General features: G+C 42.3%; 1 protein-coding gene and 1 long non-coding RNA gene across 3 annotated transcripts; one reads left to right on the top strand and one right to left on the bottom strand.

Moving 5' to 3' along the window:
* Positions 1-23,156: 23,156 nt before the first annotated feature.
* IRS2 (insulin receptor substrate 2) lies at positions 23,157-55,330 on the bottom strand. 2 transcript variants are annotated; one of them, XM_082051237.1, is made up of 2 exons: positions 51,689-55,330; positions 23,157-25,683 (listed from the first exon to the last, which is right to left on the bottom strand). In XM_082051237.1, exons 1-2 carry the CDS (start codon positions 55,191-55,193, stop codon positions 25,679-25,681), a joined length of 3,510 nt encoding a protein of 1,169 aa, XP_081907363.1. In that variant the 5' UTR covers positions 55,194-55,330; the 3' UTR covers positions 23,157-25,678. The 2 variants fall into 2 exon arrangements, with proteins under 2 accessions (XP_081907363.1, XP_081907362.1); XM_082051236.1 differs by lacking the exon at positions 23,157-25,683 and adding an exon at positions 49,968-50,388.
* A 6,387-nt stretch (positions 55,331-61,717) lies between these two features.
* LOC309453150 lies at positions 61,718-66,712 on the top strand. Its single transcript, XR_014186690.1, has 2 exons — positions 61,718-61,866; positions 64,397-66,712. It is a non-coding gene; the product is annotated as an uncharacterized lncRNA (long non-coding RNA).
* The last annotated feature ends 5,377 nt before the right edge of the window (positions 66,713-72,089 follow it).

Genomic DNA, 72,089 nt, shown 5'->3' with positions numbered 1-72,089 from the left:
TACAGTAGTTAAAAGCAGCAGACCATACACATCTTTGGAAACAACCGAAGAAATTCTTCCATGAACTTCTACGATAGATGAAATAACCTTGCAGACATGATCTTTTTCTGAATTCCACTTAGATAACAGTGATCCTAAAGCATTAGGCTGTGTATCTTTGATCTTTTTTAGTCAATCTAATGTCACAACCATGGTTCTATTATTCATAAAAATGATAAACCTTACAATGACTCCTTGGAAGCTCTTAGTTTCTAAAAGAAAGAGCTAGACAGACCTGTTAAAACAGAGAGAAAAAGAATTCTAACCTCCACAGAAGCTTTCCTAAACTGTCTTGCTGAGGTTCAGGTACAGATCAAAAATTTAATCTTAACTCTTTAATAGTATATTGAATAGCACTAGATAGCATTAGAAATAGTCTGAGATAACAATACCAGTACCAGCAATGCATGAGAAGGAACTGTAAACAGTGTGTGCCTAGCTTAGCTTTAGTCATGGTAACAACAAATAACATGTCTGGAAAGCATCAGTAGCAAGAACATTCAGATTTTTAATGCTGAATGAGAGCTTTCAATGGGTGAAGTTCAGAAAGCAGCTCTGATCGTAAACAAATAATAGTTCTGTCATCTCTGGCACATAACCTGTATTCTTGATTAGATTCCCATCTGCAAAGGCCCTAAAAAATCCTTGAAACTCAGACACTAAACTGAGGCTAAATTACGTAGCATGTGTCCTAAATGCCATGCACCTGCAGCAATTTCTAGAATAAGTATTCTTCCTTTATTATTCACACAATTAAATATTTCATATATTCCATATTAATGTCATATGTGTTAATAACAACTAGCTTGCACTGCATTTCTTTTTATTTTATCATGCATTTGAGATTTTTAAAAAAATATTTTAATCTCTTACTATGAGAATATGGTTCATCTATGACCATCTAGGATTCAGCACAAGCACTCTCTTGTATCAGTAAAAGACTTTGAGACTCTGGCTAACACTGCTTATTGCAGTGATGGTCTGTACTTCAAATCAGTTTAATAACTTACAGAAGGAATAATAACTCTTCACTCCTCCAAAACATGTTCCCAGTGGTGACAGCACAGAAAAGTGATAAACAAGGCAAGATTTAAGGGTCACATATCCAAAGAAAAAAATGCCTTGATGTTTGAGTTACCCTAAAATTAACTTTAGCCCAAGACAGGCACTAAAAAATAGGTACAAAGTAGATGCAGAAATAGTTATTTAAAACAATTATTTACAGTGGTTCAAATAGTTAACAGACTAATTACCTGGTTCAATTTCAAATTGAAAGAAACAAAAGGGGAATAATGATTATGTATGTGTGTACTTTAAATCCACTCAAAGACATTTTTCTTCTTTTTTTGCTTCAAATACTGCTAAGATGCTCCAATACACACTGTTCTTAGGATGAATATAAGAAGAAAATATATTTGAATGCAAAGATCATGTGTATTCAGACTCCTGTTGAGGTCGGTTATTGGCCCTCTCCATCTAACTTTGAGTCTTATTAATGTCCCTTTCAGATAGCGAGGTGGAGTTATCTCCCTGTAAACAGAAACTTGCCAGGGACTATTTCTTTATTTAATACAAACAAGTCATTAACCAAGTGAGGAGAAAATGTTCCCTTCTGCCTGGTGTTCAAAGAATTCAGCTTTCAGTGTATATATTCTTTACAAACAAAAACCTGTATCTCATATAAACATCTAAGCTGACAGTTGTATTTTATACAAGCATATAAATTACAGCACGAGGTGGCTCATTACGTGTTGTTGATTGAGGGTGGGTGTAACATTAGACAAAGAACTATTAAAAGACACTAGGTTTGAAGGTTTCCTTAATCTGGATTTTGGAGAATATCATACCAGACTTCACGTTCTCCTTTGCCAAGCAATCACAGCTATGATGATGAGCACTGCTTTCATTCCAAACATGGAAAATATTCTTTATTTCTATATTTTCTAGGTACAGGTCAGTCAGGTGTAACAAATAAGGCCTACAAGCTCCCACAGTAAAATTGCTTCTTTGTTGAAGTTGGATCCCAGAAAAGGCTGAACTGTTCCCAGCTGGCACCAGTTCTCAATTTATATGATCAAAGCTGAAGAACACAGCTGTCACCTTGATGTCCTTAGCCTTTTGTTGTCACTGTAAGAATTTGTACTTAAATCAGTGATTAGAAGTTCTGCTTCACCTGTTGTTGAACATTACCCGGCTGTGTTCAGTGCAGCCTTTACTGAAAACAAAAACTAAATCCATGGAACTTAGACATTTGTTTCCTCTAATGACAAAACAGTGTGAAACAGTTTGTCACTCCCCTGTCCCTGGACACTTGGTTCACTTCTTTGCAAACTCACCTGCTCACAGCTCAGTGCCCATTCAGCTCTGCTGACTGAAAGGGCCACAGGGCTGCTCTGGGCTGTGCTCTGATCACAATCACCAGAAGGATCAAAAGAATTAAAAACAAACAAACAAACAACAAAAAAACCCAACCAAACAAAAAACACCTACTTTTGAAGAGTGTTTTCAATCATTTCAATGATACAGGTGATCCAGTTTGCAACACATCTCTACAAAAAGTTGTGTCAGGACAGCTAAGAAAGTACTAGAAGAAATATGGCAGAGAGTGGGAACAGCTACAGGAACAGGAAAAATCAGAACTTCTTAAACTGGTTTTGCTCATGGGAAAGATGTTACTGAGGTGAAGTTTTGGGGGTATGGTTTTGTTCAGCAGGATAAGCCAATGGCTGTTCTGCTGCAGGAAAATAGCCTGCACTCCCTCACCATGTCTGGACACCCACGTCTGTCACTTAGCTTGTACCAGCTGTGCTGTCTGTCCAGTCGTACAGAGGGACAATCAAGAAGTTTAGTGAATTCAGTTCACTAAAATGACACTAACACTCAGTGAAACAAAATAAGTAGGGTTGCTGTATTTACATGTTCGGTCTTGGTTGTTTTTTGTTTTGTTTTGTTTTTTCCAGCCGAGGGAGTTATCTTAAAGACGAAGAGAAGAGAATTATGTCTATAAGTGGAAAAAGAAATGAGAAGATGTGGGAAAGAGTCAGGGCAGGGGAAAAAAAAAGTAGAGAAGGTAAATGGTGAAATGAGGTCTGCCCCTTCAGGGGTAGCAGTTATTTGTTTGGCTCAGCTGTGTTGAGAAAATTTGCCATTACTCTTTAAAAAAACAGCAGCAGTAATAAGAAGATAACCATTGCAACCAGTAAAAATTATTCACATGCAGTCAGGCTTCTTGTTATAAAGACAGAAATGGAGCATCGTTACTAAGCAAAACTTCTCTATGTGGTATTGTTTTCAGAGATGTGCGTGTTCAGTTTGCTGGCACTTCAGCAGGTGGAGATGAGAGGCTGCACTCCAACCTGGCCAGCCTGGACTTCAGAGCAGGGATGCAACAAAACTATACCTGTGTCCATTGTCTGATACAACATTTAAATCCATCTAAGAGGCAACTTTATGACATTGAGCCATCCTTCAGAGACTTGTTTTTCTTCCAGAACTTCCCAGCCTACAACCTGCATTGCCTTCAACTCCTCCTAAGCTTCTTTTAAGCCAGCAGTATTTGTTAGACCTGGCTCTGAAACAAGAGCAAATAGCAGAATGTCATTGCCAGAAATCACTGCAATGCTGCTGTTCATACAGGTTTTGTCTCTTTTGCATTACCTATATGATTCAAAATAAGGATAGACCAGGCTCTTTCCTTTGCAATAGTAACAGCCTTGCATAAGAAAAAGGAATAAGAAGCCTGACTTCTCACTGATAAGGTCATAAGACATTAAAACTGGTAAGTTACTAAAGTTCCTGTCTGATACATACCTGCCATTATATGAAAATATAGTTCCTTCTGATTTTTGCCATTTTCATATAAGAGACTTTTTTTCATGGGCATGCTCCATTTTTGTACTGTGCTGTATTAGAGTTAACCCTTGATGGAGTAAACAATAGTCAAACACACAGTAATTCAGTATGGGGTTAAGAAACCCAAAACAGCTGACAAAATCCAGGCAGCCTGAGAAATGAAACTGAAGCTTTCTTTCCACGAAGAATCAAGGTAAACAGCAGCAAGACCAGCAAATTACTGTGTCCTTTAGTATGACTGTGCAAAATAGCTTTACCTATTGGCAAAATTGTGTACGGGCCTGGAGTTATCCGTCTATAGCTTAATTCATGATAAATCTAGAAGCCATTCCCTAAAGCACTGCCTCATCCTGCCTTTGGGCTTGATTCTGACAGCATCACCTAATTTTCTACTGACCTCTTTGAACTCGGGGTGCTCAGCACTTTTCTGAGTAGGGCTGTAAGCTGGATGACGTTCAATGGTTTTACTGCAAACAAGTCCGCCTTCTGCTGTTGTTGTTGTTATTATTATTATTATTATTATTATCAAAGATAAGCCTGCATCCTTTAAAAATACCATTTTCTTCCTGGAAAAAGTAAACAAACCCCCATAATTTCCCCTGTTAGGAAAAATTTCTTCACTCTCTTTCTTTGGTCAGCATGCACCTGACGGCTGCTGTGGCTAATATTGATAGCCTTTGTTTACTTTAACGAATAAGCCACTGTTGTTTGATTTAGTTTTTCATTTTTAATGTAAAATCCCTCTCCTGATCCTGCATTCCAGAGAAAAGGAAACGGAGTTCCTTTAAATATCATGCGGGGTGCCTCTGAAGCCAGAATTGCAGATGTAAATCCCCCTAGTAAATTTATGTAACTGAGATTTATGGGGGCCAGGGGGGAACCAAACATGTGAGCACCAAGTTTCCCTGGCAGCATTAATGTGACAGGTGTACCTCAGCCCAGCCAGTCACTTTTCATTTAACTGTCAGTACACTTGTTTAATGCTTCTAGCTGCATTGCACCACTATAGCTTTTTATTCTAAAGGTCAGTCACCCACACCAAAGTTCAAAAAGACATTTAACGAAAACGAAAAATCAAATAAAAGGTGGCTTTCATCAGACCTGACTTGAACTAGCTAGGAAAGATGAGGTTCGTTAATATACAGGTTAGAAATTTTAAAGAAAAAGAAATCTTGCCAGGGTCATATGAGTTGCAAAATGAATAAGATATAAACAGCTGTGTTCTTCCTTATGCTTGTATCTGCTTGAAGTACTCAGGCTATCAGAGTTACACAAGGAGCGATTTGTATATTTGTATATGGAAAAAAAAAAACCACTGAAGAATGGGACTTGACGTTTCATTCTTAAGGGAGAAATAAAGACCCTGGTCTTCTCTCAGGAAACTCAGTGCAGTTGCTTAGAGTGACCGGAAACTGCTTTTAAATTATTGATTATGAACCCCCTAGTCCCAGGTACCCCATCTGGAAGGCACTCTCCAAGGTGTCGTACTGGAGGTACCTAATGAAGCTGTGACAGCTGCTCCGGCATTTAATTTCAAGAGAGTGATGATAAATCCCACGCCCTGCTATCCAAGCCTGTCAGATCCTTCCCCCAAGCCACTGAGAGAGGCAAAAAATGAGCTGCAATGACTAAGTCCGACATCAGTAGAAGATGTCTCTATACAGCTCATATAAGCCAGTCTACAAAGAAAAAATAGCCCTTCCCTTTTTCTTTTCTTTCCTTTCTCATCTCTGGAAGGAGGTGGCAGAGGAAACCCGACTGCACTTCCCAAAACCTGGGGATCCTACTAGGTGAGAATAATTCTTCTCTGGCCAAATCACCTGTTTTTTATGCTGCCAGATGAACGAAGCAGCCACTATGTGCAAGAGGATTGGAAACAGGGTACCAAATGTGAAACTAAATAGGTTTTTGTTTTGATGTGGTTTTCTACAGGACCAAAATACAGCAACAGCTGCTCAAGATGTAAACACAGGCCTCTTTAGCATGGAAACCACTTACACAAGTTGTTTGAATTGGCTGATCCTCAGCAAGGGGAAGAAGATGTTTATAGAAATCTTACACTTCATCCCAGGTAACAATATAGCGACATCTTAATCCAAATGACACGGGGGCTGATTTTTCACTCTATGTGTGAACACTTCCTGATGAATTCCCTGAGTCACAAACAGGTTACTCATATATTTCTATGTGCATTTGTCTGATGCAAATATTTACAGTTCTTCATCAGGCACCTCCAGTCCTTGGGCCTCTGAACTGGTTTCACGATACCCAGCTGGCATGGGGGTCCTGGAAACACCACTGGGGGTGTGCAGCGATCCCTGACATGTATCTGACTATGCTAAGGTAAAATGAACAGATTTTCAGGTGGACTTTCCAATATTTTAAAGCTTATGCAATCATTTACAGCTCCAAGAAGCAAGGATTGCAAATTGTCCTTCCAAAGAAGAGAAGAACAGTCTGGACAAACCTGAATATTGAACTCAACCATGTTGAACGTGGGGAATTGGACATTGTCTCAGGAGTCACCATATCTGATCTTCAGGCTGGTTTATGTTCCAAAAACCGGGAAAAACAAACAAAGAACTCTACAGATTATTTTCTCCACTTCATTTTCATACCATTTTTCAGTTTAGATTTAGGGTTAATGGTCTTTTTTTTTTTTTTTCTTCCTGGGTAAAAAAATACTTCAGCTACAATTTGCTTAATTGTTCATGTTTTGTGAGAATGAAAAAAAGAATCCAGTTGGAAGTTTGGCTTTGAGGAGTTTATTGTTTCTCTTCTTGTGGAATGTTGAGTGATGTGAAATTTTGCTATCAGCTGAAAAGCCATTTCAAGTGAAAAGCAACTTTAGTGTAAAAACTGCATCAGTTCCCTTTTGAATGCAAATCTTCATAATGTTTATACAAAAATTCTGCGCATTTCAAGGTACATTCATACTTCTTCACCCCCTTCAATAAGGCCATGCAGAGGCTTAACTTCAAGTGTTTGTTTAAGTGTTTAGCTGCAGAGAAACCTCTAGGACCTTGATGGCACAAGGCATTGTTGTGGTGATTTCAGACCCCGAGGCAGGAAGCAAATTGCACATGTGGTATCTTGCAAAGGACAGAAAATTACACTTTTTTTTTTCTTTTTTTTTCCCCTTAAAATATAAAGGCTATGTTTCCTTGGATTCTAAATGAACAAATTAATAGTCATTGGCAAAGGCAAGGAGAGAACAGGAAAAATGATAGAGAAAGCGAATAACGGAAGAAGAGATGTCTTTCTTCTTACAGGCTTTACTGAAATGCTTTCAAACAATTGCCTTTGGACCAAGAAGAATTCCTGAGTGATTTTGCAAAACAAAGTAGAACTGCAAATGAAAGCAACACTCTGACAACCAAAGGAGATGTTTCCCAACTCAAATATAGTAAAACAAAAGGTCATGGGGATGGGGTGGGAGCAAGGAATGAGGGTAATGTGTGACTCTGTAAAAAGAAATAGAAATAAGTTTTTAGATGGATGGAAACAGCTATAAAGATGGAAAAACATTTTTATTTCCTGATGTTTCAGTGATACATCTATATTCTCTGTGTTTCACAACCCTAACATTGATTGCCATGGTTTGTAGGAGAGTTTGTGTTTTTCATTCTACTGCCACTATTTTGCATATCAATGCAAGTGTTTTCCTCCAACCTAAGATATCCATATGCTGGTCAAATGAACAAAGCCAGGGGACAAAGCCAGTCTCCCATTGCTGTACAGTCCACCTACAGCTGTTTACAGAAACCCAAGGTGGTTTGCAATGCTTTCAAACACATCCCATCCATGCATCTGAGATGCCGGCACTTCAGCTGAACTGCACTGGGCTGAACTCCCACCCATCACCCAGCCTGGTTTTGTTGGGGGCTGTCAGCCACCTACGCTACACACTGTTGTGAACAGGGACTCATTTCTTTGTTACTTTCAGAAGTCATTACCGAGCCGTTAAAACCTACAGTCCATCCCTACACGTAGGGCATCTGGATTGTTTTTTTATTTGAGATTTCTGAGTGAGCGATTGTGCAGCGTTTGGAAGATGGACCCAATTTCAAAGCAGCATATTTCACAATAGTGACATGTTACAATTATGCAAAAATTTACAAATGGTTTAATGGGTTTAACGGCGGATCAATGCCAAAATGTCATTGAAACGCGTACTACACTGCAGTTATGGATTCAGTCTTGCTGAATTGTGGAATGCAAAACGCCTTGTGTTGCAGGGTCACCATCTCACGAATGACTGAGGCTGGGGGCGGTTTGTGCCCTGGGAGAGGCATTTGAAACTCTGTGCCCTGCCCTTTCAAGTGGAAAGAGTTTAATTCATGCGTAGTTCATGGTTGCAAAGATACAGTGATTTCCAACTGGGTCCATCTTTTTGAAATACCCTGTATTTCCACTGAGGCCTGGCCATCCTGGACTTTGCCTCATACATGGTTACCTCGCTCGCAGGAATTGTGCAAACAGCTCTAGTCTAACAGTGTGGGGCAAAAGCTGTGCTTACCCACACCAGTAAAGCCAGTGAGGGTCTAAATTGTAACCATCCAAGTATCTGACAAAAAGTCTCTCACTGCAGACCCTCACATTAGCCTCATCTTTCTTTTGGAGTGGAAGACCGTGGGAATCATAGAACCATAGAATCATTTTGGTTGTAAGAGATCCTCAAGATCATCGAGTCCTATTATTAATCTAGCACTCTGCACTAAACCATGTCCCTAAGAACCTCATCTATACAGCTTTTAAACACCTCTAGGGATGGTGACTCCACCACTTCCCTGGGCAGCCTGTTCCAATGCCTGACAACCCCTTCCATGAAGAAATTTTTTCTAATGTCCAATCTGAACCTCCCTGGTGCAACTTGAGGCCATTTCATCTTGTCCTATCACTTGCTACTTGGGAGAAGAGAGACCAACACCCCCCATGCTACAACCTCCTTTCAGGTGGTTGCAGAGAGTGATAAGGTCTCCCCTCAGTCTCCTTTTCTCCAGGCTAAGGAACCACTTGGAGAAGGGCAGCAGCCATAGCACCTTTCAGAAAGGCTGTCACCACTGCTGCTATGTGGTTGTCTCCTGTCCACGACACACACTAAGCACACCACACTGTAGGAAATTCCCAAGACCCCCGCAGTGACCACTGCAGGACATTGTCAATTCATGAGGACAATTAAGGTCCCCAAAAATATGTCACAATGTATGTGTTGGTCCCTGATATCTCTGTTTGGAGTGCAAGAAAAGCAAATGCAGCCTGACTCAGACTGGAAAAGACTTGCTGTAGTCAAGCATTATTATACAAACTTTCACAAAAGCAATAAAAAAAAAAAGAAATATATTTACTGCCTGTATTCCAGGAACCTGACTGAATAAGCAATGGATGTTGCTTACCGTAGGCCAGATAAAATTCTCTGCCAGAATAAGATTTTATTCATGGTTTAACTGTGTTAATTCAAGAGATCCAGACCTGGCACTCAGCAGCTTTAGTTCCACAAACAATTTGGTCTGGCACTGAGGCCAAGAGAAGCAGACCCATTCTCCCATCACCTTCATTTTTTTTCTGACTCAACATTGCCTTCTCCCTTGTTCTGGCATCAGAAGGTGTGTGTTGATGCAGTGGACCGGAGCAGGGAATGACCCCACATTTGAGCTAGACAACCCCCTTTTCCTGGCATAGCTTTCTCCTGGACGCGTTTCCCTACACAGTGCACTGGGCAGCTGCATGAAACCTGGTGGTGGCACCAAGGGTGGAGAGGGAAACATGCACAGGGGCAAGGAGGAAGGCTAATTCCAGTCACAGCGACATCTGCTAGCTTAACTCGGCTGTGAATGACTGTAGCATCAGTCATTCTTGCTGTAGCCTACAGCTTCACTGACCTGTTTCAGAAGTGCATCCTCCACAGTGCTGTGCTGTAAATGGGTAAGAGGATGTTACGTATGCAGGATATTTAATAAAATGACGGCAGAGGGCTTACACAAAGAAAATATATAGAACATGCAGAGAGTATGCAGCATACGTATATTACACAGGTCTATAAAGGATTTTAACTGTGTTAATGCTGAATATCCAAATCTGGAACTCAAAACGCTGCATTTTACAAACACTAGCATAAGAATTTGTGATCCAGAATGAGAAATGGATCTAGGTTAGGACTGATCATTTAGTTCTTCCATAATATATGATAGATGCAGCAGAACTGCTGTTGAAAAAGACCTAGTGAAAAATAATTCATCTGCTTTTAACAAACAGTTTAAATAAAGAATATTTGTCTTTCTCGGTTCTGGATAGTCTTTATTAAGAGGATTAAAAAAAAAAAAAAAAAAAGGGGCAATATTTTTCTGGGACCAAAAAGCAGCAGTTCAGCTGCTGGCAAAAGTCCCTGTAGAGTACATGGAAGAAGAGTGAGAAATTAGGCTGTGCTATTTTAAAAGGCTGCTTTCATTGACTGGAACTTTATTCACTGGACTGCAGCATATTAACACCAAGAGACTAGTTGACACTTTTTTTTCAGTTCTTAGAATTTTTATATTTCCTAGTACTAGTCAGACTGAATATTAAGTATTCCCTCTGTGACACTGATTGTTCTTCTGTGCTTCTTCCTCTGCCCAGGATGGACTGGTCTGTTGACAACCAACTACCTGGGCATACACTTGGGTTTACACATTTCCATTTGAATCTTTCATGATACAGAGACTACAAAATGCCATGTTGCATGTGGCCTGAGGTGAGAACAAGAGTATTAACACCTCTGTTTTCCAGACAATGGGACTTTCTTGGCAGACTTCACTCTGGAGTAGAGACTGCAGGAAAGTAGCATCATGATCCCTGAACCTCCAGTGCTTGCTCTTCTTCTTCCTCCTCTTTTCTCCCCACACTTTTTTCTTTCTCTCCCTCAGTCCATGGTTTACTGAACTCCCCTCTTCCAACCCAGCTTTCTGCTTTTCTGCTTCTTCTGGAAACATGGCTCACTTTACCCCCACTAGTCCCTCTGTCCCTATAGCCCTGGTCCCCATCAAAATTCATCCTAGCACCCCACAAACACCCTCCTGGAGAGTGGATCAGTGACACCGGGGGACAAGCAAGGGCATCCACTTCCAATCGAACTCCATCATGCTGACAAGGTAGGGGACTGTGCAGAATACATCTTACGGATCCAAAGGGGGAAGTCTGAAGGGGATGATGGTGGGGAGAGAGGCACTGGGGGTGGCCCACATGGCACACCACAGAGAAGCAGACTGGTGTTGCTACACAAGCATCAGCACCTAGTAATTTTGGTACTACTTGATACCATGTATGTTTAGAGCTGCAGCATGCTGCCTAACACTTCTGAAAATAGAAGGGAAGGAGAATTCTTACTATTGTTTGGGATTTTTACTGTTTTCTAGCTGGTTTTTTTTGTTTTCCCTTGTAGTGAGCAAGTAGAGTGGTTACTGTACAACATAAGGCTAGCTATTAACTGACAAGTAGGCACACTAAATCTGCTTCTTGTCCCCTCAGGCGCTGGTCCCTAACTCTTGGCTCAGAGTGAACATGTTGAGCACCAGATTCCTCAGCATCACTTGCAGCCATCAGGGAAAGCAGAGTACAGCATCAGACGTCGCTTGCAGTGCATTACTTTTTCAGTACATTACTCCAGGATGGTGGAAGTTGGGGTTGTCTGCTAGGGATTAAACACTGGACAAAAGACATTAGAAAGGAAAAATAACAGAAGATGAAAGAGGAGTTGAATGATCACAAAAATAATCTTGCCCAGTACCTGAAAGCTCGTCTTTTCACTGCAGCAAGCCCCCCAAAGAAGACTGGGCAACTCTTTCAGTGCCTTTCACAAATTCTTTCCTCAGGATCATAAGAAGAGAGACATCATCTCTGCACTAGTTACATGGCTCATGGTGCCACACTGCATTTCCTGGGGTAGGCAGGAAAGCCACATCTTTGTTTATAGCAAAACAAACAAACAAAACCCCCACCAAATAAAAAAAGTCTGGAAACAAAAGAAAGTAATTCAGGTCACACAGAGCTATTCACCTGGTTTAGCATGATTGTTTTCTTCAGTTTATAAAGAATTATTTTAAAAATTCTGGAGTCCTGACTAACTCCACGTCTATTTATATTCTATGTTAGAACAGAAAAGAAAATCATAGAATCATAGAAAGGTTTGGGTTGGAAGGAAACTTAACTATCATCCAGTTCCACCTCCTCTGCCACGGACAGGGACATCTTCCACTAGATCAGGCTCCTCAGAGCCCTGTCCAGCCTGGCCTTGAATGCCTCCACAGATGGGACATCCACAACTTATCTAGGAAATGTGCTCCACTATTTTACTACCCTCATGGTGAAAAACTTCTTCCTTAGATCTAATCTAAATCTAGCTCTTTCAGTTTAAAGCAGTTACCCCTTGTGCTGTCACTACATGTCCTTGGAAAAAGGGCATGCATTATCCATGAAATACTAGTCAGGCTGCACTGTACTGCTGATCCATAGCCACTGATATGGGAAATTCCCACTGACCAGCCCTGATGGTGTTTCTCTCCTATATTCAAGTATAATAATGATGATGGAAAAAGGCTACTTGATCCTCTGGTGTAAAGGGCAGCAGCAGTAATGCTTGTTCAGGAGAGACGAAGGGCTGTCCTAAAGAAGACAGATGCACAAGTTGGCCTTGCAGATAAAGTAATCCTGGTCAGACAGACTTTAAGTGAAACATACATTTATAGACAGTGTTGAGAGCATGCATGTGTCTGACACTCTCCAGATTTGGATTATAAAGATTACACACATATGAGTTAATCCTCTTCACTGCACAGCCCAATTGTGGCTAAGAGAGAGATGATCTATCTTAAAGGATCTTATCTTTGAATCTCTACTCTGCATTCAGGAATGCTTCCCAGGCAGGGCTAACAATCTTGTATAGATCTCCCACATGGAAGAGGAGGAAAAATATCTTGCAGCTATCTCAGCTGGGACAATGGTTCTCTTCTCAAGTGTAATGGGCTCCCTCAGGTTCACCCTAGCACACGGACAACATGCTCTCCTTCCTACCGAGTAACTTTTTAATACCCCGCAAGCTCCATGTGTCTCTTGGTTGTGCTACAAGCTGAGTACCTGTGGCGGCACAGCTTGCCTTGCAAGTTGCCAAAGCTACCCCAAAAACTCTTCCCTCCTTTTCTCTGCTTTGCGTATCCTTTTCTTGGTACGCAAATGTCAGCAGTTGTAACCTACTGTAGGGAGGCATCTGGCAGTGATGGCTGCCACAAAGAAGGAGGCTCTTGCTGAAGATGCTCTGCCAGCAGTGTTATCCAGACTCCCCTTCTCAATTCACATTTTCTTGGCACCTACATCCCTGTCTGACTGACTTTTAAGCAGGCAAAGAGTCAACCCAACAGATGGGCTGGGTGGCAGGCAACCAAGACGCTATGAATGTACATTGTCTGGGTGTGGAGAGTCAAATTGCCAGTCAGGAATATCCAAGTAGCTGCCCGTCACACAGCTACATGACAACAGTGCAGAGATATGCCATGAACAGCCAACTTTGAACTTCTGTCTTCCGCAACAGCAGCATCCATAGACAGAAAAAGTACAGTAACGTGGCATTGCAGCTAACCACGCTTGGGAGGAATCCAGGAAGGAATCGCGATGGAGAGGTGAGACCAGCAGAAAAATGTCTTTCCTCTAGTGAAGGGGCTGTCACCATTCCCTGTCACGATACCTTCCGGCATCACAGAAGATTTTTACACCGTGTGAGGCAAACAGTTGAGAAAGTTTATCTTCTGTCTTTCAGGTGCCCTTTAAAATTAGTGCAAAAATCTAACATGTTAAATGTTTCTGCTAAATGGCTCAGTAAGTGTTGGATGGTATGTGGTGGCCCCTGCATGCATGGTGTGACCAGACTAGCCTAGCAAGTCTAGTTACCAAGGAAACAGGTTTTAAACTTGAAACATAGGTAGTCAGGATGACAAAGAGATATTACTTTTTTCTTTTTTTTTTTGGAATTTGTCTCTCTTCTGAGGAGGGAATTTAAAAGCTGGCTTTCAAAACCCTCCTTGCTGTGGTCATGGGGCCAGTGGAAAATGTTGCATTGCCAACCTTGGCTCACTGGTCTAGCAGAAGGGCAAATGGTATATAACGGCACATCATCATGCAGCATCGCCTAATGCTTTACCTTAAAAGAAAGCAAATGGAGATATTAATTAGACAAGGACTTCCTTTCTTGGAGGGAGATGATCAAGCACATTTTTTCTGTCCTGAAATGAGATTTTTTTTAACATAAATCTTTTAAGCCCTAGTGCTATGGCTTTATAGGAAGAGGAAATTGATCTCAGCCATCCTCCGACAGAGTAGCACTGAATGTAAAGTGTCTTTCTTCCAGAATGTATTCATTAGTTCTTTCTCTCAATCTGACCTTGAACATGTTTGATTAAATTATTAAAATAATTTCATCCCAAAATGACACTTTGTAGGAAAAAATTTAATTAAGTTCTAAGATTGAGGAATGGAAAAGCATGTGGTATGCTTCTTGCTTCATGTGGACTCCTGTGCCTAAATAACCATGTGAGGGCCACCATAAGCCCCTGTAATATGTTGAGCACCTGTCCTACCTGGCTCCCCTCCACCTGAGGGGCTCTCCCAGCCCAGGCAGTGACAGGTTATTGCTGTAAAAATCAACAACTCTGTGTTCACTGTGAGCAGAGTCACTCATTAGCATCTTCTCATTTCGCAGCCCCTCCAGAATACACAAACTGGCCACAGAGGGTTTGAAAAATCATTTGATGCACATAAACAAAAAGGAAAGGATCTCTGCTAACTTCATTGTCATCTCATCATTTAAAAATACAAAAAAATATTGCACCCCTTGTAGGATAGTGCAGTGAAAGTTGTGAAATTATTACTTTCTCACCACTTTGTTTTATCAGCCTGTTTGCACCATCAGAACCCTGAGTCTGATTTCTCTGCTAAAATAGCACTACTGTTTTGGGCAGCAGTGTAATGTTAATGTAGATTGTGATCTCCAGCATTGTTTCTTTTAAATTTCTCAGGTTATCTTGTCCTGACAGTTTAGAAATACAGGGCTTCATTTGCTGACATTCACCTTGCGTCCAGCCCATCTATTGATGCTAGCAGTGGCGGGTATTTCACATAAATACTCTTTTAAAAAAGGCTAGAGTGAAAATTACAGTGGGATTAATATGATGTTCAGTCATAAGTAAGCAATTCTGTTGACTTCAGTGGGGCTGCATGGAATTAACTGCTAGCAAAATTAGACTCAGAAACTTAAAAAAAAGAAGAGAAGGAATCCTTAAACCACAAACAGTATGTGGTTCATTTTGTAAACAATTGCCTAACTCACCAATATATTGATGATATAAACAAACCTCCCCCATTCCACAGCCAAAAAAAAAAAAAAAAAAAAGACTAGGAAAGCAAAATTACCTATGCAGGGTAAGTGACACACAAATAAACAGGAAAAAACATATTAATGAATCTTCTTTTGAGAGGTAAACAAAATGCTGGCTTCTTGCCCAGGAGGCATGCATGGATGCACAGAAATCAAGCAGGAGATCGCAGAATGGGCAGCAAAGCAGCCAGTAAATCCTCTTTAGTGCTGTAAATGAGTCAGACACAACCCAAGCCATGGCTGTGCCACACAGGGCCAGCGGAGGGATGAGTGGAGGGGCAAGTGACCCACGTCGGCATGTGGCCCATCCAAGGGCGCTGCCAGGGGCCAGGTTCCTCCAGCAGCCTCCTCTGAGGAAGGTGTTAAAAGACCTGGAGGTTCCCACTCCTGCCCTCTCGGTGGGGAGAGCATGATGTTGGAAAGAATCAGCCGGGGTTGAGTGTGATGTTTTGTGACATTCACAGAACCACAGAGTCACAGAATGTTTGGGGTTGGAAGGGACCTCTGGAGATCATCCAGTCCAACCCACCTGCTAAAGTAGCTTCACCCAGAGCAGATCACACAGGAAAAAACCTCTAGGCTGGTTTTGAATGTCTCCAGAGAAGGAGACTCCACAACTTCTCTGGGGAGCCTGTTCCAGTGCTTTGGCACCCTCAAAGTAAAGAAGTTTCTTCTCATATTCAGATGAAACCTCCTATGTTTCAGTCTGGTATAGCTGGTTGGAGCGGGAGCAGCTTGAGCACAGCCTGATAGATGATGCACCTGTCCCATGAGCTCTCCCCATCCCAGCAGCCATGGAGGAGGCCAGTGTCCATTTCTATGCTGCTTCTGTGCCCACCACCATAAAGGCTGCAGTGTTTCCTGTATAACAACGTGTGACGCCCTGTACTTAGCAGGAGGGTTTTATTCCTTCCCTTGAAAGGCTCCTGAAAACCCTCCAGTGTGAAAGGAAATATGAAAAATCTCTCTTTTCTCTTCCTCAAGTTAGTCATCTTTCAGAGCCACCTTGCAGATTAATGCAGTGAGATAGGGGTTTAAAAAGACCTGTGCCCAGACTTTGCTCTCACCATGTCTCAGTCACTTGGATTAATATGATGATTTAAACAGGTGCACTAAGAGCAGCACAGAGACAGTGGTTCAAGCCCTGAGGCAGGACGACGAAGTCTTTGGTGGCTGACAAAAGTTGGAGATCTATTTGAAATTTCTGTTTGCATTCAGGGGACAAAAGATTTTTCTCCTTGTGGATCCTCTGTGCTAGAGAACAAGTAAAACAGTCACCCACTCATTAACAAAACAAACAAACAAACAACATCCTCCAAATGCATGCCAGTTGTTACACTGACATCTGTAAAGCTATATTTGAATGTACACAAAACATGATATTCCTTGTGTGGTACTTAGGGACATAATTCAGAGGTGGACTTGGTAGTGCTAGGTTAATGGTTGGATTTGATGATCTTAAAGGCCTTTTCCAACCAAAGCAATACTACAATTCTATAATTGGGCCTTTATCACAGTATTCATTGATGAAAACAGAGTGCTGCTTCTGCAGAAGAGGAGAACTGAAGCATTTAGTTGAACAGCATGGGAGACCCACAGATGACGCACCTCACACATCAAGAAGGTACATCGCTACTTTACGTTTTGAATTGAGGACAATCATAGTGTAAAAGGACAGAATTACTGGAGCTTATAATTTGTAGCAGGAGAGGCAGTTCAATGGTTGGAGAGTCTAAAGGCAAGTCTAAAACTAAATGAGGTTCTTCTGACCATGACCCCTGGATGTTTCTCCTAACGTGCATGTCTGTAAATGAAGAGCAAAGATCACAGATATAACCAGACAAAGGAGTTCTCCAGGTACATCACATAACAAGAGTGTTTGTTAAACAACAAAAGAGCAGGTTTCAAAAATGAAAACTGCGCTGTCTTGAATTTCCTTGCAATATTGCTTTTCTGGTTTTGAAGGCACTAGACTACAGCTGCTCGATTAGAAATCTTGTTTTCTTTATCCCTTTAGAACACAAAAATCCTGGGGTCTGTCACCTTCTGAGAAATACAAAGTCCATAATGTAATGAAATGTTTATATTGTCCAAGTATTTCCTGCAAAATAGTAAAACCATTATTTGATTAAAATAATATAGAATTCAGCACTGGGATATTAATCATGCTACATCAAAGGCAGAGAAGGAAAATATTTTTACTCTTATCAAGTCTGTTACTAAGAAAAGCCTCTACTCAAAGTAGAAACACTTCAAGATTTGTTCTTTAGATAAATAAGATTAAATTTTAACCTTTGCTCTTCTGAAACCATTAGAAAACATTCATTTATCTGCAGCTGAAATTAATATTGGATTGCTTTATTAATTCATTGACTAAAGGCACAGACTATCCACAGAAATTCCTCTCTGCTTCCATTGACACATTGAACAGGAACAACAACAATAAAAAATAGTCATTTAAAAGCAGTTTAGCCTTGAAGAAATGGGAAAAAAGCTCTTTGAATATCCCACTTAAGATTCAATATATTTATATGGAAGGACTTGATAGACATGAAAAATAACTGACTATGATAACATTTCCTGAGGTACTGCTTGAAGGCAGTCTTATAGCACAACACAGAAATGCCTTCAGATGACATGAGGTTTGAGAAAACAAAATAGAAAAAAAAAATCAGATATACATAAACAACCTCCCAATCAACTCAGAGCTTCAGCTACAGTAAATCACCATATCACCATGAATGCAATGGTGGCATATTCCTCATCTGCGGCCACTGAGACCAGGGACATGGAGTTTGTTTTTGTGCACCAGTTTGTGATATTTAGACTGCAAATTCGCAGCAGTAAAAGGGCAGTCGGTGGGTCCACTGTAGGTGATCTGGGTGATCCTGCTAAGGGCGAGCTCAGTGTGAACTCTACTTCCCAGTCTCTGTGTTCATACCCTGATCCCATGGCAAGTGAGAGATAATTTGAGGTATGGAAGGGGTAAACACCTCAGTTACCTCTGTGTAAAATTAAGTAAAATTATAGATACGGAGGTGTAGTTGCCATATCTCTTATTTCTCCCCTGTCTCCATAGCTTGTTTAAATATATACACACTTACATGAACCCTGACAGCTTCATGTAGGTTTACCACACAGCTGAGGCAATGGCATAACATACTGCCCCACATTTGCTGGTCCTTTTGCAGGATGGCAAAAGGCTTGATGAGAACAGGTTGCTTTGTCTCACCGACCAGCTTCACCCCGATGCCTGAGGACCAGTGGGAGCCCTGTGTGGAGGCCCTGCTCTGCCCTGAGCCTTCTCCGCAGGGAGTACTGCCGGCCTTCTGTGACATGTGCGACAGGTCCTCTCCTGATATGTGGAAGGCGCTCATGTCCACTGATATGAAAGGATACTGTCCGCAACTGCCAGAGAAGTCACAGAATCACAGAATCACGGAATGGTTGTGGTTGGAAGGGAGCTCTGGAGACCATCTAGTCCAACCCGCCTGCTAAAGCAGGTTCACCTAGAGCAGATCACACAGGACACAGGACCCATGTCCAGGTGGGTTTTGAATGTCTGCAGAGACTTCACAACCTCTCTGGGCAGCCTGTTCCAGTGCTCTAGCACCCTCAAAGTCAAAAAATCTCTGAACCTCCTATGTTTTAGTCTGTGCCTGCTGCCCCTCATCCTGTAACTGGGCATCACTGAAAAGAGTCTGATCTCATCCTCTTGACACCTACCCTGATGATGTTTAAAAGTGTTAGGATCTCCTCTCAGCCTCCTCCAGGCTGAAGAGACCCAGGTCTCTCAGCCTTTCCTCATAGGAAAGATGCTTCAGTCCGCTAACAATCTTCGTAGCTCTCCACTCGAGTCTCTGCATTAGTTCCTTGTCCTTCTTAAACTGGGGAGCCGAGAACTGGATGCAGTACTCCAGATGCGGCCTCACCAGGGCAGAGAGGGAATATAACCTGCCTTGGCCTGCTGATCACACTCTTCCTAATGCACCCCAGGATACTCTTGGCCTTCTTGGCCACAAGGCCACATTGTTGACTCATGGTCAACCTGCTGTCCACCAGGACCCTCAGGTCCTTCTCTCCAAAGCTGCTTTCCAGTAGGTCCACCCAAACCTGTACTGGTACGTGGGGTTATTCCTCCCCAGGTGCAGGACCCTACACTTGCCTTTGTTGAATTTAATTCACAGTGTTGCGTTGTGTTGTTTTTTTTTTTAAATTATTATTCATGTTGAATGAGGAGTTTCATTTGCATTTGGATAAAAGCACTCTTGAGCAAATGATCTGAGTTTTAACTGAAAGCAACTAGCCTCACCAGTTCCTCTGTCTTGAACATCTGCTTCTGAATCAGGTCGATTACAAGTAAATGGCCAATGTTACAGAAATTATAATTTTTTTTTTTTTTTCCAGTAGCAACTGTTCTGTCTAATAGGGTTGTAATGTGTTGTAGCATCACAAATTTAGACCATACCTTGGAGGTCTCACAGGGGATACCAGAGAGACCTTTCCACATTCATTTACTATAGAAATTTGTCCCAAAATCCTTTATACCTAGGTGAAAGGAAATTTTAAAAAATAATTAGGAGCATTAGGACATGAGTTAGTATTAACTCTCTGTTTCAAGGTCAGACTTTTTCCCAGAAAAATATTCTAGTTGGTGATGTTGTAAATTCATCCCTTTATACTCAAGTTCCACCATTTGATCTTGTATTTTGTATTAAAGTAAGACTTCAGTTCACTTTCTTTGGGAAAATTGAAGTTGTATTATAAGATCTAAGTCTGGACCCTCTTGCTTGGGCAAAGTTTCCACGTCAGAGTTTGTCTGAGATAGAATGGTAGGCTTGGATGATCACCTCTGCAACACAGCTTACTCAGGCTAGTGAATGAATGGGGAAGGAATAACTGCATTGTTGGATACACCCACATTTTCAGACAGGATCTTTACTTAATGAGAAGCAAAACTATTTTTAGGAACAGTAGCAGAAGTTTCAAAAGTTGAAAGAGAGTAAGATATTAATGTTTAATTCCTGTCAAATACAGGAGTTCATTTTGACTGGACCATCTGCAGAAAGCGTGTTTCTAAGTGAGAAAATCCTGTTCCTTTATCTAGAGCCCTCATATTTGCAGTAATGGATGTTTCAAGGTGTGTCTAATTCCATTCTCTGCCTCCTCCGTTTACAATATGTGAACACAGCCTGATGTTTATATCCTCTTCCTTATGTAAGACCTAGTATTTTGGCAGTAGTATTTTGACAGCAGTGTTCCCCACCTTCTAGACACACATTCTACATGCAGTTTAGTAGTTACTAAAGCATTTTTGTGATTGTGTTTATTATTCACTTTAAGCAGAGGGGAAAAGAGAAGACAAAAAGACGCCCTGTAAAGAAATACTGAGGATCAAGCAGACTTTTCAAAAACATTTGGTAGCCACACGTTTAACACATTATACTATGTTGCCTAATAATATGAAAAATCATGAGGCCATGTCTTATACGAGCAATGTTATGTACCATATCCATCCCACAGGCCATCCCTACTTCAAATATTGTAAAACATATGTTAAGTCTGATTTATAGATTTGACACATCAAAATAATAACTAATTTGATTTGGTTTGGTTTTTTAAAGGGGTCTGTAGTTTCAAAAGTGTATGGTGACATTTTCTGTCCCTATTATCTCGGTGAGCCATTGAGATGCTTCAGAAGTCCTGTTTTTAGAAGTCAGATTGCCCCTGAATGTCCCTAATTGTACTCTTAAATTAGAAATACCTATAATCAACTAGAAGTTACATACTTAGGGCTCCTAAAAAGCAAACAACCCATTTATTAAATATAACCTCTGTTTGCAGACCCTTTCAGCGACTTGGTGCAAGTCAGATGAGTCTTGCAGTGTATCTGGATGTCTCTGCAACAGCTGGCTGAGGTTCCTCAATGTGGAAGAGCTCTCTGGGAACAACTGAAGCAGTAGTAATATACTGAAGGATCTGGTAAGTGATTTGCCTCCCACAGAGCGTGAAGTCTCCTATCTCTGGCCAAATCTGTTCCCTTTGCACTATTCAGCAATGGCTCTCCCAAGAGCAGACTTCAAGTTGCATTTTCTCACTCAGAATTCCCACAAGTGGGATCAGAATTAGCATGGCAAATACTCTTTCTTCTCATCCTTTTTGAGAAAGCCAGTTGAACAGTAGGAATAGGTGTTGAAGGCAGCAACTTGCTTGTCCTCTGTTCATTATTTTAAAACTATTGAAGATAACGCCTTTATAGTGGTCTCCAGAGCCACCCTGAACTAGAGACTTTGGGAATGCTTCTAAGCTCCAGGCAGATATATATGCTCAAGGTAACCTGATTCCGTGCTGAGGTGACACCTGGACATTTATCAACCCTTCTATGAACCCTGTACCACGAAAAGTAAACCAAGGTTCCTGAGGAAGAAGCCATGGACTGATCTGACATCCTTGAGAAGGATAGTCACTGGATGAGGACTTAGGAGAAGCACTCTAAGGTCAGTGTAAATGTTGCTCTGTTTGGAAGCAGCCAACATCCCACACAACTGTGCTGTGGGTGGGATGAGTATCCAAAAGTTTCCTTTATGCTCTGATTAACAGAAATTGAATCCACCAGAGAATCTGGCACCAGACTTGCAGATGTCTTATCAAACACACTCTTCTTCCATGGTATCACAGGGTACCACTCACACACCCTATTGCCAGGAGAAAGGAAGATGCTTTTGTATACTTTTAAGTATTTCTCCAGAGCAATTTCAAAGACTAAAGCAATGTTCTTTCTCTCCAAGGATATAGGCACTGTAAGATCTGCCATGTTCCATTTTATCTCTCCTAGCTAAGCCTGCAGCTAAGACAGTCAGGACAGATGAGAGAAGGAACTGCATGTTCTCTCTTAGGCAGCATATACATTATCTGTGATTTAAGTCTGCACTCTGTGGCTTATCCAGACACTCCAGCAGCAACAGGACGATCCTACTGTAGCAACAGACAGGATTGTTTTCCATTCAGGCCACTTTCAGAGAAGAACCTGAGCTTGTCACAATGAGCCAGATTTTGTCCTTTTAAGATAAAGTTGTATGAGTATGGTCCTTCAACCACTCCCAGAATGGTAACCATGAAAGTACCAGTCCATTTTTAGTGGCAGATGTGGCCAGAAGAATTTAACATATTGTCCCAAGACAGGATTTAATTCCAAATGACTTTAAATGTGGTACACAGAACCCGTGTCTCCACTTGTGTGAGCACGCTTTGCATGTGATCAACAAAGACATGTCACTCTGCCACTGCTCAGCTTAAGCAATGGAGATCTCAGCCAAACCCTGCTGTGAAAGAGACATCAAGCTCTTCATGGACCTCCTGTTGCCAGCCCCTGGCCCTCATCAACACAGTCACTGTCATGAGTCAGTGACCGGGGTGCAAAGAACATTGAAAAAAGGGTAGTTTACACAAATACAATGGACATTCCTACTGACCCAGAGCTGATTAGGCTATGGTGACCCCATGGTGTCTGTGACAGCACCCTACAGTCCCTGCACACAAGCCAGCAGATGAAGATACCCGCAGAGAGCATTAGGTTCCCATTCACCTTGTGAACTTTGCATCATGGAGAGGGCAAGTCTGTTCCCACTAAACAGGCTGTCAGGACTCCCATAGCCTTCCACTCACTCTTAAAACTGGAATTAAAAATTAAGACCAAATTCTGCTCCTGTTTATTTCCTCAAGTATATAACATTATAATAATGATCTTTTTATTCTTATACAAGATCTAAAACTATTTAGTTATCTTCCAGAGTGTTACACAAGTTAAAAGGAAAGCAGGTAAGCATGTGCAGTGAAGTAAGATTTATTCAGAGAAAGTGTGTTTCCATTTAAGAGAGAGAATAAACCAATTTTATGTAAATAACCAAACAAAACACTCCACCCCAGAGAAAAAAGGCACGCAAATACCTTACTCCTTTCATAAATAATGTATTTTATTGCATATGGCTATTAAGGAGAGCATCCATGATCAATACAGACTAAATACAATACACTACTCTAGTTCCGTTTATTCTGGTCTCCAGCAGCATCACATTTATCCTTATATACAGCGTGTACATTGGAAGACACAGCAAGATAAGTTAAGTCTCTTGTCATATCACAATAGCAAGAAATATATTTAACATCTTGATATCCAGAAACAATACGTACCCAAAAAGAAAACACTGCTTAATAACTGTTAAGGTTATATAGCAAAAAATATTTTAAATTTAAGGTAAGTCAGGCAAAATGTACAAAGACCCAATATACATTGTGAAATTTTAGCAAACATAACATTTATACATTTTGGTTCCATTCTGTAAACTAAATTAAGAATGTAAGTATTGCATATGCCTTTGTGAAATATACAGGATAGAGAAGAATTTACTATATTGTCAAGTTTTTGTTTTGAAGTTGCTGTATGCATTTTAGCCATTTGTTTTAGTGGCATGATTTCTTGATTGGTACAGAGGGCTACTTCAGAATAGAAGCTTAAAACATTGAATTCAGCAGGTACCACACTCAGTGCTATGAGGGGGTTCAGACAGAAAATGTCAAAGGTTGTTTTTTTGTTTGTTTTTTTCCTAGTTCCAGACTTGAACAAGCAGCATTTTAGAATGTCCTAGAACCATTTATAGTATTATTATTTTAAAAAAACCCAAACAACACTAAACTAAACCAGACAGATTAGATATTTAAATTGATTTTAGATCCAATATTGTATTAGCCTATGCATTGCTGTGATTTAAGACCCCAAAAATCACACTGAAAAATGAAGTGTTTCATGGGGTAGGGAAGGAATTAGTTTACATTCATCTTTGTCTTGTAATACAATCCTCAGTTCTAAAAATTCAGCACGTAAGCAGGAAGACCACATTGCCATTCATTATATTTTTAAGACATTGACTCTCGTCTTCCTCAGGAAAAAAAATATCCCAAAAGATAATGCATTGTTGTAATTATAGTGAAGTACAGGTTCCACCTAGCACAATGATAAAAGAAAAAAAAGAAGTCTCACATAACTCAAATAACTTAGTAATACTTACATGTCTATCAAAGCAGGCACTGGGGTGGTACCCTTTATATGTATATGAACCTTTTGATAAATTTATCAAAGGAGAAACAAGGTGGCATGACATTCTGCTAGTCTATGTGACACTTGTGACAGTGGCCACCACACCACTCGGATTTTCAGGTTACTGGAAATGTGATGCACAGGTTGCCTTGAGAAGAACTCAGGATAAGTGACTGCAATGGTTCTTCCCTGTAATAATGCCCCCAGCTGCAATGGTGCTTTCCTGGTAGAAGGCAAATATCAGGACTTTCTAAATGGCGAGATAATACTGTGTTAATATTAGCGCTTGAATCTGCCCAATACCCATTATCATCCCTGCATTCCTAGCATGCCTATGTGGATTTTTGGTTACAAGAAACGCAGCTAAGAACAGGGTTAGCTGACAAAAGTGAGCTTGTAAATACGAGAAAAGGCTTTTGCAATCTGAAGTACCTACATAAACACCTACATAGAGAGGATTAAACAAGTGTATCAAAGGTACAGAGAGATACCCCCAATAGAGTTTGATGTTTTTAACTTACTATGCTTCAGTTACACTTTTTTAATATGTGTTTTTTTTTTAAACTACTCTGAATCTGCCGTCCAAGTCCGATCCACAGAGTTTCATCCCGTTCTATACTTTTCAGTGCCCTGGTTCGGCTTTGTCTGAGAAGTAAACCCCTGCGGCTAGTGATTGACAACCCAGCAGCAGCAGCTGTACGCATTGCGAGTTCAGTAAGGCTGACGACCATTCTCGAGAGACACCCAGCATCGAGATCAAGGAGGTCCTGTCGTACACCAACACCGCAAATCCGGCTTTACTTTGAACTGAGGTAGTACTGTGGTAGGCTTGAAATTATGCCAGTAAATACCAGATCCTACTGCTTCAGCAGGTGTTACAGAATCCTCTAATATGCCGTAGAATAAATACAGTCCATCTTTGCAGAAAAACAAAAGGAAGTGAAGGCATCGGCCGTTAGTTAAAGAGGCTGGCACAAAAGTTCCTACGATCCAAAGAGTATCTCCAAGTTCTGTCAAAACAGCAGCAAAATGATACCGTAGATGCCATGGACAGGTAATGAGTTAGGCAGGTTGCTTTCCCTTCCTCCCAGATCTGTTGCACAGTTTAGTCCACAACAGTTTGAAAATTAAGTAACTGTCTGGACCAACAAGAACAACAACAAAAAGTAAACCTTAAGCAGCTTCAGTTACCAAAAAAAAAATCCCAACAAAACAAAACAAAAAGGTATATGCCGAGCAGCTTTGTTGAATGTTGTACTCTGTTGTTTGAGGTCATGGTGAGAAAACTAACTCCTTCACTCTGAAAATAAAAATGAAACAAAGTCAGTAAAAGCTGCAACAAAAATCATATCGATGATTTAAACACAAAAATTACCATTTAGTGATTATTCAGTACAGGTTTTCATGGCAAAGTAAGTACTAACTGTATACATCATGAGGTATTGCAGAAGCAAGGAAGGAAGTACTCCCCAATCCAATACCACCTCTTTTTTGTAGAACTTTCCAATGTGGCTCTTCAAACCAGCAAACCACGGGAGACAGAAGTGGTTAGAAAACCCAACACAAAATCCCCCAGTTCGAGCTGTGACCATTGTTGCATCAGTGGAAAGGAAAAGAGGTTGCAGAAAGCAGGTACAAACTCAATTGTTTTTCAGTTGTCTGGGCGTTATCAAAAGCTGTCCATTATCAGATATTAAAAAACAGGTTTTTGAGACTATATTGTCTTGAGGGAAAGAGTCTTCTAAAAACGGAAGAAAAGTACCTAAAGAACCTTCCTCTAACTTAGTTATCTGAATTACCAAACAACTATTATTCCAGAAGTGCAAAAGTGGGTAGATAGGCAAATAGAGGGAATGTTCTCCAGATAACTGACTACAAAGCTGCCTTAAACAGTCAAGGTGAATTATACAGTAAAATCAAAACCGTTACAAAGTGACCCATCTTACTTTAAAGAACGCAGCTGACTCCTTTCATATTTTTTCACTGTAAAGAATAAACGCATAGTACATGCCACTACCATAAAGGGACATTATTATACTGATTCACAACATTAAGATGGTTTGGTAACACAGTCATTAAAAATCAGAATTTCCTTAGTATGTTGCTTACTGTGTATATTTTTCCTGTTCGATATAATATTTGGAAAGCAGCAATGCACAAACACCAGTGATTAAAACACCAAGAGACTAAATTTTGCATGACAAAACATTGACACCTGATTTCAAAAAGTGCCAACTAAGTGGTCCCTCCCAATACAACGTCGGGCTGCAACACTATTTTCACACTAAGTGCTATTAATAGCATCTAGTTAATTTAATAGTTTATAACGGGTTTTTTTGGTTGTATGTAGCTGTCTCCAAGCTTACAAGTTAAATGAAAATTTTAGTTTGACGATGTATTATCCTAAAAAATGAAGTTATTTGGAAGACTTTGGGAACTAACATTGTAACTTAGACAAGTCTGTAAAGGACATAACCCATGAATTTTGTCTGTACAGATACAGGAAGTATTCCTGTATAGTTTTAAATTCTTTGGGACCATAAAACCAAAATAAATTTTATATGAAACCTGGATGTCAAAGTAAGCATAGTGCTTATCTGTGCATGTTTGAGTCCACATAAGCCTCTGATAAACCTAAAGAAAGCCTTTTCCTTCAAGTTTACACAAAATCAAAGGCTGACATATCTTGACATAGATGCAAGAATTGCTAAAGTGCTGTTGAATCTCTCAGACCTTACTTAAGGAATTAGTTCTGCTGCAATCATTGGAGACGCTATATGATCAGATCCTTAGGATTTCATTTCATCACACAGCTTGAGATGAACTAATGGCTTGCCAAAACCAAAAGGAGAGTACCCCATTGGCCCCACTCATGGCCATTTATTTGCTGACACTTTTTTGATCAGATACTAAGTCAACTCTACCCATTCAAACTTGGGAACAAGAGCTTTTGTTGTTTGGGTGCGGGGTGTGCGTGTTCATGTGTGTGTTTCAAATTAAGAATTTGCACTGGGTTACAATGCAATGAAGGGAGCCCCACAACTGCCAGCGGGACAAAAGGGCAATAATCGCTCAGGCGCATATAGGAGGAAAAAGGAGCTGAGGGAGCAGTAGGAAAGCTGAGATGGAAAGAGGAAGACATGGAAAGCATGGAGGGACAGCAAGATTCCTCTTTTTTGCTGGCAAGAAGCTATAAATTCAGCTGGCACAGATGATGAAGATCCCATAACATGACAGTGTGCCCTAAGAGGTTCTTGTAAACTTCAGATCTGGAGTTCGGAATCAAAAGAAAACAACGGCACTAGCAGTCATCACCGTCCAGCATGGCTGCATGGGAAAGCACATGGCAGGATGGATGGTTCTCAGAAGGGAGCTGAGATCCCTCGTTTGAGCAAGAGCCACCCAAAAAACCACTTTGTTCAATGAAGCAGGATAAATACATAATGTAGGCAAAGAAGTGAGTATTTAAAGACAGAGGCTGACTCTCTGCTATTGCTTTCCTCCTCCAAATGGAAACCAACCCAACAACTAAATGTAGGTTCCTGAAAGAAGCCACATGATAGTGAAGGCCAAATAAAGTGGTTTTTTTTTTAAAAAAAGTGTTCAGATAGGGAAATCACAGGAAGAGATTATTTGTATGCACAAAGGACACAAACAAGTACGGTTCCAGACGTGTCAGCCTTGGGCGGTCACCGGGGAGGGTTATTAGCAACCGAGTAAACCTGCTGTTGCTCTTACAGCACAACAAGCACTTGCCAGACAAAATTAAACTGGAGCATATGAAGTGGCCGATGCTTCAACACACTTCCAACTGTGGTTCAGACGGTTTTGTAGGTGTATGATGAGACTGTGGGCGCAGGACTAAGAGCTTATGACACAACAAACATGTCATCCAATGAGTCTACAATGCTGACCTGTAAGTCAAAATCTAACCCAAACATAGTCTTCAATAACTAAACAATTTCCTTTGACTTCAATAAGCTTTGAATCAGGTTTCAAATAAGCTTTGAATCAAGAAAGGAAGAATAACTACAGCTACCACTTGATCTACATAATAGCAATTGTCAGCTTCAGAAGAAACCTACTTGCAAGAAAGTAAGTCGCAAGTTCCATGCTAAAGTAAAACAAAACAAAACAAAAACAAACAAACAAAAACAGACAAACAAAAAAACACAAAACACAAACAACCAAACATCAATATCACTGTTAATTTTTACATCAATGATTACCTATTTCAAGTCTCAGGTCAACATTGTGCTTACAGAACAAGTCACACCAGTATACACTGTCTTTGTCCAGGAACTAAATAAAATTCCTACAGGACATGAGTATGTTCTTTGATAACTTCATTCCCCAAGTGCAGCATTGTGTCAATACTGAAGTTTCATCGTGGTTTTGGGCTTTATTAAGAAAAGCATCCCTGATCACTCCCGAGTTTCTGAAACTACTTAAGTCACTCGATTCCACCACTGCTTCTTGGGAACGAATCAGATAATAAACACACACATTGCTAGGAAACTACCAAATACTCAAAGACTTGTTAAACATATTGTGAAGAGAATACAATGGTTAGCCAATTAAAGGAGATCTAGTTTGCTTATTAATTTTCAAAGGCAGCAAGCAATGAATGAAAATTTTCTTAATTCCTAAAAATAATTCTCATCTGCTAACAAGCACACAGACAGGAACAGCTACACATGTGGCTCATGGCAAAACACATTTCTGGTGATTCAGAAATAGTAAATTTATTCCACTGGCAGCGCGATCACCAGAGCGGATCAGGCGTCAGACACAGAACCCCCAGCTCCGCCGCAGGCTCCTGCCCCGACTCCAGCCAGATCACTCGGTGGCTTTGTCCCTTTGTTTCCCCTCCCCACGCTGCCTGCCAAATCGATTAAGCCCCTGAGCACTGCTAACTAACCTCTCCTGGAAAAGCAGTCCTATTGATATAACCAAATCTGGAGGTTACAGAATTGCAGAATCACAGAATGTTAGGGACTGGAAGGGACCTCGAAAGATCATCTAGTCCAATCTCCCTGCTGGAGCAGGAATACCCAGATGAGGTTACACAGGAATGTGTCCAGGTGGGTTTTGAATGTCTCCAGAGAAGGAGACTCCACAACTTCCCTGGGAAGCCTGTTCCAGTGCTCTGTTACCCTCACTGAGAAGAAGTTTCTTCCCAAATTTAAATGGAACCTCCTGTGTTCCAGTTTGTATCCATTGACCTTTGTCTTATCAATGGTTGTCACCAAGAAGAGCCTGGCTCCATCCTCATGACACTCAACCTTTACATATTTATAAACATTAATGAAGTCAACCCTCAGTCTCCTCTTCTCCAAGCTAAAGAGACTCAGCTTCCTCAGCCTTTCCTCATAAAGGATCATGTCCACTTGCGGGCATCGGGCCATTAGACAGCACAGCCCAAGGAACCGAATCCTACCCATGGGGAGATCCCACCCAGGAGGAGATGTGTGGCCTTGGGCGAGGCAACTGGCCAGCCAGAAAAGGCAAGCGTTCCCCCTGCCCCACTGGCTGCACCATCCTCCTAACCCCACCATGCCTCACAGGCACCTGCACAGGTGGCAGCCCTGCACCCCAGCAGCACCCTGCCCACACCCAGAGCTGTCGGCATCAGCAAACAAGCGGAGCAGGGATGCAGGTGGCAGGGGCTCAGGGTGCAGAGGGACCGCACGGGTCCTGATGGTGACAAACCCGTGGTGACCTGGCACTGACAGCAACAGGAGATGGTCTGAACCGCAGCCTCCAAGTGTTTCTTTGCATGAGGGATTGTAGGATGCACACATGCACTGTAAGGTCACAAATTTGGCTAAGCAGCCCAACGCGAATGCAGCCTGCTGCTCCCTGGGTTGCTACCTGTGAGGTGCACAGTAGGAGTCAAATCCTGTACTGGTTCCAACTCTCATTAAGCAATTTAATGAAAACTATATGTAACATTAGGTACATAGGCAACCCTGCTAAAGATAACAGAACAACTCATGAGTTGAGCTATGCCTCTCCACAAGTAATTCCAGAGAATCTGAGCTCTGCTCAGCAGGAATGCTCACACCAAATAAAGCTGAGCTTGGCCATCATCACAGGAAAAGGTTTCGATCAGAGCTGAAACATTCGCTCACCAACACTTCGTAGGAAAAGATAAAGCAGTATGCTCCAGTAGTTTACAAAGCCCATGAATAGTATCCATCCAAAATAAAACGCTTCCGTGTTTGATGACAAAAACAAGTTAAACCATGAAATTAAAAAGCCATGTTATTATTTTTTAAAATAAATAATGGTTGATTAGAATTAGAGACATGCTGCCCCAAGTAACTATGCTCTTTTGGTATGTTAGTCCACTAAGAAACAGCATGCACTGTTATTTAGGTACTTCTCTTTCGTTTCATGACTTTTAGAAGAGTGAGTATCAGGTCAACATAGATTCTTCATGACTGATAAAACCAACCAAACAAAAAAATTACTGAACTTCTTTTAGGGAGTAAAGTAGAAGTTTTGCAGCCACAGTTATCTATATGAAAATGAACTTTGTAGTACTTTTCCTCTTGGGTCAAATAGGTCAAATAGCTAAGAAATCATAACATCTTCAATTGCATTAAGATAATCATAGAGAAAGATACTATCTTCTAAAGTGAGAACAAAGCACTAGATTATCTGGAAAAAAAGATGCTGCATATCAGCACCTGAAAGTATATATATTTTTTTTCTTTGTCCTAGCACACACGAGAGGCTAAAATGTTTACATGATGGCATGAACAAGTCTCTACAATTCATAATGAGTGTCAACTTTTATCCAAAGATACTAAAATCAAATTAATTTGTATTCGATACCGTGTATTTACACGACTAACACTTATTTTACATGCAATCTTACACTAGAGTTTAAGCAGCCAAGTCTATGGTAGAAGTCATAGATGAAGACGAGAGCTACGCTTAGTTGATTTCAGAATCTGACATAATTTGTGTTTCATATCATTTTGTCAAGGTTCTTATACATTTTTTGTAGTATGAATAACTAAACATTAAAATGTAATTATGTGGAAAATAAAGGATTCAACTTACAAATGTCATTATAATGAATTTATAGCTAAAGTGCTGGTCCAGAAATACAATTCCCATATCAATTATAATAAAAATAGGCACTTCAAATTTAAAATTAAGAAACTAGACATGCTCATTTTTCCAGGATTAATTTAATACAGTTGCCATTATACCTCTTAATTTCAGAGCTACAGCCACTGCGTACTATTAAACAAGTTTGTATAGATGTGATTTAATCCCATTATTAGGGATAAAACAAATTAGACAAAAAACTCAACATCGTACTGTCTGAAATTTGTTCAGTTATCCTCTCCCTTGCAAGTTGCATATACAACTGTTTAAAAACATTCCATGAAAACAAACAAAACAATATGCTTTCTCTAAGCAAACAAAATGCTCGGGCTGGGGGCTGGGAAGTTCGGTCCTGTTGGCCTTCTACTGGGAGTTTGTAAGAGGGATTGAAACACACATAAAAAAGCAGACGTAGAATCATAGAACAGTTTGGGTTGGAAGGGATCTTCCAAGGTCATCTAGTCCACTCCCATGCAATGAGCAGGGACATCTGCAACTAGATCAGGTTGCTCAGAGCCCCATCCAGCCTGGCCTGGAATGTCTCCAGGGATGGGGCATCTACCACCTCTCTGGGCAACCTGGGACAGTGTTTCACCACCCTCATTATAAAAATTGTCTTCCTTATGTCCAGCCTGAATCTCGCCTCCTTTAGTTTAAAACTACTACCTCTTGTGGAAACTGTATGGAAAATTTGCCACTGAAAGATCAGTCTGTGGCCGTCAGATAAAGAGCCACTCAACAGTTCACAGGTACAGGATTTAGCCATAGTGGAACATTATTGTCTGATGACCATTACCAAGCAACTGTAATTGCCTCCTGCCTTACAACCATCACACCATTCCTTTACCAGAGCAGATTCAAAACTCAACACTGCAAACGTGGCCTCAATTAGGCCATTGGCTTGATTTTTACAGCTCCTTCCATCACACCAAGGAGAGAATGCAGCTCTTCCCAGGAACAGACTGACAGCAATGAGCAAACTCCAGCAACACCACTCTGGATATAAAGGGAGGCTGGAAGTTTCTTAAGAGACAGAATTTTTGCAAAACAACATGCTTGCCTTTACAAGTGATGAAGGGTGAGGAAGAAGGTAGTAGTGACTAATACACTGAACTACCTACCAACCCCATCTTCAGAGACACAACAAAAACAACTGAATTAGCGCGTCTGCCCCTACAGCATACACTAGGCAATACTCAGCAAACTTCTGCCATCCCTAATGTGCATCTTCACATCTCTGACCTACTCACCCTATGAGAAACTAGTCATTCTAGCTCCTCATAGTAAAGGAGAAGAAACAGGCACTTCTAAGCAACAATTCTTCTGCCCTATTTCATGTCAGGCTCAGACGAATATGAGTTATGAAAGATCTTGAAGTGTGTGAGGTATATGACTTGTTATTCATTTTAGGAGCAGAGACCATATCCTTTTACACACCTTTGCAAATGCTGGGAAGTTTGCTCAGCTGGGATGTCAAAGGCATATTTGTGCCTCTTCTAATAAATATCAGTAGTCATCAGCAAGGGCAACAAGGTCTGACAAGAAAAAAGAGCTCTCATAAGTAGAGCTTGATATTTTCACAAACTGCCAACTGAAATGCCATCTGTGTTAGCGGACCTCTATCAGGCAGGTAACAAGGAGGGAAATAAAAAAAAGCATAATCAGACTTCTGGTTAGAACTGCAAGTGAGAACCTGACTGCCGTTCTAGATACCAGTGGCCAATTCTAAAGTCCAACAGCTTCTTCTAAGCCACTGGGTTATCTCCATCAACATGCCTGAACGCACAATGTTAAGAGTACTCTCAAACAGCTTAAAAGCATGCTTTTTCTCGCCCTCACTTGGGAGAAAATGCAGTCTTTTCCAGTGATTAAACTGAAGAATTATTCATATTAAAAATTTAAATATTCATGGCAATAGGGATAAAGACTCATGAAGGTTGTGGGAAGTCATATTCACTCTCCCTTTCCACTACAGTGGATACCTAAATATTCCATGAAAACAGCTTCAATAAGAAAGAAGGAGAGCACTCTACCAAAGAATATATGGCTTAGATGGGCTAGAAATGAGGAGCGTGGAAAGAAGATTGAGTTGTTTTCTTTTTTTCAGTCAGAAAGGTACTGGATGCTGGTCAGTTCTGGTTGAGTGCTCTAGCCAGGTAAATATTGTGGACAGGGAAACAGAAACACTTCACCCAGGCACTCTTCGAAAGACTCATCCCTGCCTCCATCACTGCCCAACAGGTTTAGGCATCTAATATCAAAAGAGGTTTCAGGTTTACAAAGTGTTTATGAAGACTGGAACATTCCTCCATCCTAGAGAAAGACGTTTATCTTCCAGAGAGCAGCATGTTTTAAAACACAAGGTTCTCCTCATCTTTCACAGTCAACTACCTGCCTGTTTTACAAACTGACTTTCAGACTGCTTACCAAGGAGACCGAAACAACCCTGGTATTTCATACATTAATTCATGCATCTAACTTGGCATCAAACACACTGCACAATCACACACTAAATGTCAGGCTGACTGCTGCAGCTTTTGGACTTTCAAGTCAGGAGATATGACCAGAGAGATGCTGCTTCTCACAGAAGAGACACGTGGGGGGTGAAGGGAGAGAAAGGGAAAGCAGGGAAGGGCTAAGGGGAACAACCTGGCATGCATGCGAGGTCAACCTTTTCCCTACTGCTTTCTGTTGCTGTTACCCCCTCGTTTGCAACTCTGAGCATCTCATGGTAGGTAAGAAAAAGACTTTAAAGGGCAATTTGCAATTTTTGTCAATGTTCTTCTAGAAATCTTTTGTGTTCTCACCACTGTTGCTGTGATTCAGTCAGTAATAGAAGAATGAGGGAAATGAAGCTAGGCAAGAAGTTGCAGACTTCACATTGCATGACAAAAAGACATCATCCCCACCACCAAAGCCTCCCCAAAACCAATTAGTGAAATGAACAATACAGCACAAAACAGCTGTACTGACACAGGCTAAATACTGTTCTGGCCCAGCTTTGTCTGTCTGACAGTGGGTCAAATGCAGCTGCTTAAGCAAGACTATAAAAAGCAGAACAAGCATACAGAGATACTTGCCCAAATTTTTACCGATCATCTAATGATTTACCCGTCAAGGACCTCCTGCAGCTTGTTGCCCTTCACAGAAACCTTCAGTATCCTGTAAACGGGAGTTTCACACCTGAACTACAGGGTGCAAGACGAATTACTTCCTTCTACTTCTTCTGAACACCTGCCCAACACCTGTTCTGAATACCTGGCCAAAACCTTCTGCAGGATTCTTGGGAAAAGAAAAACTATGCTGTATGCTACCTGAAAAGGTTTCCCAACACTTTGATGGGAAATCAGTTACACTGTATACATGGACTGCAGTAGAGGCAAGGGACAAAATTCCCTACAAGAGAAAAAGGTACCCACAGATGTCCAGTATTTCTTAACAAAGCTCCCTATTTTATTTTGGTCATTTACTTAAAGTCTCCTTTTTAGGACTAAAATAAAATTAAAAAAAAAAAAAAGGAGAAAAAGAGGTATTATTTTTTTTCAATATTTGACACAGATAGCTCCTACAATTTATTCTCATTTTAATCAAACCTTTCCCAGTAGGTTTACACAAAGTGGGGTTTTTTTGAGGTTAGTTCTGTCCAAGTTTAAAGAGTTTTCTTCCATGAGACCAGGTTAGGATCCCTTTTTCAGGCTGAAAGAAGAACAAGCTGATGTGTTTTGGGGAACACCGCTTAGAAAAGAAAAAAAGAACAGTTTATTTCTCAATTTTATATCTTCTGAAGATCGTTACTGAGTCATTAAACAGCGACATATTTCACTTGAGCTATTAATCTTGTTGCATATAGTAGTACACCTGTTCTTTAAAACTACGCCTTGTAGTTCAGAGTTGTTAATACAGTAGCACAAATCAGGTTAAGCCCTTAACCTCTTTCATTTATTAATTCCACTTAAACAATAATTCAAGCTTTTATATACAAAAACTTGGTTTAAAAAAAAAGTAAAATATTTCCATTAATAAATCCAGGGCCTCCTTATATTAAAGGCTTTTTTTTATTCTGTAAGCTTTGGCATTTTTATATTGCTGTTGTTGGAAACCTCTATTAATGGAGCCTATAGTGCCAGGCATTGTACCTGCACACAAGCACAATATATTTTTCTGCTAACCACAGAAAATTAACTGAACAGAATTGTGATTATGACTTATCAAATGTAATGCTCCTGTTAGCAACACAGAAAAAAAAAAAAAAACCACTCCAGAAAAGTGCTTGGAAACAACACTGCAGAAATAATTTGGAAGATGAAATTTGTGAGAAAAAGCTATTACAACAAACCCTTGTGAAAAGGTAAACTTCCTCATACTACTAAACCATTTCCAAACCTTTCACAATGGCTAAAACCAAAGCAGAGCACTACCAGCTCATCACATTTCAGGGATGTAGCTCCCAGCTGCCACTCAAGCTGTAACCAGAAGGTTTTCCTCCAAGCAGAATAAGTTGTTGCTCATTGCATCACCCCTGAGCATGTTCCTTCACTTCGTTTGCAACACACCTGGGTACTTACTCTGCTTGTGACACCCAAACACCAGGGTCAATATGCTGTCATGGGTGCACTACACAACCAAAAGATGAGAAGCTACCTATTTATGTGAATAATTTTTTTAAGCCCTAAGAATATTTCTATAGGAAAACTATTACTGTTTGAATTACAAGTTTAGCTTAGAATTAGTCAAGTATATTCATAGATCTATTTCTGCTCACTATAGTATTACAGTTGATGTTTTATCATCACCTACGTTGGGAGTGATGGAGTTTGTCTTCCAAAGTAACAATGACGTGATGGAGCCCTGTTTCCTGGGATGGCTGAACACCTCCCTGCTCATGGGCACTGGTGAAGTAATTCCTTGTTTTGCTTTACCTGTTAAACTGTATCTCAACCCACAAGTTTCCTCACTTTTACCCTCCCAATTCTCTCCCCCATCCCACTGCGGGGGACTGAGTGAGCAGATGCGCGGTGCTCAGTTGCCAGCTGGGGTTAAACCACAACACCCTGATATCCTTAGCTGTAAGCAAAATTATTATGGGAAGCCACCAGAGAACCTTTCCTGCCTGAGGCTGGGTTTCCCTCCTAGATGAGTATCAGGAGACAGGATGGAGATTGGGAGATGATGCAGACCTGGGCCTTTGTCCATCACCTTCCATGCAGTCAGAAGGTGATGGGAGTGTCCTTGCAATGAACCCAGGGCCTGGAAAGTGTCCTGGTCCCACAGTTCATACATGAGACTTGGGAGACAGATCCTGCTCAGAACCAAAAAAGTTTGAGCTTAAGGAAATACTTTACAATACCTTCACAGAGAATGATCAAAACATCTTACTCTTTCCTCAGGTACACAATCATCTCTCCAGATAATGTTTAGAACAGTACTCCTAGCCAGCTTGTTAACCACCATGAGCCAAGCTCTCATTAACCTCCTTAGGACTGTAGGCTTGCAACCCATAGCTATGCTTGGCACAGTGGTTACTGTCTGAAAGCCAAATTCACATATTTAGCAAGATGCCCTTTCCCTAATGATTTCAACACCTTTGTCCACTTCAGCCTTAATACTTACCACTCTACAGCAAACCAATAAGTCTCCTTGAAAACAGCCACTCTAACACAATCCCCCAACAGACATTTCCTACTATTCCTTCAATAAACAGACAAACCACCAGTAACCAAAACAAAATGATGTTTCAAAGAACATATTTGTAGATTTCTTATTTACAAACTGGATTGCATTCTCCCTTGCGTCAACTGCATTTCTGAGAAATTCTAGAAAAAAGAACATTATGTTGCATTTTTGAAACAAACACGGGCACCTGTAACTTCCTGCTCTGAATTTAATCTCAAGATGGATTAACTTCTCTTTCTGAAGCTGATATGGATTGTATTGCATACAGAAGCTAATATTAAGCTAAGATGTGAAAGGAGAGGAAGTATTTTATCACATGGGCATCAAAAATATCATCTACATATCCGTCCTGGAGGCTAACTACTACTCCACTGGAAAGCATAGGCAAAAAGTTTACTGTTTAGAAAAGTACTTCTGATGGTTAAAATTTATCTTCTGAGAACATCAGTTTAAAAACCGGAAGCTGGTCATAAAATAACTTGTGATAGCAGAAAGCATATAGAGCAATCACCTCCTCTGTCTTACACGTATTATATTTTACTGTCCTTTTCAAGCAAGAAACACAGGTTGTACTGAAATGAGACTGTTCCCAGTGCCACTGGATGTGCCTTGAATCCTCCCCATCCAATAGTTTCCTGCAAACCTAGAGTGAAGCAAGTGCACATTCATTAGCTCTGCAAGACCAAACAGATGCTAATGTAGCTAAAGAAGGAGAATGCAAAATACAAAGTTTTACCTGCCCTAAGGAACAAGCACGAATATACCTGAGACATGCAATAACTCTCAGCTTAGAAAACAGCACTTATTTCATTGTTTTCCAGCCATGAGATGTGCAATACAAAATGTTCCCTTCCCCAAGAAAAAAAAAATAAAAAGAAAAATACTATGCTGTCAGAGCAGTGTGCTTTCACAGCACTTTTCTCAAAACTTCAAAGAGACTTTAGAAAATAAAGACCAAAAAAATTAGCACCATTTATGTGCAATATTGCTAACTCCAGAGCAAGATGCACTTTCTTCTGTAATTACAAGAGCTCTCAGTAAATATTTATACAAACAGAGCTGCACTCTACAGTCTCACCAGTTCCAGTTTGGTTCTTTTTTTCCGCATCTCACAAGTACTCTCACACAAGTGTCTTTGCTTTGTTTTGTTTTCCACTCCCCTGATTTGTTGCTGGGTAAACATATTTATAAACAACTAATGATGCTAAATTTTCTTAAAAAGGTTGTCAGTGTATAATACAGCATTTAAAAAAAATGTTTTACTTATATCAATAAATCTGAGCACACAACTGTAGCATCGAGACTCATCTTTTTGAAATTGTATTGTGCTGCCATGACTGTTTCTATAAAACGGATTTAAAACCATCTTTGTCACCCAAAACTGGACACATAAGACCTCAGTTCTAATCCCACAATACTCAGCAGAGAATTCCCCTAGACTTCAGAGAGGCTTTCCAGTACAGAAAGATGTGTGTGTATTTTCTCCCATTGCCAGCATCCCCGCTCTTAAAGCTGCTTAGGACATCTCAAATAGGTGTGACGAACACTTTGGGCTGTCACATTAAGGAACCGTAAGTTCCTGTAGTATACTGTGCAGTAGGTTAAGACTTTATAAAGGTAAGATGCTGTGCTAGAAGGATGCTCTGCGAAGAACAGAAAGGAAAGATCGCAGACAATGCTCATGAAGAAATACCTTGCAAAATATCAGTATTTCCCTCGAGGCGTCTGCGCCTTTAAAAGGCCAGGTTTACTTCCAAGTGCTAAGGCCCCAGTATTGCTTGGTATTTCATGTATTGTGATTGACCAGGAAATACACTTAAAAGCGTTCAGCCAACAATGCAGCAGCTGCATAGCAAGAGAAAACACAAATCCCTTTTAATTTCACATTTACTGAACAAGCACAATACATCATCAACTAAGTAGAGAGCACAGTCTAGGTCAGGCAGGAATACTTTGTTAGCTACGCCAGCTGATCCACATATGAATATCAGTCTCATTTCAAGACCTTCTGCTTAAAATAAACTCCACACAGTTCAATCTCACCAAACCACAGACCTCTAGATGTTAGATGTTCCATTTATGCCAAGCGTACAGGTTCTCTCTGTAGCCAGGGAATATAAAGAGGTCTGTACCCATCCCCAAGTCTATCTTTGACCAGCTTCTTCAATACTTAAAAGGCACTTGTATCCTTTCAGTGACTACTTACGGAAGGCAGGTCCTTATTTTAAGAGGACTGTTCCAATAGCCTCCTAATAAGGTGCAAATCAGGTGCTTAGAAACTGAGCCAAACCTCTCAGTTCTACATAAAGTGCAGGAATATTGGCTCAATTAAAAACAAACAAACAAACAAACAAAAAAAAAAAAAAAACCCACAAACCACCACATATATGGAAATCTAAACCAGGAACACGGACCCTTGATGTGTACTGGAGACACTTGCACTGGAATCTGCAATGCAGCAGGAATCAAGCAGCTTCATTCAGAACACCTACGTTAAGGTGCCCTGAGACTTCCAAGTCCTGTGGCCTCAGACGAGGATATTTCTGCCTATTACTTATAGTCCTGTGTCCATCAGGCCAAATCACAAAGCAATCCTGTCTGCGCTAAACAATCCTACCAAAACTTTTCTGCAGCAATCACAAGATGCCTGTTTACGAGGAAGAAAAACAGACCAAGCTGAGGCACTAATAAAAGGCACGACAATTTGACAGTGCCTCTTGCCTCTCCAACTGTCATCAAAAAAGTAAAACAAAAAAGCCAGATCCCATCTATGCTTGAGACAACAGACCACAGATGCACTTTCCTATAGAACAGGAATACGACTTGGGCAAAGTCACTTAACCATTTCCATAAAACACACGTAAAATAAACCCAGCATGACAGGCTGTGACTGGTTCCTCCACATCACAGCTTTCCAAATTACAGCCTATGGACTACTTTATCAGAAGTCCTTATTTCCAGTAGCTATTTTTAATTAAAGTACATTGAAAAAATTAATTGAAGTAATTAATTATAACTATTCCAGAAAGATATTATGTGGTCACAAATGGCCCAAAAAGGGACCTAAGACAATACATGAGAAAGAAGAGAAATTGTTCCAAGCCTCCCTATTAATATCACATTGCTGCTATGAAAAATCTTGGAAACCTCTGTCAAATTAAAAGTTACCACATTACTTAAGCAGAAAAGTTTAAGAAACTGAAATTCAGACTTAGAAGACAGATGGCTGGTCATTACGACAGTTACAGTCATAGCCCCGCAATGCTATATCCTGTACTGATACAGGTATCACTTATTTCCAATGTTTTTCTTAAATTAGATCACGGAACTTGGACAAGTGTTTCCTGTTCCTAGACAAACTGACAATTAACAAATATAATTCTTTCAGCATGGTGCTTTTTTTAACTGATGAGACAACAGGCTTTTATGTATCAAATACACTTTACTCCATTTCTCCAGGTAAGAATTTTCTTTGTTTAGATCTGATGCAAATAACAAGTTAATGTATTTGGAGACATACCAAAATGTGAAATGTTTCTTAAGACTACAGAAGCAAAATAAAGATTTCAGTCACACACACACAAACCTGCAGCTACACTAATATGAGTAACATAAACCCACTTCACAGTCCAAAAAAATAATAATGGGTTTACATTACTAACCAAAACAAACCAAAAAAAAAAGGCAAAGAAGAATTTAAGATACAATTTCAATAACAGACCTGTTGGTCTACTGTTTTAGCACCTTTGGCAGAACTTAATAGAACTTTGCCTCCGGAGCGGAATTAAGAAGATTCGGCTGCTCAGATAGCCCTTTGCAAAACGTACAGCAAAATGCCTCAAGAAGGCAAGTGAAAAAATCAGTACCCAATAAAGGGGCTGGGATCTAAAGCAAACTAACAGGAAATATTTAGAACATCTTCAGAGTTAAGATACCTGACTAAGGACGAGACATATACACTTCATTACACTCGGGTGGAAAGTCTAAAGTTGTCTCGTACACATCAATCCTCAAAAGAGCTCAGTGTTTCCCAGGTTGATGTTATAAAGTCCCAACACCTTTTTTGTTTGTTTGTTTTTGTTTGTTTGTTTTTTTAACTCCAGCATTCTGCTTCTCCTACGTTTAAAGAAGGGCACAGAGCAAGATGCACGATAACAACATAGAAGTTATTAGTAAAAATTGATACAGTTATACGATTTGACAAAGTAAAGTCTACATGACCAAAAATATCATGTAAATAATTTTCAGTATGTTGTTTTTTTTTTAAATAGTATGATTGAAACACTGAAACACTGGAAAAGCTACACCAGCTAATCTATGAGTACAAACAAAATGTAAAACATCTACTGAGGAGGGAGAGGAATCAAACATGTTGCAGTATTTTCTCCTAATATGACAACATAGCATCCACAAAACCAGTATGGCCAGTTAACACTTGCCATATTCGTGACAAATGAAGCAGCCTGAAGACTTTGCGCATAATTTCAGACTCACAGGAGATTTTCTCAATGACCTCTCATAAAGACTCCACAGAACAGCAGCAGGGTCTCCGAACACCCTGCACAGCCCATTCCCAGCTCCCCCACGCTTGGGCTCACCAGCCTGATCCTGCTCGCTCAGGCTGCACTATCTCAGGGTCTATCGTTTCCACTTCCTCGCATAGTCTAGCATACATTTATTAAAATAGAAGGCAATCCATTTATTTCCTGAGGGCTGAATTCTAGTTCTACTAAAAATCAATAACAAGAGAGTCCAGCTATTTCACTACTATCAAGTTGTGGAGGTTTTTTTTTTGCTTATTTTGTGTTTAAATAACAGATGTTACCATACCTTACAAAGCTTTTAGTTTACTGTCACTTGGACATTCATACTAATGGAAAGAAATTAAGAGAGGACCTGGACTAGAAATCATTTATAATGCTGAAATACATCAGTACATTCGTATCTGGAAACCATCCTATTTGTGGACATTCGACAACGGAATACTACCAATTTATTTACTTAGAATCTACTATTTTTTTTAGAATACACAAGGGAAAAGCTGATCTTTACAGGATTTTCATTTGATATTTGAAGATTAAAAAAGAACAGTGTAATAAGTTACCTTCCTGTAGATATCCAAATGAAAGCGCTGGTTTTGGTGCATGTTAGAATCTCGTGTTGATATTTCTGAGAGTAACTGCTAGACTATTGGGATTAGGAAGTCCTGAGAACTAACCATTTCAGGTTTATGGCCAATTCTGTAAAGTATTCTGTGTCTCAGGATTTTATATATATATACATATGTGTGTGTATATATATATTTTCCTAATGCTCCTCCACATAGTCACTTCTCTATAACTACTGTCAAAAGTCATAAGCACTAATTCTGTAACTTAATCACTGAGTGAATTAAATACCCTTGCTTTAAGTTATGAAAGTTTGATTCCAAATCCAAACATAAATGTTCTAAGTTTTATGCTAGATCAAAACTAATAATAATTTTATTATAAAGTGACTTTTCATAGTTCACAAACAACTTGAATATTAATCACCATCACAAATTTTTATCAAGATTCTGTACAAGATTGTTACAACAAACACGTAACTTTTCTTTTACTTATGTTAAAGAGACAGTATTATTATGCTTGTACCTCGTTAATTTTGGCATAAACTGTTTGTTCAGGACTGACACCTGTTGTAAAAGATTCAGGTCTGCACTCCTGTGAATTTTTCCAAATGTGCATGTTGTAAAAATGAATGATGCTACAAACCAAACAAGTGCAACTACCTTGAAGAATTCTACCTCAGCCTTCCAGATTCAAATCTCATAATTCCTTGACTTTTTTGGTATCAGTGAAAATTTTGGTTGGACACATCACCTGACATTAGGTCAGCCTTTTCAAGCAAACTAAAACAACTCGCTGGAGTTTGAAAAGATCAGAATCAGAGAAACTGGTAAAATGACTGCAGAAGAAATTCACACCATAACTTCTTAATAATTCAAGCACTGGGGAGACCATGGTAGTTGAAGGAGTCAACTTGGTCATGTAAAGGGGTTTTGCACTAAATAGCACACCCATGAGGTTTGCACCCATTTGTTAACTCTATTCTTTTAAATAACGCTAGAATGTAGCATTACTAGTTATTGCAAATAACTTTCTATAGCCTCAGTTATGTTCACCAGTGAAGACAGACTACGCCAGCATCATTATTGTTTTCTTGTTCTTGAGTAAGTGTTCAACACTCAATGATCCTTGCGGGTCCCTTCCAACTCAGGACATTCTATGATTTGGTGAACACTACTCTGTCTCCTGTATAAGAGTTCAGCCTAACTCTCCCCCAAAAGACTGTCAGATGTCTTGTTCAATCAGTCTTTTGACTTCCAGTGAGGAAAACCCTAGTTCCAAAGAAAAAAAAATCTTCTGAATTCTCATTCCATGCACTAGTTTCACAATGCTTCCCAATTTAATGACGAGTTAAACTGGACATTAGGACTGCCTTCAACACTATTTTAAAACAATATATTGCCTGGGAGGACAAGAGGCAAGTCTAAAATGGCTTAGATTTTATTTTGTTGACATGATTTTACCACTGTTACTGGAAGGATTTATTGATTTGTCTTTGACTGAAGAGAAGCAAAGCTCTCTGCCTCAAGCCACACTTTGAGTATTGTGCTTAGTCTACTTTAAACTGCCTGTGAAACAGATTTGGAAATTGAGACCCAATGGAACAATAAGTTTCACACTTTACACTCATCATCACAGCACATATCAAACAAATTTTACTAAAGCATCACTTGGAAAAGCGTGGAAAATTCTCCACTGTTCTCTACTGTTTCTAAGAAACTTCTGCTGTTTCTGGTATCAGCAAGTTTGCTATTTTGGCATCACACTAAAGCCCCAGTGCCTCCATTTCTGACCCCTTCAAACAAAAACAAGCTGCTCAACAATGTCTAATCCGTGCGTCATGTAATCCTGCTTAATGCTCTACAAACTCTGGGTAATATTTGGGTAGTTTTTAAATTTAGCAAAGAACATCCTGGCCTACTTCAAAGACACTCTCGCCTTGGGTAGCGTCCCCTAGAAACATCGCCCACACTCCTTTCAAACAAGAAAAGCAAACACACACGTACGCGTAAGAGAAATTAAGTGATCCCGGTGTAACGACATAACAAAAACATATAATATTACAAATCAAACGATTGAAAGAGGAACACATTATGCAAGCAAACACACCATTCATAAGCAATTAACGAGGTAACTCTTTCTAAGACACCGCTTTGGCCCCATTTAACAGCACGAGACAGACCCCTGTGCAAGTACATGCGACCCCGGCTCCCAGGGAGCGCAGGCCAGAGGCACCGCGCCGGCCTTCCTCCCGTCGACACCGAGCCATTATAATTCCTCAGTACTGCTGCCCCGACTGCCCTTCCTAAGCTTTCTGGGACCCTGGCTGAAGGACAAACACGTTCCTATTTTGTTTAGGCTGTCAGGCAGACAGTCTCCGATCATTAGCCTCTTGACAGCGGCAGTGCTGGGGTAGATTACTAGTGCGGTAGTGCTTGTCATGGCAGGTGCATGGCCCTGGGGCTGCCATCTGCCAGGAAGGAAGTGTTCTCCTCTAGGATGCTGATGAGATTGACAAATAATGTAAACAAAACACTGAATCATTCCTAATCTATGGAACCAAGCTATCGCATTACTCTTCTGCAGCATAGATGTTAGGACTGGAGGTGGGGGCTTAGGTCTGGGGCTTGCGGTTTGTTTTAATTATTTCTGTGATTGCATTACTAAAATAAAAATACACTCTAAAAGTAATTTTTAATTAACCAGGAGAGGTAAATCTGGATTTGAAAACAAACAAACAAACAAAAATAATCACCCTAGCATCAAAGATGTTTGTTTTTGAAAGTATTTCCTCACTGTTAACTTGTAATGTACTTCTTTCCAAACTGTACTGTCTTCCACTGCCCACAAGAACTGGCTTTTCATTATTATTGGTTTTTATACACCTACACAACTTGGGGCCATTATCACTGGTAAAAACTTGAGAACAATGGTTTTGAAAGAAAAAAAAAATAGAAAGAAAAATCCTGGATAGGTAACAGAATTTCAAGTATTGCTTTTGGTCTTTTAAAGTGATTTCCAAATGGATTTCTTACGATCAGATTGGGCATCTTTTTCTAACCACTGCTAGCTGAGTGGCCCGTTTTTTGCCTCAGCTACCAAGCAATAGCACAAGTCCATGCAAACGTGCATGCACTTACCAACTAGTCGCTGTGATCACACCTATTCTTCAAGAAAGTTATTCATTACTGTCTAATTGGCAACACGGTGGAGATTACACAGTGCTGCTGTCTTTGAATGAGCTTCAAATGTTATTTTATGTGTTAGCACTTCAGCACTCTGTGAAGCGTCTGTTTTAGGTGAGCCTCTATAAGGATGTAAGCAATCTTTACATTGATTTCTCTGGGCTTTGAATCAAGCTTGTAATGCCCAAGCCTTAAAAGCTTGCTTTAAATATAAGCACAACCCTAAAACTGAGGGGTCCATCCTACCTAAATTAGTGGGGAAACTGCAAACACAATCTAAACCAAAAATCCAGGTTTCCTCTACAGCTGACAGAGGTGCAGGGGAAAATCCATGCTAGCATATAACCCTTATTTAAGAGGTGGAGGAGACACCCTTGCCGGCTCTGTTTACTGCTGCTGGTTCTTGAGAGCACCTGGAGGAGTGACTCGCCCAAGACGCCCGCACGCTGGATGGCTAAAGGCAGCAGAGACAAACACAAGCGTTTAAAAGAGAAAAAAAGAAAACCTCAAGAAAAGTTTTCCTTTGAAAAGGCCGCAGGAGAGAACCAGCCTTTCCAACAACCGTCAACAAGGGGACTGCTCAGCTGAACTCGGGTGTTCAGCACTGCCACTCTTGAACCCTTACACGTATACACACAAAAGCTTTAAAAGTAACTACATGCCAGGCAACAGACACATAAACAAAACATATCTGAACTTCGGGGTCACTACATTGTCTTCTAAAAACTCAAGGGATGCTACCCCATTTCCTTGTATGTGTAGATCACGTCCAAGCAAGCATGGTAAGAAACGACAACAAAAAAACAAAGAGTTGTGAAACCCTCACAATTACACACCCTAATGTATCAAATCAGTCGCTTATACTCACTTAAAAATCACTGCCACACACGCTGTGCCAACAGAATGTTAAAACTTTCACAAACTCTGCTGAACTATAACATTACTAATACACAACACACCTGGACACAAAGAGAAAACATGTGGACAACCAGGATGAAAATACACTATACTTGAACAAACTGGGGAAAAAAAAATAGCCCAAGTATAGACATTTGTTTATATGATTATTACTTTAAAAAGAAACACATTAATGGTGCTTCAGAGAAAATGTGATACAAACAGAAAATACCTGGAGGGACCCGTGTTGCCATTTAACTGCTGAATGGGGAGGAAAGTTAGATTACATATACTATTTTAACTTTTCTGTGGATGCTTGCTGTGTTCAGCTTTTAAACCACTTCAGCATTCCAGTGTAATTAATGCTATTTAAAAAAATAGTAAATCAAGTGTAAAGAAAAGCATGTTATTCTCTCCTTATTAAAACAAAACAGAAAAAAGCCACCATCTAAAATATGTCCTAATGCTCTTTCTGTTCAAACATTCCTTTATCCATTTAACTTACAAGCGAACGTTAGTCTGTGTAGCTATCTTGAAAGAAATCAAGTAATCAGAAGCAATCATCAACCTAAGCATTTCCTCTGCCTTGAGCAATGACTGTACTGGTTCATTTTAGAACAAACCCACCATTCAACTTGGTCTATAACAATTTATCTTACATGACTCAAAGTAACCATGACATTCTTTCTATGAGCAGCATAGCTAAACACAATTTAAAGTATAAAGGAAAATAAAAGTCTAATACATGCTACACATTTTAATATTCTATCTGCCTGTAAAAAGCTGACATCCGTGTAATCAACATAATTTAAATTATCAAAGGCATAATTTAATCTTAGATAACTTCAGTTTACATTTTGTGTTTCACAAATGGCCCTGCTAACCATCTTGGTTTGGTCACCTGTGAAACATAATCTGAGCAACAAGAAGTACATTTCTAGAGGTAGCAAGAGATACACTTAGACTAAAAAAATTGAGGTTAAGAGGTCAAAAAGTAAACTATGTAAGGTATTAAAAGTAGTTCAGTTCTTTCTGCTTTAATTTTGATGTTCTCACCGATCTTATGAGTAAGAGAAGCTACCACACTTACAACTAATTTATTCAAAAAAGACTATAAAAGAGGTACAGATTTCTAACAAAACATAGAGGGTTTTGAATATTTTTAAGAAGTCATTTAAAAATGAATACAAGATTTGTACAAGACAAACATTCTCACGTTGCTCGAGAACAAATACTTCATAGCAGTTGGCATATTAGAGGGGAAGAAAAAGCGTTAATAATATAATTCACTGTGCAAAGTAATCCCAAAGAAAAAGGAAACAAGGGTTATGTCTTCAGTAATCTGAAATGCCATTAGAAAGACACAGGAAGAGATTTCTCAAGATAGGCTTTTTATTGTTTAGGTGCAATCACAAAACCCTCACAAAAGAGCTAATTGACAAGGCAGGCGGTTATTATTATCAAAAATCACCTTATTATGATCTTAAGTAGATGCATGACAGATGTTGACTTCTTTAAGTAAATCAAGACAAAAGAAACTAGCACAGGAGGAAAACAACCTTCAGGTTTTTTTTGCACCATTACACACAGTATCTGTTCAATTTCAGAAAACGAGGCCAACTACTAGAAACATTTACAAGTTACAGAGCATTTTGTTAACGGAAAAGGAAATAAAATTAAAGACAATCCACCCAAGTCTGGCATTTTCAATTAAGAAAAACTACCTATTACACACTCACTAATTTTAATGGGAATTTAACTTAAGAATTTTAGGATGATGCACAAAGAGTAAAATCTTAACCCCACCAAAATATAAACAAAACTCCCATTTGACTTCAACAGAACTAAGATCCACCATAAAAAGTCACATCATTATTGGGTGTAATCTGTCATAAATATACTGGAATAATTAATTTACACCATATGAGAAAAACAAGTGTACAAGTCTCCATAAATAATGAAAACCATACACAGTTCATACTTTTTTAAGCAAAAAAGTGGTCATAATTTAAGAAAAAAGGCTAATTATCAGCAAGTAACAACTTTTAACCAACCAGTAACAGTTAATTTTATTTACATATTAGATGAAGGCAGGTATTTCTCCAATTCTTAAATATTTGCACACTTTCAGAATACAATAAAACTAAACAAAACGATAACGTCAAGCAACCTTTTAATTTTTCTGTTTTGACAGCAGCTGTAGATGCACTCGCTTGCTCTTGCCGCTACAGGGTAACATGGACAGAGATTTCCAAAAGCACAGCACTCCCTACAAGTTACTGGCAGCAGAGACACAAGCTACACGTGAAAACCAGCCACATCTAAACACCACAGATTATTGCCCTTAAAATACTTATCCACATGGAAACACATCTACTGCTACAGACCTTCAGGAAGAATTCAAACTGTTTTTTTACATGTATTTTCTAGAAATCGAAATATTAACTTACTGTGAAGGTAATTACAAGGAGCTCATTTGTATACCCTGTATCTCTGAGATTCCTCTGTTCTAAATATTTAGTATATATAGATTGTCCATTGGTTTAAAATTGCTAGAAACCTCTCGGTTTTCCAAGAAGTTTTGAAGAAATTAAGCTTCTCACTGTGATAATATAGTTAAAAACAAAATCTGAAAAGTGCACACAACTAAGTAAACAATGCTGATTATATATAAGCTATCTCCTGTGCAAACCAATAATTTTAAAAAAATTAGATTCTCCCACATTTACCTGAACTACTACTGTGTTAAAATAATCCTCCTTACACTCAACATACAGTTTTCTTTAACCTGCATATGTCTTTCTCTATAGAACATAAAATTCTGAGCAGTCTCCCAACTCACAATGTTTGAAATTCAAAAACACTGGCACAATACTTTGTGATCTCTTGAAGAGTTGCAGAAGTCGTTCCGTAAACAAACCTCAGTTGTGAAATCCCAATGAAAACCAAAAGAGAAACTAGGAAACCTGCAAAAGTTAACGACCTGGTTTGATTTTTTGACATATTTCTCCTTTCCCATGCTATGACTTTTCCAGTTTATCCGCCACAAGCGCAACTAACCTGAAACCCTGGTTTTGGCACCTAACCCTGCACACTGCTGATTGATGATGCTTGTCTGCATTTTCTTCCTTACCACGTTGGCCCAATGTTGGCCAAATTCATTCCCGAGCCCCCCCAACCCTGAGCGTGCATTTCCCAGGGAAGGAGGGTGATGGAGAACACAGCCTTGCCTCCTACAGAGAGATTAAATCTCAATGAGCTTCCCCACCGCTTTTCTCAACGCAATCTGCATTTAAGAGCTTATGAGGAAGAGGAAAAATAAATACGCACGCCGATCAAATATTCGAGTGAGCCTACAAACACCCTTCCACAAATCTGTAGCAGGAGTGAACCATCCCCTCTGTACGCCGTGTACCAAATTAACACGACTGCGTTTATCGCGTTATCCCTTTGTTTACCGGATGGGAAGGAGGCGCAGTCAGTTCCCCCTGCTTTTCTGGCTCTTCCATTCCAGCTCTTCGCTCGGATGGCGACCGCACTCCCATCCACTCCAGATTTTCTGGGTAACTGGTGCTCGCTCCCCTCCCCCTACCCGCCCCCCCTCCCCAGCCCCGCCTCAGGGTCAGCAGTTTGGGGAATGTTGTGGAAATAAAACAGCTCCTTCCCAACGTGGGGCTTGCTTTTGCAGTTGGGGCTGTAGGTGGCTCAAGAATAACTCCTCTTTTCTGTGGAAAAAACACATCAGTTTGCAAAGCCAGGGGCGGGACAGCTTGATGGGGAGAAGGAAAGCACTGACCACCGTGTCCCCACCAGTCCAGGTCCAGCCGCAGGGATCCTGAAAAGGACCCCAGCAAAACAGCCAAATAATGCTCTGCCCTCAACCCTTCCCGTCATTCAGAATAAGCGTTCATCCTTTCAAACTTTGGCATTTCATTCAACAATCCTCTCGTCTTAATTAGGTTCAAAGCTTGCTCTGCAAACGGTGGATCTTTCATCTTTTCCATCTTCCTGTACTTCCTATCAAAAGAGAAAATATTTTCTTCTTCAAAATCAACTAGCTACTAAGAAAACAGAAGAAAAAGAAAACTGCTAGTGGCTCTCACAAACTGCTACTGTTTGCTTATTATTGACGACCTCTATCAGCGCTGTGAATACACCTATTCACTTCTGAGCAACCGGTTTTGCGTGGTGTGGCATTTCACCTAGCTAGACCCACAAACATATATCACAACTACATATGCATATGGGTTTAAAGTACCACGTCTTGCATAAATTCAAGAGCAAAGAGAATCCCTATGGCCTCTCATCATTAACTTTTAATCCCTGACAGACTGGCTGTCCTGTGCCCTCCTCAACCAGCCCCTACTTGTGGACAAACTCTCACTTGTTAAGAGGAGGCGGGTTACTAAATGGGGGTGTGACACATTTCTTTGTTTCTTTTGTTTGTTTCTTTTAAAAAAAACACCAGCATAACTAGCACCCCAACAAAGGAACAGCTACATAATCAAAACATGAATCCTCTCTCAGATTTCAGATTTCTTCCGTTTGTTTTTGTCTTTAAACACCCAGCATGTGGAATCCATAGAAAAACAAGCCAACCAACTGGTCATTCACGCTGGAACTGAGCCACCAGCTGGAGCGTAGTTACACACCGCCATAGGATAGGCCTTTAAGTGAAATGTGCAATACAACGTGCAACAGCTCATGCATATAGTGACTTCTGGAAAGATTTTTTTTTTAATTCACATTCCATGCTCGCCATGATTTACTGTTAAACTTTTGCAAGAGATAAGACATTTCAAAATCAAGATATTAAATTTATCCTTCTCATTTTGGTATAACTGACTTTCCCTGATAGACAGCCAAGGACTTTCTTGTAATCTGACGTCCTCAGTCCAGCAATCCTGTTTTTTAACTCAACCATTTTACATTTTTAGATAGCATTTAGAAGCTGCATTAACATAAACTATTTTGGTCACATTTTCCAAACATTCCAAAATCTTACATAAGAAAACCCTGAAGTACAGCCCAAACATAGTAACTGTGTAAACACGAGCCTCTTCTGGGGTACCCAGAAGCATAGATTCATAATGTTAGTACAGCAGAATTCAAATGTTAAGAAATATCCCAAAATTAACCTTTTTCTCATACATATGAGAAAAGACTGTTTATTATAGGGCATGTTGAGGGATAAAAAAGGATTTTTAAGAAAGCCAGGAGGGAAGAGTGCTCTACCGGACAAAACACAACCCCGTGGTGAGAAACAAACACCAGGCACAAGCACACATGGCAGGCACTGTCAAATGTAGCTACTCACCTTTCACAGCACTTGCTTCTTTCATGTTGTGAGACAGAAAGTCTATGCTGGCATAGGCACTCATCTCCACTCCCTTGATGCCCCCGTTCAGGACGTGCCTGGCTTTCAATGTGGCTTTGTCACAGTTTGCCAGGGTCCCGTCCACCACGTCAATGGCGATGTAGTTGAGGCCATTCTGGAAGCCAGCCGAGGTCTCCCGGCACATGGGGCTGCTCCCCTGCTCCTCCTCCAGGCCTTCGTTTTTCCTGAGGGACACATTCTCCACCGAGGCTGAGTTGTGCCGTTTTGGGTTGTGTGCAAAGGAGGGGGACACAGGGGTCACAGTGGTGGTGGAGGAGAAAGTTTCCGAGCTGTGCCTCCTGCGCCCCTGGGGATCTGCCCGGATGACCTTGGCCCCCCGGTTCGGGTCTGGGGGAGGGCTGGAAAGAATGAAAGCCTCCACCCCAGAGAGAGTGAGCCTCTTCACGCCAGCTGTTGGGCTGGTGACCCGGGCACTTTCTGGCTTCTGAACGATGGGTTGGGGTGGGGTGGTAGCCATGCCAAAGGTCATCTCGGTGTAATCCCCGCCATCGGACAGGCTGGACAAACAGGCCACCCCCACAGTCGTCTTCATGTAGCGCCCATCAGGCTGGCTGGTGCTGGAGGAAGAGCCTGGCGAGAGTGCTTCCAGGGAGCCCACAGAGACTGTGCCCGACTGCGAGGGTGACTGTGACCCGAAGTCGATGTTCATGTAGTCAGAGAGAGGGGAGCGCCTCTGCCCTGTGCCCGAGCCCAGGGAGGAGGCTGGGCTGTCAGCAGGCAGCGAGGGGGGAGAATAGACGGCAGCATCCCCAAAGTCGATGTTGATGTATTCTCCAGGACTCTTGGGCTCAGGCGGCAGAGGGTGCTCATTCATGCTAGGCAGCATCGTCCGCAAGGCCTCCAGAGAGAGGCGGCTGGGCCGGGCCGCCCGCTGGCACCGCTGGCTCAGGAAGCTCTCGGTCCGGCTGTGCCGCAGGGGCGAAGGCACCGTGTGGCTAGAGGGGGCAAAGGTGCCGGTGGGGGACTGGCCCGCTCCGCACACTGCCTCCTCCGGGATCACCCTCCCTGGGGAGTTCATGAAGACGTACTGGTCACTGTCCTTCACTGGGCCCTGGCTCTTGTAAGAGCGGGGTAAGGAGCTGTAGGAATAGCAGCCAGGCTTGGGGGGCTCACTGGATCCATGCCCCAAAGGAGCAAAAAAGAAGTCTGGGGGGGTGAGGGAGGGAGCCTGGGGCCCGTGCTGGGGGTCCCGAGGAGACATATTGATGTAGTCGCCGTTAGTCAGCCTCCCGTCTGAGCTCTCCATGGACAGCTTGGAGCTGCACCACATTCGCATGTACCCACTATCATCAGGAGAGCTCTCCCCAGGTGAGCTGGTCTTGTAGCTGCTCCCATTCCCGGGGGACCCACCACCCACCCCTAGCCGGGGCTGCAAGATCTGTTTGGGGGCAGACACGCTGGTGGGGCTCATGGGCATGTAGTCATCTCCACCCCTGCTTCCCTGCCCTAAGGCTGCAGCCACACCAGGGGTCATGGGCATGTAGCCGTCATCTCCTCCTCCTCCCCCCGCGGTCGGTGGCCCCAGGTTGGTGCTGCTGCTGCCAGAGCTGCGGTGGGAACCGATCTCGATGTCCCCGTAGTCCTCGGGGTAGGGAGTGTAGGTCACTTTGGGGGAAGCCCCGGCTTGGCCGGAGGGGAAGAGGCGGCCGGCGCTGCCGGAGAAGGTGGCCCGCATCAGCGTGTACTCGTCGAGGGAGGCGGAAGAGACCTGCGGCGGGGCGGGCCGCTGCCGGCACGGGGTGGTCAGGGAGTAGGTCCGCTTCCGATGGCCCCTGTCGGCCCCCGCGTCGGGGCAGGGCCGGTAGCAGAGGCGGCCGCTCGGGGGCCGCTCCATTGCCATGTAGCCATAGAGGTCCGTGCCGCCCCCGGGGTCCCGCACCGGGGGGGTCTCGGCCACCGACTCGGGGGTGTTGCTGCGGTTGCTAGCGGTGGAGGAGGAGGAGAAGGGCCGCAGGTCGCCACCCGGGCTGGAGCCGTACTCGTCGAAGGACATGAAGCCGGCGTCGCTGGGGGAGCCGGAGATGGAGGCGCTGCCGCTGGACGGGCGCTGCGGGTGATGCGGGTGGGCAGGCTCGGAGCCGAGGCCGCTGCTGGAGGAGAGGCTGATGGGGCTGGTGGCGGAGGGGGGCGAGTGGGAGGCGGGCATGGACATGGAGCGGCTGTTCTGCAAGCCGCCGCCGCCGCCGGCCAGCACCGGCAGCAGCTTCCCCGCCTGTCGGCCGCCGCCGCTGCTAAGCGTGTGCGAGCGGCTGAGGGGGGTCCGCACGGGGCCCGGGCTCATGGGGCTGCCGGCCACCGAGCCCACTCGGCAGCCGTCGCCCTCGCTGGCCGTCCGCACCCGACACGGCGTGCACTTGGTGCCGGCGGCGAGGCTGTCGGTGCGGGAGCGGCGGAGAAGGCCGGTCTGGCTGGGAGGCAGGTTGACCAGGTGGTGGTGCCGGCGGCCGGGCACGGTGATGGGGTGGGTAGCGGAGGCGCCGCTGCCGCCGGGACCGGCGGCTCCCCCGGAGGAGGAGGAAGAGGAGGACTGGCTCTTGCTTCGGGGCCGAAACTCAGACAGCTCCTTCAGCGCTTTCATGGCTTCCAGAATGGTCTCGTGGATGTTCTGGGCCACCACCGAGTCGTCCGCCTGCATCCAGAGCTCGCCGGGGCCGGTGGCCGCCGAGCGCCCCACCTCGATGAAGAAGAAGCTGTCGGAGTGGCCGCAGCGGCGAATGTTCATCAGCTGCAGAGTGACCGAGGGCAGCTCGCAGTTGAGGCGCACGAACCCGATGGTGCGGGCCGACAGACAGAGCCGGTGGACACCGGTGAGGTTTTTGCTCTGTCCCAAGCCCTTGGGCTTCAGCGTCACCTGCCAGACCTCCCGGTAGGCAGCGCTGGCCGGGGTGATCAGCCCGTAGTTGAGGTCTTCGCCGGCGGCTGCCAAGGAAGCGGCAGCCGCGCTGCAGGAGGCAGAGAAGGGGGAGGTGAGGTGGCGGTGGGGGGACCCCTGGCAGGCCGCCTTGCCCTCGTTGAGCAGGTCGGTGAGAGCCCGGTACCAGCCCTCCTGCTCCTGCTCGTTCTCGGCGGCCACTGCAAAGTACTCGTCCTTGGTGTAGAGGGCGATGAGGTACTTGTGCTTGGCGTCCGCCCGCTTGTTGATGTTGAGGCAGGAGTCCAGGGCGATCACCCGCTTGGGCGCCCCGGACTTGTTCCTCCATTTCTTCTCGCTCTCGTAGTACTCCAGCCGGGCGCCCCCCGCGCCCGCCGCCTCCTCCCCGCCGGCCGGGCCCCGGAGCACGAAGAAGCGCTTGTGGCCATGCTTCTGCTTGCGCAGGTACCCGCACTTCCTCACGCCCTGGTTGTTGTTGTTGTTGTTGTTCAGGTTGGGGCCGGGCGGGGAGCTCAGGGGGGGCAGCAGCCCCAGCACGGCGGGGCTCGCCATCCCCGACACCGCGGCGGGAGCACCGCCCGGCTCCTCTTGCTGCCGCCGCCGACGAGCGGGGCTGGAGACCAAGCGCCGCGGGAAAAAGAGAATGGCGAGGAAGCGGGTAAAATAAAGTTATTCCTCGGCAGAGAGAGCGCGGCTGCCCGGAGCCGCAGCGAGGTCCTCTGTCGTCGACTCTAGGCAGCGGGTGCTGCCGGCGGCCGCCCGGTGTCCTCCCTGGCTCGGGTACCGGCGACGCCGCTGCCGCTCCCCGGCCGCTGCTGCTGTCGCTGCTGCTGCCGCCGCGGCTGCTGCCGGCGCCGGCGGGAGTTTCGCCGTAAGTAACACATCGCGCACCGAGTGCCCCAACTAAAGAGCAAAACAACACGTGACCGCCGCCTTACCGAGACGCTCACACACCGAGACGGGGCGGGGCGCGGCCGCTGCCGGCACCGCCCCGCATTGGCCGGCGAGCCGCGCGAAGGACGTCTCCGCCCGCCAATGGGACGGCGGGGCGGGACTTCGGGTGCGAGGCGGCGTCCCGCCGTTGGGTGGTGGGAGTCTCGTCCCCCTCCCCCCTCCCGCCCCTCCGCGGCGCGCGCCTTCCCGCCTGCAACCTCGCGCCCCCCTCAGGCGCCGCGGGACCCGCCTCGGTCGCTGCGCGCACACGGCCCGGAGGGTGCCGGGGGCGCGGGCACGGCGGGGAGAGCCGGTGCAGCCGGCGAGGCCCTGTGCTGACCCGCGTCATCCATCGCAGCACCGACGGGAGGGATGGGGGGGGCGCGGCATCGGCGTATCTCGCCGCGGCCATCAGGTGCTGCCGCCCCGCCTGCCCCCAGGAGCGGAGCTTACGGGCCTGCGTGCGCGCCAGCCACCCCCCGCACACCCACGCACACGCGTGTGTGCGTCAGCCTCAGCGCACACGCAGGAGCGGCGGTTCCCGGCCCCTCCGCCGCCGTGCGCACACTCCTCCGCCCGGTGTGTCAGCCCCTGCCCACGCGGCACGCAGTGCGCCCCCACGCCCCCCCCCCCACCTCACGCACTACCATTTCTCTTCCCCCGCCTCCAAACACTCGGGGAGTCACCGTCCCCTCCTCTACCCCCCTGCTCTCGGAGCCCGGCTGTTCCCGCCGCCCACAGCGCCTATTTACGTGCGGCGACGAAATGCCACCTGGGGGAGCGGAACGGGGCAGGGGGGCACTGTTACTCGATTTTAATTAAATAATTTATCAGGGCGTTTCGCTTTAGCGGTGAATAAAAGCAGCGTCCGCGCTTCCTCTGGAAACGACCCCGGGCGGGGGATCACAGCACGGCGAGGCCATTGGGGAAAGAGCCGCGAAGGGGGGAGCGCGGTCTCCGCCTCCCTCCACCGGGCTGCCTGCTCCCCGCTGCCGCCTGCGGTGCGCGGAGTCTCCGCGCGTCCCTCCCGCGGGGCGGGGGCTCGCTTGTTTACCGGGGGACCCACGCGTTAGTCACCGGGCCGGCCGTGCCCGGGGATGAATGGGCGCCTTTCTCTCCCCGCCGCCGGGGGGAGGTGAATGGCGGAGGGGAGGGGGCGCGACTCACCGCCGCGGGGCGGGGATGAGGCCCCGGCCGGGGTGGGCGGCGTGGCGGGGGGGGGGCTCGCCAGTCCCCATTTTCCCGTGTGCGGCTGGAGAGGGGGAAGGGAAGGGGGGAGCGCAGGGGGCCCGGGAGGGGGCTGGGGATACCCGCCTGATGCCCGCCGGTCTCCGCTTCGGTGAGGGCAGCGGCGGCTCCTGGCGAAGCGCGCAGCGCCGGGCGCAGGGAGGGCAGTGATGATAAAGGTCGGGAGATGAAGGGAAAAGGCTGTGCTTGAAAAGCGTCCAGCCCGGGCTGTGTGTAGTCGCAGACACATCTCCTCCCGCTCGGGAGCGACGGGGGGAGCCTCCCTGTGCACGTGCTCGGCAGGAAAAGTGAGGCTGGGGTCACGCAAACATCCCTCCGCCCTTGCCATTCTCTCCCCTGAATGCTGGCCGGACACGCTTTCATTTGTCAGCCTGAGACGAACCTGAAGCAGCCGGGTTTGCTTATAAAGCCGAGGGGGAAAAAAAAGAAAAAAAAAAAAAGAAAAAAAGGACAAAAGTGATGCGGCGCTTCCAGCTGCCGCCGTGCGGGGCCGTGGCGGGGGCTGGGGGCGGGCGCTCCCCGTGTTCCCGGCGGCGGCGGGGCCGCCCGCAGCCCGCACGTACCGCGGCCGCCGCCCGGCTCCGCTGCGCTCCCGCCTGCCCGAAATTCCCCGCGGTTTGGGTCATAATAACCCATTTAGAAATCAACAGCTGTAACAGGGAGGAAGGCGAGGGGGGTGTCATAGGAAAAGACCACTGTAAATACCGGTACGCTGCAATAAAGCCGCTTTTGGACAAACACCTCTCCGTCTTACCGGGAAATACTTACATATAAGGTAGTGGGTACCTAGTTTTATTTTTTGTTGTTGTGGTGATGGTGTCGGTGTTGGTTTTGTTTTCTTTTTTAAAAGGGGGGAAGGCGGGAGGAAAGAGAAGTAACCGGAGATCTGAGGCACCGACGTCTCAGCAGGAGCAAGAAAAGCGCGTCTGCAACCTGCAACTGATCCAGCGGGCAACCTTGGACAAGGTACCTGTGACCTCTGTGCCTGAGCGGCTCCTCGCAGGAAGCGGTGCACACAATCTTTGCTGGCCTGGTAATGCTTATCGATGCCTGTATCTGGGGGAAAAAAAAAAAAAAAAAAAGGCAAAAATAAAAAGCATAGAATTGGAAGGGAAGTGTAAATTTAGGTTGTATGTAATGATTGCGTAACAGATCTCAGTGAGGCAAGTTTCATATGAAAACTCAGGAATAGCTGATTTTTCTGCCTGTAACTGCAGTGGGCCAGACTATCTGCTGTACTCGCACTACTGACGACATAAGGACATAAGGAGAGTTAGTTATCTGAACAATTTCTTGCCACTCCGAGTGTTCTGGGCACATAAACACCAAGAGGAGCCGTTTGCCTGGAAACCTCTTGGAAATTTGGGAAGTTTTTCCGAGATGTTTATGAAATATATTTAGTAACCAGAAGCAGGCATTCTTAGATCTGACATGTAAAAAAGTTTAATATTAATTCATCTACTTAATATTTCTATATATGTTATTCATGACTGTGCAGGTAATACACTTTTAGATATGCTGGCTATAGCAGAACTGAGTTTTCAAACACTTTGTATGATAAAGACATTAGGATAGACTAGAATTCAAGGTTCTAGTTCATACTTTTTATTTCTGTATTGGCATTGATATAAGGAGCATTTTTAGCAGTTCATTTCTAGCAGTGCCCCGTTCATAACAAGTATTATTTTTCCATAATTACTTTTGGGATTTGTTTTTAATGTATAACTTGGGTACAGAGCACAAGAAATGACACTCAGGTGTGTGTAAAATTCAGGTTAACAAGTACTATTGTTTCATGACCAACATTCCAGAACAAATGACCCCAGCTTACATAGGAGTTTTCTCTGAATTCTTCGGAATTTCTTTTCAAAACTATATCCCTTCTGGAAAAATGTCCTGGTCATTTCAATGCAATTACAGGGGCATTTAATTAAAGTCAATGCACTAACACCAGTCATCCATCCCACCTCTCAGCTACAGGTCACTCTTTCTACAGGCTTTATGCTTTAGCTCTTCCTATGCATTGTGTGGAGCATATTAGCTTTAATTTTTGAAATAAGTGGGTTTTCAGTGATAACAGCGGGCTTTGAATTTGGATGGTTGAAGCACAGCAATGGCTCTCTTGTTCCACCAAGTAATCTCAGACAGAACATAGGGGTGGACAAATAGCATCTCGAGTAACTGCAACGAGTTTTCCAAAGGATGTTTGCTTAAATCATGTCTGTAGAATAATTCCATCATGATGAAAGAAAAAATGATCTCGTTTTACCTCTCCCATTCCTTACTTTCTGTCGTATCGCCCTGCCCCACCTGTTTCACCACACATCTTCTAGTTTGAGGTCGCTCCTGGGAATGCTTTGCTAATATATGAGGCAGAGCAACAAAATAGTGCTAATATTAGCATCTTTCCTGCTCACTAAACGATGCTTTTGCCAGCGTACCTCCAAGAAAAATAAACTGTGCTGCTGGGTAATGGTCAGATTTATCAAAATATGCTATTTTTGTGAGGGGCATTTTCTATCAGTTATGCCAAGTCGTAAAATTTTACCTCTATCTACCCTAAAGTGGCAAAGACATGCCTAGAAAATTATAGATCTTGCTTATGAAAACGATGAAGTTTAGTTTAAATATTGCAAATAGAGTTTTGCCGGCACAGATTCCTACTGATTTCACATTTCCATGCTTCAAGTACTTGGGGTTCCTTTGCTAGATGTAAAAATAAAAAATAATTTTTTTTTTAAAAAAGGTGTGATCATTTAATTTATGTATTAATCTATTTAAAGTCTGTGTTTTGGTTACTGAACTGTATGGATATATGATAAACGGTGGCCATCAACAGTATGTTTTGCAGGCAATGAACTTCTCAAGCTATCAGTGAATTCAGCTTGGGAAGTCTGTTTGCTGCAATAGTAGTTAAATGGTCAGATAAAGTATTACCTCTAGGGGCATGCAACTGCTTTTAGTTTAATGTGGAGGCTTGATTCTACAAAACCAATGTACACAGAGGATCCAGTTGTTTGTTTGTTTGTGTGTTTGTTTGTTTTCCATATGAGGGGGATTGGAGCACCAGGCCCTATGAATATGTAGCTGTATTTAAATACTGCCCAAAGTCACAGCCAGGCTGCTCTCTAAACACTTTCTGAGAGGCTGGATGCATGAGCAGGTTGAATTTCAAAATTTGTCACATCCTTTAAAAATACATTTCTGTTTGTTCTTAGTCTGAGCCTTATTTTGAAATATCTTTCCATTTCAGGATAAGGAGTAACAGTTGAAAGGGATGTGCTTCATGTTTGGCTTGGCTGTTGCCTTCTACCTGTTGCCAGGATCACAGAGCTGATGGTAGTGGAGCCATGGGAAAAAAGCGTAGAGAAAGATTATGTGCGTCAGCAACATTTTCTTATACTATCAAGAGTACAGTTATCTGTTCCAGCAAAATAGAGTGATTTATATTTTGATGTCCTTGAACTTCTACACAAACAGGTGAAGTCAGTTTATTCCCTCACACATTTATTTGCATACTTCTGATACAGTGTCATTCTGGTTATACATTTCATAACCTTACTGTAAGAGGACGTGAACTCCCATCAGCTTCTTTCTCTCTAACCTTTCTCAGCTCCTTTGAGTGCTAATGTACCATGACTGTGCTACTACCAGTTGTGAAGTCTGTGTTATTTGGAAGGGAGGAGAGGCCATCTTTCCAGGTAGTTTTATAAAACAGGTTGTTGACACTACTCATTAGTAACACCTAACATGCCTTTTCCCCCCTATAGCAAGAGTAATGCGAAGGGATACAGTGCCTGCCAATTTTCTGCTATTTTTCCCCTGGTGCTGTCAAAACACTTACGAGTGGCTTTGTACCTGAGGGAAAGATATTGAGAAATTGTAGACTCTGAAAATACTTCTTTTTTAAGCAAAGATTAGTCGCCTGAGCGAATATTGCACCCACAGATTTCCAGAGAATTCCAGGTTAAATAAACTGGGGTTCCAGTTATGCAACTCAGTAATTCTTAAAAACTAATAATACTTTTACTATTTTTTTTACATATGCACTGAAACAATGTAGATGTTACTAGCTTGTATATTCTTATATGTGAGGGGAATAAAGCTGAGGAAAATCTGAAGTATGCCTTATTTCCAGTTTGTTACTTTTTGTCGAACAGGTGGATATTTTTCTAAATTTAGATCATTTCTTCCTTAAAATTTCAATTGGCAAGTTCAGAACCCTATAGTCCACAAGCAGGTAGATACGTTGGGAATATTTTGGAGAAGACACCGAGCAAAGTTCCCGTGGTGTGAACAGGGAATCAGTTCTTCCCCAGGTGACAGGTGTACCCCAAAAAAGGCGGGTTTGGGAACGCGGGTTTGGAAGCGCGTCTCGATTCACCAGCGTGTCCCCAGGGGGCCGGTGCTTCGGGCTCCGGGGGTCGGCCCAGGCAGGGGGGTCCTCGAGTCACCCCCTTTTCCCCCCCCACACGGTCGCTCGGCGAGGGGAGCGCGCTTCTCCGCTGGGTTGCGCGCCTTTCCCGTCTCGCGTGGGAATCAGCGCTGTTGTTGACCCTCCCCGGGGGGCAATCCCGGGAGAGGGGGAGTGGGGGGCGGTACCAGCTCCTGCCCCGCTCCCGCCCCACTGATGCGAAGATTACGCGCTGGGGGTTGAGATGCGTCAGCGCGTCGCAATCAGCAGGATTTTCTTCCTGGAACATCTTTTGTTGTTGTTGTTGTTGTTTTGGGTTGCGGATTTTATTTTGGTTTGGGACTTTTTTACTTTTTTTTTTTTCCACATTCCCGCCTCCCGAGCGCGTTGGCGGCCACGGAGAAGGCGGAGCGCCCCCCGCAATCGCGGGGGCAGCTCCGGGGTTCCCCCCAAACCTTCCCCCCGCCCCGCACCGCTCCACCTCTTGTGGCCGCGGGGGGCGGGCGCCCGTGCGTGCTGCCCCCTGCCGGTGCGCGCTGGCCCCCGAGCGGCGGGAAAGGGACACGGAGGCGCTGGGAGCCGGGGAAGCAAAAGCTCCCGCCCACCCTTAGGGGCTCTTCCGAGAGGCAGGTATCAACAGATAGTTATTAAATTACGTTGGTTTGTTTTTTCTCGGGTTGTTTTGGTTTGTTTTTTTGGGGGTGGAAATGCTGTCTTTCATTCTCTCTGGAGTCATCAGAAATCTAAAAAAAAATACTGTTGTTTATTTAAAGAAAAAAGCCTGATAGAATTTAACAAATACTGGTTTACGATAAAAAGGGTTCATGAAGCAGTAGAGCCAACTATTTTCAAACAATAGTTTAAGCCCCGCTTGCTTATGAGAAGAACATGTGAATATCGAAGAATCATTGAAAACAATGCTCATTTTATTATTTTTATTTTATTTTTTAAGGCGATTTTGTAATGTACCTTTCTGACCTGCCTGGACAGCCAAGATCTAGGATCTTTCAGGGTACTTCTGTTCCAGAAGAGACCAAAGATACAATTCAATATTTCTTTGATGCAATATTTACAGAAAATTTGCAAAGGCCTGTTTGTCCAAACACAGTGGGACTCCAGCAGAAGAGGGGGTTTTGTGGTCTGCTTTCACTCACTCTTGTTTCTTTCCAGGTAGCAATCTGTTTGAAAATCTATTCATTTATTTCTTTCCCTAGGCACGTTACTCCAGCCTCTCTTTCTGTTTTTTTCTTACTGCTCTTGGAAGCTGTTTCCCACCAAAACAATCCCAGGCATTCAGCTTTTCCCTCTGCCCTGCAATTCCTTTGGCTATTTGTCTTTGTTTCAGATGGCCTTTGCATCTGCTTTAGGTAGTAACCCTTTTTCCTCTAGCCTTTTTTTTTTTTCAACTTTAGGAGGGAGCTTAACTTCCTCTGTCATTTATCTTGACATCAGGATAATTTTGCTAACAGCAGGGGTAATGCAGTCCTGGAGTAGACAGTCAAGGGATTTTTATAGAGTCCCCATCACTGGAGCATTTTAAGCTGTGCAAATATTTATTGGGAATGACACAAGTACAGTTGTCCTGACTCAGGGCAGTGTGATAGTCTAGATGATCTCATGTTTACTTCCAGTCCTGTTTTATTGGATTTCTATGATATATAAACCTTATAAATAGCCCCAGGATTATGACTGCTGGGATGGAGGGGGGGGGAAAAAAAAAAAAAGTATTCTTTTTTGGTCGTTTTCTGGCTGTTTATTTGATTGTGTAAAATAAAGACTATAAAATTAGAATCATGAATTGTCAATGTTTGGGATAAGCTACTGCTGGAATTCTTACTCATGCAGAACATTTGGTGGCCTATGTTGTGCAGGCACAAGACCACCAGGAAGATAAAGAGACAGTTGGGGAAGCAGAGTCTCTACAGAGGAAAATCTCGTCTGTTCTTCTCCAGTGTAGCCCTTCAGTGGAAGTTTTATGTGAATAAAATGAGGAAGGCTTACCCTCGGAACAGCCTGGCTGCTTTCAAGGAGAATTATCATCTGTCTGCATTATTTAGACAGTGTCTGGGAAACTCACTGGAGCCTCAGGCTCCCATTGTGCTAGACATTGTGTAGATGAGTAATTAATGGTGGGCCTCCTTCTGTTTTGTTTAATGTATATATCGTACATACACAATGAATTGAGGAAGGTTGCCGACGTGGGGAGCCAAGTGGGAGAAAGGCGATTCTGCAGTCGGGTGATCGGTGTGTCTGACAGGCGGCGGTTTAAGCTCGCCCGTGGCCTGACTGATGGGCACTGCAGGCATGCTCAGCATTTAAAGGGCCGAAAAACATCAACCTTCCATGTTTTGTTGGGCTCACGTGAATGGGGGAAAGGACAAAAGGCACCACGTGTGCTGAAGGAAAAGGTGGAAGTTTCTTTTTCAAAATATAGTTTTTTGGAAGTGTGCTTTTTTTCAGACACACAGCTGAGATGCAACTAATGGTTTCAGGAATGCTAAACGTGACAACAAAGCGACTACAAAGCTGTTGGCTCTAGAAATTTATGCAGCTTGGTGTGCCTACAGGAGAGGTTGAATGAAACCTCCCAGTGGGTGGGCATCATGGCTCAAACACCACAGCCACTGGTACAGGATCTGCCACTGATGGCTGTGTTGTGGGGCATAAGAAGGAGGAGTGGGTATCTCCAAGATCCTTGTTGTAGCAAACACTACCATGGTTGGAGGCAATTTATGTGTCTAAATAATAATAATAACTTGCTAAAAAAATCACTGTCAAGTAATTCCCACAAAAAGGGGAAAAAAAGATTCATGCATGTTCTGCTGATTGCTCATGGATGCAAAACAAAATGGTCACTTAATGTTAATAAAATATTCATGTGAACATTGCATTTTCATTACTGAAGTGGGAGACCACAAAATCGAATACAAGTGAAGAGTGTGCTTTCAGTTAAACTGCTGATTAAGCAAAGGAACAGCATTTGTAACAGAAGAGAATGAGGTAATCACGGCAAATGAACATGTTTTTAATTTCATCTCTTGCATTTAATCATACAAGAAGGGAATGTTTCTGGGTGCCTCACTTTATTCCTACATGCTTCTGGTTTTTATGATCTCATCTTTCAGTTCTGTTCTTCACTTTGTCTTTATTTTCTTCCCAGTGTCTTTATTGATATGCAGCAAAGAAGATTTCAAGTATTTTCCCCAAGACCCTCAGGGAATGTGAAATGTCCCTTGGATTGCTCCTAAGTCTATTCAGATCATCTAACAGGGAGAGATAGACTGTATATTGGAAGTTCAGGATGCATCTTCTTTCTATGACACGAGGGGAAACCTAACTGTTTTTGGCTAGGGATTTGCTGGCTTTTAAAATCTTTCAAGGCTACAGAAGTAGATTTTTTTTAGAGGTGCATAACTCCAAACACAGATGTTGCAAGAGTTGCTGTCATCTCTCAAAAGCAGCTGTCATGGAAGTGGATGGGTGAGCTAAGATTCAGACCACCACCTTATGGTGACCAAAAAAAAGCAAACCGTTTCTTCACCTGAACTTCTCTAATGACCTGGAAGAAGTCCCGGAAATGAAGCTTCCTAGGGGTATCTTTTTTCTTACACCATCCAGTGAGCTGAAAGGGCCTTTCATTTCTAGTAGAAAGCGTTCTGAGTTTGTTTGCTAACCAAAACTTCTTGTGTCTTAACTAACTTGGACCTGGTGAAAAATCCCTGGGCTGCACCATAGTTTGGTCCTTGGTTTACCTTCCCCAGTTGATGTATCTACCCAACAGTTTCTCCTGAAATGATTTCCTGAGATGGTCTGCTTCTTTGTGACAAAATGACCTTCTTTGCCTTGTTTAGAAAGCTGTAAGCACAATGAATGTGCTAAACATGTAACTGTAGTGCAGTGGTATAAATTGCACAGATGCGATTTATTGATTGTGGAAAGATCAGATAGTTTTAAAGTCAATGGTTGGCTGTCAAGTTGTTAATTGAACATTTGCTGAAAAATGCCAGTGGGTAAGTGATTCGTGCAGGATAATCAAGTTTTAACACTACAGTTGTCTGCCACCCTCCTGTGTTGGCTGTATTTAAAGAAATACCAACAAGTTAAAAATCACACTCCCCAAAATGTTCACACTCATGTTTTTTTACATTACCAATCCTTTAGCCTGATAATATTGAAATAATTTTACAACCTAATTTCATTACTTGTTGCTTTTTTACTTTCAGTTGGGGAAAAAGAAAGTCAGTTGTTCCATTTCTCACTTTCGGAGGCTGTCTGTAATTAATTTTGATTTGCTCTTCCATGTGCAGGTTCAACTTTGTAACCGTGCTGCACATACACATCAAATTAACATATTACTTTAAACAAATACCTTGCTTCCAGTTGGATTTTGAGAATTTAAAACAATCTTAAAATCTTACATCTTGCAAACAGTTCCCTCCTGAGTTCTTTCAGTAAGACTCGGGAACATGCAACAATTGATGAGGCTCCCTTCTTTTTAAAAACAAACCCACAGAACTGACAGTATTTTGCCTCAAGTTCATTAGTTTCAGTAAATTAAATTCTGTCCCTCATTATAAACAAGCTCAAGAGAATACACTTTTTTAGTACTGTATAGACTACGGGTATTTGACATAGATGCAGCAGCTATACTCTGTATTTCCAGAAGAGAAGTCTATAGAAAATGATAACAGTCCACAAGGCCAATTTTTCTCAAGTAGCACATTCCATTGTATTGATTTTCTTGGATACATTTTAAGACTTAACAAGTCACTTAAGAGTATATATTCACAATTCAAGTTGTATTTGTTATAGCAGCATGGATTTTAAATCAAACTATAGAGTTCAGTGATCTGATGTCCTCAACACAAGAAACTTGTGATTGAACTAGATTATAATATTTGAGTCTTCCTATCCAGGTCTCAAATGGCCATTAAGTTATATCCATAAGTGATGGGATAAGTGAAGAGATGCCCTAAACTCAGCTGGATTGAATCTGCCTGTATATTTGGTGAGGTGGTCGTCATCTCAGCTAACAATAGCTATCTAAAAATTGGATGACTAATGCATTTTAGCCCCTAGAGTTCCTCTGAAAGTGATGAAAGGAGAGTTATTAATCCTTCCTTCAGGTAGATCTGAAGCCTAACAGTGAGTTTATTCACAATATAGTGAATCTGGGTTTAAATTCCTGTTGATACTGGAGGAGGTAATATGTAGCCATATGATGTAGGTGTTGATTTGTACAATTGCAACTAGTGATTCATTTTTTTTACAAAGAGTTAAGACATTGACTTTGCACCGGGAAGTTTATGCCCAGCCAGACACCATCCACTCACCTTCATGCCAGTTAGGGAGCTTTAGAGCTTCTGTAGAAGCATAAAACCCTAATGCCAGCATGGACTCAGTATTATGTGCCCTGCTCGTTTAACAAAAACATTCAACTTATGTTAAAATAAACATCAAAGTTATGTTTAATCTCTCTCATGTTCATTTGTGTGCAGCTCTTGTATTAATGATCACAAAACGATGGCCTAAAACAGGTGTGACATATTTCTGTTAGGAGATAACTGCCCCTCTCCGTCTGCTGTAAGGGAACTCTGTAGAACTAGCTCACGCCTCCTCTTTTTTAGGCTAAGATGAATATATGCATTTGATTGCTTGGGCGTTACGGGGCAAAACCCTGATGATTTTGCTGTAAATAGAAAACTGAGAGATTTGCCTACCTTGAAGTTGCTCATTGCTGTCTGAGTGCTGCGTGGCAGCTGTGGGACACACGGTTAGCCAGCAGGGGAAGCCTGGGAGGGGAACAAAATGGAGGCATTTCAGTTTTTTCCTCTCCCTTCTCACAGATGGTCTGTTGGTGATGGTAGAGGAAGAAGGAAGACACCAGCAGCTGGGTCATTGTTTTAGAAAGAGCAGAATTACAGGCTATTTAGAAGGGGGATTAAAAACAGAAGCCCGGAGTATCCTTCGTACGGTACTGAAGATGCTGAGGGGCAGAGGTACCAGTGCTTTATTTATAATCTATACATTTTATCCCTTTTCATCTATATTGATCAGCACATTCCATACAAATGTCAGTGATTATTAGATTAGGTTAATTTATTTGTTTTGACTCCTACAGTCTCTCAGATCTGATACCAGTTCTGCCCCACATTTGCCTCTCAGTTCCCAGTCTGCCCAGCCTCCTCTAACCGTGATATTTGTACACTTGCTCCTGCCAGGCACTTCTCTCCATTTGGCCTACACTTCACAGATTTTTGCTGTGGGCTCTTCTGCTCCGTGAACTGATGTACTTGATGCACTGATTGACAAACACCTTGTCTTACTGATCAGATACAGGATCATATGTCACATCAGAGAGTAAGGGCTGCAGGCAGTGAGTCACCAAAGATACTTCGCACCCTTAGGTTTGTGAGGTATCTGCTGGTGTTCCAGGGCAGCGTGAGGGTTGTTGCTGCCTCACAACATGACCTGATGCACAAGTCCAGTTCCCCATTGCATTATCAGCCATTACTACTATCTGATCCACAGGCACTGAGTAATACCAACAGATATGCGCCTCCCCACTTATTTCTCTTCAGCTTCATCCCTGCTTCCCTACAGCAGCCCGCCTAACCCTAGCAGCTTAGCAAACCCCAGGCAGTTTCTTCACCCTTCAGGTTTGGCTCCATACAGAAATTAAACACTGAGTGGCCCCTTTTCCTGCTCCCCGTTTTTCATCTGAAACCCTAGCCCTGGAGACTGGAGAAGAACAAGAGGTCAGGGTGCTGGGGGTGACTGCATGCGATCTGCTAGAGCTTCTCAGGTCGGTGTCAAACTGCTTTTGTATATACTTTCTCATTTCCAAACTATAAGAGTGTGGTGAGACCTACAGAGTTTCTATACCATCTTTTAAAGCATTCCAGGAAGCAAAAAAACCCAAACAAAATGAGTGGAAAATTAGTGTTCGTTTCTCTGATGCTCCCGGAGAAGAGAGACCAGAGGAAGAGAGTGGGAATTGGGGAAAGGAGTAGAGAGATGGCTCTGTCCTCCCATGCCAATGACTGCCCTGGAGGGGACCAGGGGAGCATTCCACCTCTTACACAGCAAGTCCCTGGGGACCAGGAGACAGAAGAATAAGCAGGACACTGTCAGGATGGGGTTTCCCATTAAACATCTCAAAAATTTCAGCACTGTCTCAAGCTTCTTGATTCACTCTTGAGACTTGCTTTGCACTTACTAAAATAAAAAACAAACAAACAAACAAAAACAAAAGTACCACAAGAACTAGCAAGGTTGTGCAATCTTATTTACAAATAATGTAGCCAAAGTCTTGTTTCCCTAAACACAGTGAGGAAAGAGCTCCCTGCTGTTCTTCTGCGCCTTATTTATGCAGATGTACATAACCTCTGCTAGCTGTTTCTCCATCCACTGTGTTTGTGATACATTCCAGAGAAATTGCTCTGTTTGTGTAGTCCAAAACAGAGTAATGCGTGTTTGTAGGGTTGTAGCTTTCATTGTTTCTGCCTTTCTCTGTGGAAAGCTTAATTTGTTCTGACCACCATACCCATTTCTGACTTCTTCCAGAGTAAAACTGTGGATCACATTAGCCAACTTAATGCTATTTTACACTAAAAAAATTGACCATCAACCATTACCTTCCAATTTTTTTAGAGTCATTGCACTCCTCAGTCCTGCAAGTGTAATCTCTATGTCCGTCTCCCAAAATAGATAGCCTTTAATTGGCAATATTAATATCGATACTGTTTCTGGTTAGCTAGAAAGTCATCTAGATCACATGCTGCTTGTAATCTGCCCTCATAACTTCTCTCCTTTTGTCATGTGTATTACTAGAAATATTACTATATTTATTTATTTTTTTTTTAGCTTTAAGCTTTTTTTCTGATGCCATATATAAAAACATTGAATAAGTGTCTCAGACAAGAAAGGATCTCTGTAGCACCACACTGACAATACTTTGTAAGTTTTACAATTATATATTGAATTTCTAAGTTATACAGTTTAGTCTCATTTAACATATGTTCTTTTGAGTTTGTTCTGGTGCTAATATTTTAATCAGGGTGTCACGTGGTATCAATGCGTAACAGGAGTCTGAAAGACATTGTTTTGTCAACATAGTTACCTTTATTAAACAAATCAAATAATCAAAATTCTTATCTCGTAAAACTACTATGCAGTTTGTTTAACTTAACCTGTTTTGCATAAAGTCATGTTGACTGGCAGTAATTGTTACAATTTTTTTATTTCCTTATGGACAGGGTGGACATTCTTATGGACATTCTTTCACATGGAACCAAGGTCAAGTTAATTCAGCTACACTTACCCTGGTCATCCCGTTTACGCTGTTGAAATATCAACGCAGCATTAGTTTTTTCCAGGCATCTTGGACTTCTCCAATATGCCAAAGCTTTTTGCCAATGAGCAGCAATACAAGATTCCTTTTGAAGGCTTTAAATCAAGTTATCTGGTTCTGCCAATTAAAAAAAAATCATGGGTGCTCTCTACCATCCATTAAGGGTATGGCAAAATAGGTGATACCTTAGCAGTGTGGTCTGTTTTCCTTTCTAAATGCAAAACATAAATATTCAATGAATGTTTTTTCTTTTCCACAGTTAGCAATGGAACTGTCATCACTAGGATTTCTATTGTCCTGAATAGTCTTAACAGAACATCAGAATAAAACAAAGACAAGTTCTTATTGTCTTTATCCCTACATTTTCATAGATATATTTAGTTTGCATACTGATAAACTGCATTTATTAATGTATAAAATTTATTAACTGATATGACTGTTGGCTTTCAGTTTTTAACTACCGTTATTATCTATAATTGTCTTTTAAACATTCTATTAGCATGTATATACACACTAATATACTGAGGTACTGCTTTATGCACTAATAATACACATACTAATCAGCACTGAATTCTGCACGCACATCTTTAATTAAATCACTGCTGTGTACTTCTTGGCAAGTGTTAGTTTTAAGTTCAGTGAGCAATCGCTTTCATGAGTCAGAATGAAGGATAATGCAGTATTATAAAGTTTTCCTTTGTGACAGAAATTTATAAGTTTTAGAGGATCTAGGGCATTGTAGGGAATGTGAGCTTCAGTGCATATCATTGTATTAGAAGCCTTTTTATAGAGGCAATGTTTCTTTCTTTATAGATATTTGTTCTTGGTCACAAAAGTTACATGGGGTGGAAATCGTCCCACCTTACTTGATAACATAGTTATCCACATCTAAGCTAGTGATTCCCTGAGGTGACCGTGCCTCTGTCCATAGAGAAAAGCAGACATTTCAGAGCTCAGTGAACCTGACCTAGTTTAGATGTCTACATTAGGATGGTGTGAATCATGGCTCAAAGTGCTTTTTCCTCTCTCTTTTTTTTTTTTCTTTTCACGGACAATAGGAGCAGCCCATGGTGATTAGTCCTGATCCAGTTCTTTGCACTGCAGACTTCTACATCTGGCCACCCATACTGCATTTTTCTTTCCTGACTGAAAATAAATAGTTGGTTATATAGGGAGGAAAAGAAGCAGCTGAGCCTCTGAATCTTCAAGATACAACAATTATTTAAAACCATTCATTTTCTTTACTGAAAGTGCAAGCTAGACCATGATTCTACAAGGGCTTTTTAAAATTACTTTTAGTTAAATTTGACGAAAGAACTTAAAGTTCTTAACAGCTTTATGTGGAAGTAATGATTATAAGTAGATATTTAGGGCTACTGTATGTCAAACGCATCAGACTAAATAAATCAAGACAGTATTCTCTAATTCAGGTAATTATTAATTAAATTATTCTCTTTTTTGCTGTATCTAGAAGTTATTTTTTATTTTTACTACACTTGAAAATGTTAATCTTTTAAGTGTTTAAGTATTTAAAATGTATTCAAAACACAGATTTGATTCCTTCTACAATAAAACCATAATGGCACAGGTGATCCATAAGAGAGCTACCTGAAGGGATACATTAAAGCTGATTTCAAATAACTTATCTTAACCTACCAGTCAATTTGGCAAATATTTCAGTAGCTGACTTGGTGCAAATAGCCAGCTGGGTACACAGATTGCTTCAAAAAGATTTCAGCTAGTGGGTGAAGAATATCTTTTGCATTTGAGAATTCTGCTCTAGTGACGAAGATACAGGAAATCCTCAAAAGAAATTGGTTTTTGCAACACAGGTTTTTAAATTCATTCCTGAGCTTAGGGAAATACTTTTGATAATCATTAAGGCAGCTATTAAGCCTGTAACTTGAACAAAGAGTATTCTTCTTGGATCATCAAGCAGGAGACCTCCAGAAATAACAATACATTACAAAAAATGTTTAAGTGAAATTCCAGTGTTAGAAAATAGCTTTCCTGTTGATGATATTTGCTTGTCTGCTCTAGGAATTGAAAAACATTTCAAATGAAATAATTTATTTAAGGCATTTGCAATATTGACCCATTTCCCTCTTTTTATGTATGCTATGCCAACAAAACCTGTGGACGAGCCAAAATTTTTTCATTACGTATGACCATAAATAGGAAATCATGGCATACAGGCCTTTAAATGAATACCACAAAGGCTTAACCATGTTCTTATTGTGAATGTATGTCTAACAACCAAGGACTTGAAGCAAGCAACAAGTCTTAAAATAGGTATCACATTACAAATTATGCAGCTATGCCAAGTTCTTGGGTACCTCTGATAGCTTTTGAAGCATAAAGCATTATGCCAAGGGCTGCCCACCTATCTGAGTGGTGTAGGCCCCAAAAGTGATTGAATTTTTTGATGCACTTATAAAGTACGAAATTCTTTTGTTTGTACAGCTAGCTACTGACTCCTGATTCTCTTGGTATTGGCTGT

This window comes from Streptopelia decaocto (genome assembly GCF_964273445.1).
Source record: "Streptopelia decaocto genome assembly, chromosome: 1".
Lineage (NCBI taxonomy): Eukaryota > Metazoa > Chordata > Aves > Columbiformes > Columbidae > Streptopelia > Streptopelia decaocto.
Note: the sequence above shows the minus strand (reverse complement) of the source record. Positions and strands in the feature narration are given on the sequence as shown.

Excerpts from the sequence above, each read along its gene's own strand:
- IRS2 (XM_082051236.1), bottom strand. The coding sequence starts at position 55,193 with ATGGCGAGCCCCGCCGTGCTGGGGCTGCTGCCCCCCCTGAGCTCCCCG. Across the intron at positions 50,389-51,688 it reads AGAAGCAAGTGCTGTGAAAG|GAAGTACAGGAAGATGGAAA; the intron begins GTGAGTAGCTAC and ends CTCTTTTGATAG.